A 72,089-nucleotide genomic window follows, 5' to 3' on the forward strand; every position below is an offset into this window, starting at 1 on the left:
CGTCGACGATGGACGAACAAGATGGGTATACCTACACCTCAGGGACTGCAGCGGTTCAAGAAGCCAGTTCACCACCACCTTCTCAAAGGCAACTAGGAATGGGCAATAAATGCTGGCTTAGCTGGCGATATCCACATCCCATAAATGAATAAATTTTAATTTTTTTTTAAATCAATGTATTTATATTTAATACTTTTGTTATTGTGTTCTTTATCTTATTGTGTTTTTTTTATGCTGCATTGGATCTGGAGTAACAATTATTTTGTTCTCCTTTAGCTGTGTACTGGAAATGATGTAAAAACAATCTTAAATGCATAACTTTAATCCTACTTACACAATATCTCAGTTGGCTAAGAATGCTAAAAATATAGAACAGAAATAAGACTTTCTTCCCCAGGATGCTGATTGACAACCTGAGAAAGCAATAAATACTTACAGTAAATTTGGAATTACATAAAGGTTAATGACTTAATCATTTAATGATAATAATGCAATGAGAGCAGAAGATGGAGTGAGACAAACAAAATACACACAGCCATATTTGTGTAAAATATATCTTTGTCTTGACTGCAGGGACCACTTTATTATCTGAAGACAACAAACAGAGTGGAGATAAAACTCCTACAATTTTCTCAAATTTAACTTCCAATACAACTTGTTTACTGCCTCTGCTAGATTGCCAAATTGTTGACCAGCAAACAAGGTAGCATCCAGCGATAACTCAATAATTTTGAAGCTTATATTCAATGTACTTCAGAAATTCCCATGGAACCATGATTCACTGTTGAAGGCAGCAGCAAAAAAAAATTCACATCATATTGTAGTCATCTTCAGACAAAATTATAAGATCAATTTACTTAACTACAATGTTTCTCAGCAAATGAATTCTTTATGATTTAAGCATATAAAGAATAAGATTTACTAGCATTAATCACAATGAAGTGCAATGAAGGTTATTTTTTTGTAACTTTAGAAATTTAGTGATATTCAGCTTCCATATAAATAGAGAAAATTCAAACAATTCTGAAGGTAAAAGTTTAACTTACATAGTGGAGAATGTGGAACAAATCAGTAGATAATGGTCAAATCTTCAAATGGTCAAACAGAAAAAATGCCATAAATAATAATTCAACTGCTTTTAAATAGAGGGGAGCAAAACATTTTAATGGATTAGTCAATACCATTTCAATCTTGGATAAGGTGCACTGCTGGGACCTAATGATGAGAATATTTAAGCACATTATGTCATTCTTGCAAGGAACATTGGAACAGATCTTATAAGTTTAAGAAAGCTGATATAGAATTCTATTCTGTGCAATTCTGGTTTGCAGATTAATTCTGCTAAAACATTTTTGCTGAAAAGGAGGCTAAACAGCAGCCTGTACCATCTCTAACATGTGAAAGTTGACAAAAGATCATACAAAAGCAAAGCATCAAATGGTATTATTGTGAAGTGAAGTGTCTTTGGAGTTGCTGAAAACACCATGTGCATTAACAACATTCAGATACTTGGATCACTGGTCAAGTTTCAACATGGTTACTGTCACGATGAAAAGGTTGTACCTGGTTCAGAAGCTGAAATACAAAAATTGTAAGTTAATAATGTAGGAAGGATTATAGAAAAGTACAAATTTTCAATTTTAATAAAGATAATTAGATTTATATTATACCTGTTCGATTCTGGTACCTTGTTCTTGCTTTAGCCCTCTCCTCTGCATCAAAGTACCACACAGTTATGGCATATCTAGAATACAGTGAATTTAGTTTAAAAATCTGTCTTAATTTCTCTAACTACCTTTATAAAAATCATTTGTGCTCCTCGCATAGATTAAAACAAACTATTTTTAATATTGGTGATTTGTCTCCATACCAGATGATGAATCAAAGGGCCTTTAAATAGAAACAAATCACCTGCTGGGTTTTCTATTCCTTCCTCAGCATTTAATTTATTAAAGGATCAGTCACCAAAAGTGCCAATTGCATCGCCTATGATCTGGGCCAACGATTACATGTCAGGTGGCACCTAATTAATTAGCATGCTTATTTCGGCTTTTTTCTTAAAGATGTGCTGGGTACCTCCCGGCTACTGCTGCATTCTCCGCGAATCGGTGTCTGTCCGCGGCCTGGCTGTTGGGGTGGTGGGACACTGGGGTGTCATCTCATTGTCGTCTGTTTCCATTACAGCAGGCAGCTCATCTTCTCCTATGACTGCCCGCCTCGATGTCGAAGGTCGAGGTTCGTCGTCTGCTGTGGCTGATGTGGAAGGCATGCTTGACTGCTGAGCCTCGTGCATTTTTCAATCATACAGTTCTTTGTAAGCACTCAAACCATCCTGCAAATATCCCCTAAACCTACGTACCTTTTCAAAATTAAAGTCGTACTTTATCATTGCAGCAAAAATCTCACGCAGTTGCTTCACGTTCAGTTCGCTACTGCATTCGGTTTCGATTGTTATCCTTTCCTCTTCCAATTGCATCAGCTCTTCATCTATCAGTTCTTGGTCATGGGATGCCAAAACCACTTCAACATCATCTTCGTCAGCTTCCACAAGCCAAACTCACTTTGTCCTTGCTTCGTTCACCACGATCGAAACGCTTAATTATGTCTAGTTTTACGCTAAGTGTAACACCCTTACGAGCTCTTTTAGGCTTTTCCGATACCATAGAACTCATCTTGCAAACAGCTGCTCACAGGCACGTGTTAAAGCAGTGCCGGCGAGAATGCAGTTCCGAACCTGGGGGAGAGTAGCTGCTCGGGGCGCGCGCTGCCTTTTATCGCGCGCTGATTTTTTTTCGTAACAGTAAAAACACCTTTCGAAAGCGAAAACAGGGTATTAATATAGGTCTTTCGTAACAGTGAGTTTCGTAAAGCGAACGTTCGACAAGCGGGGGACACCTGTATTGTCACAGGACCAGAAATCTGGTCGAAGTGACCATGTCACGTTTTATCGGATGCCCACACAGCAGATTAGCATTTCTGAATCTGTGAGTAATGTGACTTTCATTCTTATACTTTTTTTTTCTGTGATCCTTTAATCTGGGAAATATCAGATATCATTAAAAGTTCTACTATACAAGAATATTTATGTATCAAAATTCTTCCAAAGCACAAATGAAAAAAAAAGATCTTAGCTTAAGCAAGATTTTGCAATACGTAGAAATTAGCTTTCACAGAACTGTAAAGTGTACAATTGTTATATACAGATCAGAAATGTCATAGTCACTTAATCGAGAAACTGAATAAGATGGTCATGAAAGCTAGATTACCAATTATTAATCAGTCATAACTATAATACTGCTGTATTACAGCTCTACTTCAAGCCTGCAAAATACGTTTAAGTTCTCTGAGAGCTAACAGTTTGAACAAATTACTAAGGATTTTTAGATACAAGAAAACTTTGTACGGCTGGTTACAGTTACCTTTGAGGGACCAAAACAGGGACATACCTGACAGAATATGTTGGTTGTACTTCATGTGGATTTCTTCGATCAGACCAGAACAACAACAATCTATCAAAAATCGGTTCAACGTCAACTACATAGGACTTCCCTTCTGGAGCTATTCGAAGAATACCACCGTCAACCTAAAACGTGCAACAGACTTGCTAAGAATTATGCAATCTAGGAGAAAAATTACATCCAATTTTAGTGTGAACTTTTATCACGATTACTGTTCCAACATAAACTTGATTCACTCTAGAACATTTAGTTGCAGGTAAACAAATTAAACTTATAATAGATGCTGTTGAGCAGAAAACATTCAATACTGTATATATTAAAATTAAAAATATACTCAAAGCATAAAATGACAGTGAATAACTTCTTCCAGGAAACTACCCAGCCATAGTAATTGCTGTCAGATATCCAGTACAGATAGACTGAGATAGTGGAAACATTGCCAGTTTGCAAGTTTTCTCATTTTTCAATATATTGTGATTTTTTTTTCCTGGAGATCAAAATAGGAACAGGAAGATGTTTGGGTCAGGCATAATATGTGCACTGTGCCTGACCACCACAAACTGGAAAGTTCAAACAACTTACAGATTCAGAAGTCATTAACATTTTCTTTGAGAGCTACAGGCACTAAACATGTAATCTGATGGTCTGATAAGGCCACTACATGTAATCAATTGACAAAGTTTTCAGCAGAAAGAGGAGAAAATAAACTGCAGGTGCTGTTGGGAAGCATGAACGAAGAGCTGGTTTAAAAAAAGTTATTTGGGAGCAAAAAGGACCCATACTCATTTATTGAGATACAGCCAGCCCTTTGAGCCCTGAGGAGCCCACGCGGTCACAGGGAGAACATACAAACTCCTCACAAGCAGCGGCAGGAATTGAACCCATGTTGCCTGTAACTGTAAAGAGGTAAAAGAGGTAATCAGGAATAGTATCACAGCTGCATAAAGGAAGAACATCATGGAGGGATTGTCTACAGAGTTAGTATGGGTGGAAGTCAGAAACAGAAAAGGAGCAATCACTCTATTGAGAGTATTCTATAGTTTCCACCCTCACCAATACCAAGAGACAATAAGGAGCAGGTTTTGGAAAGGTGCAAAAATAACAGGATTGTTGTCATATATAACTTCAACTTCCTTAATATTGAATATCACCTTCTTAGTACAAGAAGTTTAGATGGGACGGAATGTGTTAGATGTATCAAGGAAGATTTCGTGAAAAGATATGTAGACAGGCCAACTAGATGAGAGGCCATACTGGTACAAGGCAATGAACCTGGTCAAGTGACAAATCTCTTGGTCAGTGAGCAGGTGCGAAGGTGAGATAGTGACCACAACTCCTTGACCTCTACAACAGCCTTGGAGAGGGAAAGGATCTGACATAACAGAAAGAATTTAATTTAGTGAGGGTAAATTATGATTGTATTTGGCAGAAACTATGAACAGTTGTACTCAGTAAAATGCAAGTCGAAATGTGGAGGTTTTTTTTAAGAGAGCAACAGTAACTCAAATAGCCATGTGTTACAACAGGGTTGCATCTCCGAATGTATGATGTGCTGAACCATGAAGTGGGTGTGCTACAGCAGCAAAAGACCATGAAAATATACTAAGTAGCCACCTCCTGCACCTAATAAAGTTGCCAATGAGTATATAAATCAGTGAATCTATAACACTTTAGTAACACAAGCAATTCTGCAGATCCTAGAGATCCAGAACAAGACATAAAATGCTGGAGGACAGCTTCTGTGAAGGGGAATAAACAGTCAATAGCTTGGGTTGAGACACTTCATCTTGGTGTGCAAACTACAATCAGAAGGCATGGGACGCAAAGAAAATTTGGCTGGGCAGAAGGCAGAGGGTGATATTAGATGTAACGTATTCTGCCTAGAGGTCGATGACTAGTGGTGTTCTGCAGGGATTTGTTCTGAGACCCCAGTATAAGATGATAAGAGGCACTGATATGAACAGATAGCCAATGCTTTTATCCCAGGGCAGCAATGGCTAATATAAGAGAGCATAATTTTAAGGGGATTGGAGGAAAATATAGAGGGGATGTCAGAGATAGCTTTTTAAAAAAAAAAAAAATACAGGAGTGTTGGGGGCATGAAACAATTACCAGTTCTGGTGGTAGAGGCAGATACATTGGAGACATTTAAGAGAAAATGGAGGGCTACATGGGAGGGAAGGATTGCACTGATCTTGCAGTAGGTTTAAAGATCAACACAATATCGTGGGCCAAAGGGACTGCTGTGATCTTTTTTCCATGTTCAAATAAGAGACGGATGGCCAGCACAACAACAGTATTCCATTTTGGATATTGTTGGGGTGGGGGGATGACGTAACAGAAGAAAGTCATAGCTGTCAGGTCCAACTGATCAGAAGCGAAGTGGGGAGCAAAGCCAAGCTGTGGTGATAGAGGATTTGTTAGTTAGAGAAGCAAAAAGGAAGTTCTGTGGACGAGAATAAGATTCCCGGATCATTATTTGCCTCTCTTAGGTGAGAGGGTGAACAGAAAGAGGTCACGGCCCATGAAGGTACCAATGACATAGGCAGACATCCCACCTCTCCCAGAAGTTCTGGGAGTCTCCCGCATATTAATAGTGGCTCCCTGGTGCCTGCAAATTATATACAATCTCCCGGAAACCAATTTTTTTGAGAGCGAGAGAGAGCGAGTGCAAGAGTGACCATGAGAGAGAGTGAGCGAGCGAGACAGCAAGAGCGAGAGTGAGCGAGAGAGCGACCATGAGAGAGAGAGGAGCGCGCCATTGCAGAGTGTTCCAAAAAAAGAAAATATAAAACATACATCACCCCAGACTACCCTAAAGTGTATCCCTGCCTAATAGGGGTCAAAATAATGACAGTGTTGCTCGCTGCACTGTTTGCAACAGTGACTTTTCTATTGCCCATGGTGGGTTAAGACTGTAAAAGACATGTGAGGTGAGTTTAACAGGTGTCATTTGTTCATTAGCATAGCTAAGGTTATTTCAACTAGCTGGCTAGCTGCAAAGGAGCTACCCTATTGCAGATATTCCACCTCTCCCGGAAGTTCCAGGAGTCTCCCGCAAATTGACGGTGCTACCTCCCTGAAATGAGTTTTTGCAGGGTGGGATGTCTGCATAGGTAGGAAGAGTGACATGGCTCTGCAAAGTGAGTTCAGGGAGTTAGGTGCCAGGTAAAGGGCAGGACCTCCAGGGTTGTGAGCTCAGGATTGTTCATGGTAATAATGCCAGAAATAGGAAGATTATACAGTTTAATACGTGGCTAAGGAATTGGTGTAGGGGAGTGTGTGTCAAATTTTTGGATCATTCGGCTCTCTTCCAGGGAAGGTGGGATCTGTACAGAAGAGACAGTATGCACCTGAACGAGAGGAAAACCAATATCCTAGCAGGAAGGTTTTTTAGTGCTACATGGGGATGTTCAAACTAGAGTTGCCTGAAAACTGAAAAGGTTGTGAAGACAGATGCTGTTAAGACCTCAAATAAAGGAATCAAAAAGATTGAATATGATTCTATTGACGTCCTGAGCTGCGTATATTTCAATACAAGAAATAAATGTAGAAAAGACAGATAAGCTCAGGGCTTGGATCAACACATGAAATTATGATATTGTAGATATTAGCAACACTTCATTGCAGGAGCAGCAGGGCTGTCAACTCAATATTCCGTTGTTTATATAGAGAGAGAGGAATTAAAGGAGGAGGGTGGTGTTACTAGCAAGGGAAAACGTCATAGGTGTACTCAGTCAGGACAGACTGGAGAATTCGTCTAGTGAGGCATTATGCGTGGAATTGAGGAATAAGAAAAGAATGACCACGTTAATGGGGTTGTATTACTGACCACCCAACAGTCCACGGGATTTAGTGGAACAAATTTGTAGAGATCGCAAGCTGTTGCAAGAAGCACAAGGTTATTAAAGAAGAGAAAAATCTGCAGATGCTGGAAATCCAAGCAACACACACAAAATGCTGGAAGAACTCAGCAGGCCAGGCAGCATCTATGGAAAAAAGTACCTTCCGCAGGTCCTGTACGTCGACTGTACTTTTCCCCCCATAGGTGCTTGCCTGGCTTGCTGTGTTCCTCCAGCATTTTGTGTAGGTTGCTATAGTAGGTGATTTTACTTTTCCACATATTGACTGTGACTCCCAAACTATAAAAGGACAAAATGTGATAGAGTTTGTCAAATGTGTTTAGGAAAGTTTCCTTAATCAGCAAGTAGAAGCCCCAGTGAGAGAGTGTGAGATACTTGATCTACTATTAGGGAATTAGGCATGGCAGGTGACACAAGTAGGGGAACACTTTGCATCTAGTGATTATAATACTATTAGTTTCAAAATAAATATGGAAAAAGATAGTCCTGATCCATCGGTTGGGATTCTAAATTGGAAGAGGCTAATTTTGATGGTATCAGAAAGGATCTGGCAAGTGTGGGCTGGGACAGGCCCTTCAGAAGTGAAATTTTGAGAGTACAAAGCTTTTAAGTGCTTGTCAGAATAAAAGGTAAAGAAAACAAATGTAGGGAACCCTGGCTTTCAAGAGATATTGAGGCCCTGGTTAAGAAAAAAAAGGGGGGTGCATAGCAGGTGTAGATAGGTAGGAACAAATAAGGTGCTTATGGAGTACAAGAAATGCAAGAGAACACTTAATAAAGGAATCAGGAGGGCTAAAAGATAGCATAATGTTTCCCTAGCAGACAAGGTAATGGAAAATCCCAAGGGATTCTACCAATAACTTAAAGAGCAAAAGGATTGCAAGGGACAAAACTGGTCTCCTGGAACATCAGAATGGTAATCTATGTGCAGAGCCAAAAGAGATGAGGGAGATCTTAAATTAATTTTTTCGCATCTGTGTTTATTCAGAAGATGAACATGGAGTCTATGGAAATGAGGCAAAGTAGCATCAACTTCATAAATCTATACAGATTACAGAGGAGGCGTTTGCTCTTTGAGGCAAATTAGGGTGGATAAATCCCCAGGGCCTGACAAGATGTTCCCACGGACCCTGCGGCAGGCCAAGTCCAGAAATTACAGAGGCCCTACCTAGCATATATTTAAATCATCCTTAGTGGCAGAGGATTGGAGGGCAGCTAATGTTGTTTTGCTCTTTAAAAAATGTTCTAAAAATAAAAAGGAAACTATAGGCCAGTGAGCCTGACATCAGTGGTGGGAAGGTTAATGGAAGGTACTATAAGGGACCAGATATATGAGTACATGGATAGACATGGACTTACTAGGGATAGTCAGAATGGCTTCATGCATGGTAGGCTGTGTCTAACCAGTCTCAGAGTTTTTCCAAGGAAGTTACCAGTCAGATTGATGAAGGCAAGGTAGAGGATGTTGTCTGCATGAACTTTAGCAAGGCATTTGACAATGCTCCGCATGGGAGGTCGGTGAAAAACATTCAGTCATTCAGCATTAAAGATGAGGTAGTAAATCAGATTAGACATTGGCTTTGTGGGAGAAGCCAGAGAGTGATAGTAAATGGTTGCCTCTCTGACTGGAGGCCTGTGACTACTGGAGTGCTGCAGGAATCAGTATTGGGTCTGTTGTGGTTGGTCTTCTAAATCAATGATCTGAATGATAATGTGGTTAAACGGATCACCTGCCCACAGGAAGGATGCAAATTAGATTGAAAGAGTACAGAGAAAATTTTCAAGGATGTTGCTGGGGCTGGGAAACCTGAGTTATAAGGAAAGATTGAACAGGTTAGGACTTTATTCCTTAGTATGTAGAAGATTAAGTGGAGATTTGATCGGGTAATACAAAATTAAGAGGGTATAGATATGCAAGCAGCCTTTTTCCACTGAGATTGGGTGGGATTATAACTAGAGATTATGGGTTAAGTGTGAAAGGTGAAAAGTTTAAAGAGGAACATGAGGGGAAACCTCTTCACTCAGAGGGTCGTGAGAGTGTGGAACGAGCTATCAGCACAAGTGGTGCATGCAAGCTTGATTTCAATGTTTAAGAGAAGTTTAGATAGGTACATGGATGGTAAGGGTATGAAGGGCTATGGTTCCAGTGCAGTTTAAATGGTTTGGCATAGACGAGGTGGGCTAGAGGGCCTGTTCCTGAGTTGTACTTTTCTATGACTATATACGACTTAGCTGGCTGGTGCCGTAGTGGCATCAGCGCCGGACTTCGGAGTGAAGGCTCCCGAGTTCGAATCCAGCTGGCTTCCTTGCACACTTTCCATCCGTGCTGGGTTGAGCGTCGAGCTAGCAACTCGGCCTCGTAAAAATAAGAAAGCCTGCTAAAAAAAAAAGCTGTCATGACGGCATCCTGATTACTCCACTTGGAGTTAAGGGCTTTCTTCTTCTCCTTCATATATGACTTGAAAGTCTCCCGCAATGAACTATTTCATTTAACAAAACTCATCTCTGAACTGAACCCATGGGATATAAACGAAAGCTGTTAGATTATAGTAATGTGCCATTCTTCCTTCCATTGACCAGGAATCAGTAGATGAGTATTGCTTTCCTTCATTTCCATCTACATGGTTTTCCATCTATATCGTGATGTGGTACAACAGTAAATGCAAGAGGCTTGCATTTCTGTATATTTCTGTGCAGCACCAACATGGAAATCAGAACTTCAGCTGATAATATTGGAGCAAATTAATAGGATTTAACTCAAATCCCATTAACCTATAGCTATGTGTTGATGATCCAAAATGTAATCCCCTCAAGTTGTATTCTGCATGCAAATTAAAAATATATATGAAGTTTCTCCATTTTTCAAAATTGAGTGGAATAGAATTATCTTTTGTATAGAGGGGGTGCAGGGAAGGGAAAGCCATCTCAAACAAGTAAAAACAATCCACAAGTATGGATTTACCTTTGCATCCCAGTTTTTATTCAGGTAATAAATACATGTCACACAACGTCCATCACCTGTCGGGTTATCAACATGTCGAACGTATCCTGTTCCATTCCCTGGGTAGCAGGCCACCATTGCCTGAAAAGAAAGGAAAATATTAATTGCAACCATTTTCATTAACCAAATCATTGATTAGGTTTAGGTTAATAGATAACAATGTCCAGTGATAGTGCATTCAGTAGGCATAGTTATCGTGTGGCTGAATCCATGCAGAGGCCTGGAATAATAATCTGGAATCACTACTTCAAGTACCACTAGAATTGCTAGAGGAAGAAATTCAATCAATTAAATCTATAACAAAAAGTTGGCACCATAAACTACTAGATTATCATAAACAGCCACTGGATTTACTTCCTCATGGCAACCTCGAAGGGTCTTGGCCTGAAACGTCGACTGCACCTCTTCCTAGAGATGCTGCCTGGCCTGCTGCGTTCACCAGCAACTTTTATGTGTGTCACTGGATTTACTGACGCTTTTTGGAGATACTTACAATCATTTTCAGAAACAAAGGTGTGCATTTGACTCTTTACTGTTCTCTCAAATGATCTAGCAAGCCATTCAATTCAGAACAGGGAATTAATCTTAGACTTGCCAGGACCTACACGTCATGTGAATAGAAAAAGGGTGAGATCTGTTCTGATGGACTCAATTTTTAAGTATTTTATTCATAAGACCATATGCTTTCTTTAATAGGATGAGGACAGGTAGATTTGAATTGCTTCTAGTTCTAGCTCTAAGTGTCCACCTTTGCTGCCACAATGTCCATACGAGGATCAAAAAAAGTGGTAGATCTGTTCCTGTACCTGTCCTTGCATCCTCTACCTCAAGCTGCTCCACTTTTCCAAATGCCACAGGGTTGTAAACTATCAATTCAACTAACTACTATTCCCCACCCCCCACTGTCCAACCACAATGGTGCTGATAGATCTGCTCTCTTAAGAACTGCTAGAGGAATTTATTTTTTCCATTCAGCGATGCTTCTTTGGTTGGGACCTATGGCCTTGGTGCAAATTAGAATTGAAGTTTCAGCATTGATATCAAATGTGGATTGCACAATAACTAAAATCGATGTGTTATGCCCAGTTGTCTGTGCTTATATGTTCATATCTGCAGAGGAACAGCCAATTTCTAAGCTGCTTTGATGGAGTGCATGGTAGGAAATGCCAATTGAGTTTACACTTCATTTAAGTACTGTAACACAAACAGCAAGTGTGACATGGTTGAATTTCTAGGACTAAATTATCTTGACCGTTTTGGTGTGCTTGCTTTCTGGAGATGCTGTTTGGAACAATACAAATAGTTTCTCTTTAAGGAAGAAATGTGCAGTCTTGTGTTCCTAGCAGAAGCCACTCAGGATAAAACAGCCAGGTCAAAGTAATGGGAATAGAGTACAGAAATGTATGCCAAAATATAGCTCATTTTAAAATAAAATTTAGATGTTTACTATAATTGCAAATGAAATGTCATTATTACATTACTCTAAGGTTTGAAGCAAAAAAAAGATAATGCTCGTCTCCAACATAGATGTCAACATGGCAAGTCAAGCCTCACTTAAGTAACCCCATCTCAGAGTGGTCATTGGATGAATTGGCAGAGTTAAAAATTTCCTTCATCGCATAGTAGAAATTGATTTACAAAAAGTGAATATTGTTTCAAAGATAATTTGAAATGCAATTCTCATTTCCTGCAACTGCTAAGATCCACTTGCCAATGTATACTGAAAAACAAGATCATTCAATTGGAATGTGATTTTTTTTTTAAAAAATGTATATAAGCAAGTGGCAAGTCACTGAACATCTGCTTTAGACCTGAATATTTAGGCAGATCATTCCTAACTCTAGCAATCCCTGAAGGTATAGTCTATTCACTAGCTTTAAAACCATTGTTTTGATGCAAGAATACAAACATATTTAATGCCTTCACCAGGAAATCTGTGGATGCTGGAATTTCAAGCAACACACGTAAAAGTTGCTGGTGAACGCAGCAGGCCAGGAAGCACCTCCAGGAAGAGGTACAGTCGACGTTTCGGGCCAAGACCCTTCGTCAGGACAAACTGAAAGAAGAGCTAGTAAGAGATTTGAAAGTGGGAGGGGGAGGGGGAGATCCAAAATGATAGGAGAAGACAGGAGGGGGAGGGATGGAGCCAAGAGCTGAACAGTTGATTGGCAAAAGGGATATGAGAGGATCATGGGACAGGAGGCTCAGGGAGAAGGGGTGGGGGGGACCCAGAGGGTGGGCAAGGGGTATCGTCAGAGGGACAGTGGGAGAAAAAGGAGAGAGAGAGAGAAAGAATGTGTGTATATAAATAAATAACGGATGGGGTATGAGCGGGAGGTGGGGCATTAGCACAAGTTTGTGAAGTCAATGTTCATGCCATCAACTCTGCTCTCAAATGCATCTCTCCCATTTCACGCACATCTGCTCTCACCCCATCCTCCCGTCAACCCACTAGGAATAGGGTCCCCCGGTCCTCACCTACCACCCCACCAGCCTCCGGGTCCAACGTATAATTCTCCGTAGCTTCCGCCACCTCCAATGGGATCCCACCACTAAGCACATTTTTCCCTCCCCCACCCCCCAGCTTACCGCAGGGATCGCTCCCTACGCGACTCCCTTGTCCATTCGTTCCCCCCCCATCCCTCCCCACCGATCTTCCCAGCACTTATCCTTGTAAGTGGAACAAGTGCTACATATGCCCTTACACTTCCTCCCTCACTAACATTCAGGGCCCCAGACAGTCCTTCCAGGTGAGGCGACACTTCACCTGTGAGTCGGCTGGGGTGATATACTGCGTCCGGTGCTCCCAATGCGGCCTTCTATATATTGGCGAGACCCAGTGCAGACTGGGAGACTGTTTCGCTGAACACCCACGCTCTGTCTGCCAGAGAAAGCAGGATCTCCCAGTGGCCACACATTTTAATTCCACGTCCCATTCTGACATGTCTATCCACGGCCTCCTCTACTGTCAAGATGAAGCCACACTCAGGTTGGAGGAAAAACACCTTATATTCTGTCTGGGTAGCCTCCAACCTGATGGCATGAACATTGACTTCTCTAACTTCCATTAATGCCCCTCCTCCCCCTTGTACCCCATCTGTTATTTATTTATTTATTTATTGTGTGTGTGTGTGTGTGTGTGTGTGTGTGTGTGTGTGTGTGTGTGTGTGTGTGTGTGTGTGTGTGTGTGTGTGTGTGTGTGTGTGTGTGTGTGTGTATATATATATATATATATATTTTCTTTTTTCTCTCTCTCTTTTTCTCCCTCTGTCCCTCTCACTATGCTCCTTGCCCATCCTCTGGTTTCCCCCCTCCCCCTTTCTTTCTCCCCGGACCTCCTGTCCCATGATCCTCTCATATCCCTTTTGCCAATCAACTGTCCTGCTCTTGGCTCCATCCCTCCCCATCCTGTCTTTTCCTATCATTTTGGATCTCCCCCTCCCACTTTCAAATCTCTTACTAGCTCTTCTTTCAGTTCGTCCTGACAAAGGGTCTCGGCCGGAAACGTCGACTGTACTTCTTCCTAGAGATGCCGCCTAGCCTGCTGCGTTCACCAGCAACTTTCATGTGTGTTGCTGGATATTTAATACCTTGGATGCTTTGACTTAACAGATTTTAGAAGGGTATAACATTGTGCACAGCTAAGTTTATTTTAAACACAAAATACTCTGCAGATGCTGGGTTCAAAGCAACACTCACAACACACTGGAGGACCTCAGCAAGTCAGGCAGCACCCGTGGAAACAATGAGTCGACATTTCAGGCCAGAGCCCTTCGTCAGGACTGTAGAGGGAAGGGGCAGAGGCCCTATAAAGAAGGTGGGGGGAGGGTGAGAAGGAGAAGGCTGGTAGGTACCAGGTAAAAAACCAGTAAGGGGAAAGATAAAGGGGTGGGGAGGGGAAGCAGGGAGGTGATAGGCAGGAAAGGTGAAGAATAGGGGAAAACACAATGGGTAGTAGAAGGAGGCGGAATATGATGAGGCCAAACTCAGGTTGGACTCCTCCACTGCCATGATGAGGCCAAACTCAGGTTGGAGAAGCAACACCTCATATACTGTCTAGGTAGTCTCCAGCCCCTTGGTATGAACATAGAATTCTCCAACTTCCGGTCATTTCCTCCCCATCCCTTCCTCTATCCCTCTGTCATGCTGCCCCCTCCCCCAGCTGCCTATCACCTCCCTTATGGTTCCGCCTCCTTCTACTACCCATTGTGTTTTCCCCTACTCCTTCTTCACCTTTCCTGCCTATCACCTCCCTGCTTCCCCTCCCCCACCCCTTTATCTTTCCCCTTACTGGTTTTTCACCTGGAACCTACCAGCCTTCTCCTTCCCACACTCCCCCCACCTTCTTTATAGGGCCTCTGCCCCTTCCCTCTTCAGTCCTGACGAAGGGTTCCGGCCCGAAACATCGACTCATCGTTTCCACGGATGCTGCCCGACCTGCTGAGTTCCTCCAGCGTGTTGTAAGCGCGTTTATTTTAAACTGCTCATAAGTACAATATGTATCCTTCTTTGAGTTTTAGGTATAATTGTATCCAACTTATTCTTGCGCATCCTCTAGTTCAAGATTGGGATTGGAAATGCAAACACGAGGAAACCTGCAGATGCTGGAATTTCAAGCAACACACATAAAAGTTGCTGGTGAACACAGCAGGCCAGGCAGCATCTCTAGGAAGAGGTACAGTCGACGTTTTGGGCTGAGACCCTTCATCAGGTCTCGGCCCGAAACGTCCACTGTACCTCTTCCTAGAGATGCTGCCCGGCCTGCTGCGTTCACCAGCAACTTTTATGTGTGTTGCTTGGGATTGGAAATTTCTACCTAGCCTTCTTTACATAGTTTGTAGCCCAAAGATTTAAAATAATTTGTAGACTAAACACACTAAACACTGTGTCAATAGTTGATCTCAAGCAATGTTGAAGTAGTATTGGAAATTGCAACCACAATTAAGAGGATTCGTTTTATACCAAAGGTAAACTGAAAACAGTCAACTTTAAGTTTATATTACTGCTTTTGCAGACTAAGCAGAGGCAAATTCCATCTCACAGATCACAAACCCTGGTAGAGGTAGGACAAGGCATAACTTGATTTATATACAGCACACCTTAAAAGATTGTAGTTTATTTTCACTGTCAACATGGTGATGCTTGGCTGTCCAACAATTGTTGTTAATCAGGAGTACTTATACATTTAAGAAACCATTTTAGTCAGAAAGCAACTGGCAAAAATATTACAGAAATTTTTGATAGTATTTGATACCTCAAACCAAGATAATAAAAGTCACATAAAATTGTTTTTAAATGCTAATTATTCTACAAGATAGTTTGCTTGCTTTTCGGAGTGAGTTGTAAGGTTATCTCAAGTTATCATAAAACATTTTGTACTTCCTGTAATTAAGTTCTGCACAAGAAATGATCATTTTATAAATACGTGTTCCAATCAAATCTCTCATAAAGAATTGCTTCTGTTTATTGTCAAGTAAGCAAAATAAAATGAGGTTAACTTAAGCTCCTCACAGATCTGCAAATATTTCATGCCTTAAGTGTATATTGAAGGATGTGCTAGCAGTTGCAAGCTATTGATTTCATTCCAATAATTTATATTACAGCTTGGTGTTGCAAAGACAGACAGCACAGTTCAGGGACCAAAACATTACCTTTTTATTCAATTTTACTGATCTTGCTTTGAGGTGGCTAGCATTCAGATACAAGAAGAACCACTAAGCCACAAGAGAAGCACTCAGAACTAACTACCTGCTTGATATGATCTGACAAGATTGCTATTTACTTTGTAATCAAATGGCTTCAACAAACAGCTACTAAGACTTTTAGCCATTATTCCATTTCAATATGATCCTTCCAGATCAATATCTATACGTAACAAAAAATTTATGACAAAATTATTTTAACCTGTTTCAGTATGCCAGAATCAGCTAACGTAGCTTTCATATAAAAGATGAGATCTTGTCACAATATAATATAGTGGACTCTGGTTAATTGGGATACAACAAGACCAATGCATTCTGCCCCAATCACGTGGTTAAATAGCCAAAGTTTGATGTAGATAGTTAAAGAGGTAGAAAAAATACCAACTACCATTTAACTGAGTAACAAATTGTGTATTTAAATGAAATACAGAACTAGAACATTATCAATACTACTACAGTACTATTAAACTGTGTATAAGCCCCTAATAGGTATCGATGGAAGAATTCATCCAATGTATACTGCCATGTTCTTTTGATTGATCGTAAATGAACAAAATCAGCGCAGACACCTAATGTAGATAATGGACTGCCTACGTACAATGTTTTCAAAAATTGTATCCTCCAAATCTTCATTTTCATTTTAACATTCAAGATGACTGTTGATACCTTCAAATTCTTCATAGTTCCTAAAGTGTTGAAGTAATGAAATCATTTCATTTTCACTTGTACCATTTTCTGCTTGAAACTTCAGTGGGCAAAACAATTCTGAATTGTCTTGCTGCTCATTTCTCGTCAACTATCAGCGACAAAAATCACTGCTTTTTGAACACAAACACGCAACTTACACTATTTAAAAACTGTTCTGTCCAAGTGTGGTGTATTATCTAACAGCCACACAAGTGGATGCACTGACACGAATCAGAAACTGTTCAGCAACAGTTTTCTGTTCTAATTAAGCAGCATAGTGTCCCAAGTAAATGAAGGTAATCCCGGCTATTTTCTCAATTTTTGTTTTGTTCTTTAGGAGTTTTCTCAAATAAGCAGCACCCTGATTAACCCACGGCCCCATTAAGTGGAATCCACTGTGTTTGTAATCCCTAATATAGATGCACTATTAACAATGCAGAGAAACATTAGGCTCTGATTCCAAACCAAAGAGGTGCAACAGTAGCTATATTACTTGCTTCATAATCTAATGGCCTAATAAAAAGGGGGTGGGGATGGGGGGGGGGCATCAAATCTATAGCATGGATGCTGAAGATGGTACCGCAAAAAAATTGTTGGCAAACAACTTGCAGACTTGCAGTGCTGCCCTTTGATTCTTTAAAACACACACCGATAATAAAAAGATGCATAATAATTATCTTTACTGCCATATGAAACAGCAAATGATATTTTACAACCCAAGAGCAGTAAGATGTTTTCACAGGAATCGTCTCAAACCAGCTTGGCGCCACCTATACAGTTACAAGACATGTGATATTGGATGACATCTTTTGAAATCTTTGCAGATCTGGTGTACACATCAGTATTTGGATAGTAATTGGTTACGAGAACAATACCAATTAGAAATGTTATTTTTCAATTGTCCTTTAAAGCATTAATATCAATAAGTTTTGAATAGGTTTTCTAAAATGCTCCATTTAAATTCATTTCCTTTATACTTTTATTACTAGTAAAACAAAAAATAGACATACTATAAATAAGCAACAGGATTCATCCTTCTTCCTTAACAAAACAGTCCATAATTATTTTTACTAATTCATTAACCAATGATAATCTCTGCTGATTAAATGATAAAAACTTCAGGGGATTGTAAACTCTGCCAGCTCCATCCTAGGCACAACCCTCCGCACCATAGAGGACATCTTCAAAAGGCAAAGTCTCAAGAAGGTGACATCCATTGTTAAGAACCACCATCCAGGATATGCTCTCTTCTTGTTACTATCACTGGGGAGCAGGTGGAGGAGCCTAAAGACGCACACACAATGTTTTAGAAACAGTGTTCTCCCTCCTGCCTTTGGAATTCTGAACAGACCATGAACACTACCTTACTTTTTGTTCTCTTTTTGCACTACTTTTTTCTCTTTCTTATTATAGCAATATTTTTATATATTGCACTGTACTATTGCCACAATATAAATTTCATAACATGTCAGTGATAATTAACCTGATTCTGATTCAAAATTACCATGGCACACTGGAGATTTTTTTTTTAAAAAGAAGATTATCGCCAATTTGAACACACTCTGAAAAAGATTCACCAGCCCTGGGGTACTGCTTTAATTTGGCAACCAAATCCTACCATGAATATGGTTTAGCAAATAATCTTGCAATTAAAAAAGCCACTATCAGTAAAAGTGTAATAATTTGGCAGTCACAATAATTTGGTTATTAAGAAATCTGTCTTACTTGCTATCCTCCTTTTCCATTCAGACCCAATATTTATGTACTGTATCCACTCACATACTACGATTGGGCAATATAATTGGCTTGCCAGTCATCCACATATCCCATCAATGAAGAAAAGGAGATTGTATTATATCGCACTAACTTCCTACCTGAGATTCCAAGGTTGTCAAGCTGAGGAGTGGCAATGGGGACAAGCTCCCACTACCTAAAAGTGCTCCTCACGGCATGTGCCTCAAATAGCCTCTGACAACCAAGTCCAACTCCTGGCCTTCTCATGTGGCTTAGCCTCTAAGCCTGGTGGAACTGTTTCTACTGACAGGAGAAGAGGTGAAGGTGGGTCCTGGCACCTTATAACCAGTGTTTCGGGTAGATGCAGCTCGTCAACCTGGGAAGGCAGTCCATCTAAGAGAGGGAAAACTCTGATTTCAAACCTCCGCTGCCTTGCGGCCATACCAACTCATGGGAAAGACTACGGGAGTAAACCCTGAGGACGCATCCGGAGCTGGAGTCCCTAAGGCAGTCCAACCTTGTCTTCAACCTCATTCTGGCAATTTCTGTGACGACACTAGTGCCAAGCTGTATCAGCCCTTGCCCTTCCCTTAGACAACATCAGTGTCGTGGAGTGGGGAGACTTGCTGCATGGGCAACTGCCGGTCTTCCATACAACCTTGGCCAGGCCTGCGCCCTGGAAACCTTCCAGGTGCAGATTCATGGTCTCGCAAGATTAACGGATGCCACCACCATCTACCCGAGAATCCAACATCACCAAATTAAATAGACATAACACAGAGCATCAGTTTGCCACTAAAACAAAAGCCCCTTGAGAGTGAACAAGTTACCTGGTGCAAATAATTTGATGGACCAAGGAGTCCATACAGAAATTATCTTGCAAGTGGCATTAATATTACAAGGAACTGTCTTAATTAAACTTCAACTACAAGTTGAATTACTTAAAAATAAATTATCCTGGAACTAAGTGAACACGGACAAGGCAGATTAAGAAAACAGGAAACAAAAAAAAAATGTTGCACAATGCACATTAGGTGAATTACTAAGAACCAGATAAAATACAATCCTGGATTGAGAATGCGTTACTTCCACTATGACTTCATCAGTAAAGGTAATGAGGAAAAACAAGATTAATAAATTTGAGGGAGGAAGTGAAAAGGAAAACAAGATTGGCAAGAATAAAATGGCAGTTAACATACAAGGGAGCAAAAATTCCTTACATAGCAAAGAGGCGAGCTAAGATAAATTGGGGATGAAAAGGCTAAAATTCTTAATGAAAAAAAGGATGCTGACTAAATAGTAACTAAAGCAGAGATGGTAGAGGCTACGGATGGGTGAACTTCACTGGCAGCATGTCCTAGAAAGGCTGGTCACACTTAAGAGTGCACAAGTTACCTGGTGCAGATGATTTGCATCCCTTCTCACTGAGGAAAATGAGGATAGAGATCTTACAGTCTTCCTTGGACTGGGAAAAGATGCCAAGAGATCAGAAAGTCACAAATATGAAATCTTGGTTCAACAAGAGGAATACAAGGCAATTCCTCATTACTACAAAGTGGCCAGTTTAAAAAAAAGTGGTCTACAAACCTCTGAAGGCTATGATTCTGTACATTGGCACCTCCATACCAGACAGTGATGCAACCTGTAAGAATGTTCTCTAAGGTTCATCTGTAAAAACTTGCTGGAGTATTTAGTGACATAACAAATCTCCTTAAAGTATATAAAACTACACAAATCCTTAACACCAAATAACAACTTCTCACTGCAAACTCCATGCTGTCAGAGAAGTCAAAATTTTCTGGAAAAGAAAATAGAGAGCATGAGCTCAAGAATGAGACCTAATCAGCATTGGAATGGTACTGGTGAGGGGTGATGCCCAGTCAGCCTGAGAATAAAACATGAATTACTTGGGTACAAACCTAAAACAAAGTACAACTAGATGGCTGAAAGTATCTAGAAGGATTAATTTTGTGCCCTTGTATGCTGTTGGAATACAATTATCTGACTGTAATTTGCAACATGTTATCTACAACGTAATCATGAACAGTAATGTTTGGGAATAGGATAGCTGTTTCCTGCAAACTTTGGCTCCCAGCCAAATGCTTGATGGTTTAATGACAGTGCTACGTGCAGAACGTGTACACATTGATAGTCAAACTCCAGTGAAATAAGTTATTGTACAAGGAAACACCTCAATCACATCAGAACATGATAGCACAGTGTTGCAAATAAAAGTGTTTATTTTGGGACTAGCTAAGAGTAATTTTAAAACCTTAGCAGTGAAATCAGGGAAGCCATTCACCCTAAACCCTACCTCTCCTTTCCCAAACCAATCCTCATACTGTAATATGTACATAGTTTTAAATTTATTTTTGAGGCCTAACATTCTATGTTTTGAAACAGAAAGGAAAATTGAGCTTTAGCATTATCTGATGACTAACTAAATGAAGAAACAGGTACAGTGGGCCTGTAACATCCTAAATAATGCCTCACTGGAGTGTAATGTCATGTAAATGACTGATCCAGTTCTCTCCTTACACCAGTGTGCTGAAAATTAATAATTTGACAAATAAAATGCCCAATCTTGCTTCCAATGATGAGCTGCTCACATGCAACATTATCGTTCATGTTTACTATTTGCTTATCTTTTGTGGAGCTACCACTATCAATGCACTATCTGAGTTTCAGTAAATAGGCAGGTTAGTACAAGCCTAATCTATACAACAGCTGAATAAACCGAAAGACAGTCAAACTACTGACATTCCTAAACTTATAAAAATATTAAAAAAGAACAATGAACAGATTAAAAACACTAATTAACAAACTCAATTTAAAATATAAATTAACCAGTACTATTCTGCAGCTGTTCCCCTCCATTAAAATGGGTGAACTTCATTAGGTTTAAATGGGTACACGTTCAGCTTGCCAATTCCATTGCATTAGTGCAAGGGAACACCAGTCCGATGGATCACAAGGCACAAGATCCCCAAGAACGACGAAAAAATGTACTCAATGTTGTTCTCATCCTGATGACCATCTTCGTGTGTGGCTGTATCAGTGTGTGGACTCAAGATAAATTGGCACCAAGAGTGGCTACATACTGAGGTTCCACCTGTCGCTAATGTTGTGGAACACTGGACTTGCCCCTCCACCATGCAATGTCCAAGTCAGCTGGTTGTTGTTCTGTATTGTTAGATTAGGTAAACTTTATTTAAAAACAAAAGAATGCAAACAAACATACCACTGTGGCCACATTTGAAGGTGATACAAGCTTTCATTATTTGAAAAGCTGCCCAACTCAATTCTGCCTTTCCACGTGTAGTAATAACCATATAACAATTACAGCACGGAAACAGGCCATCTCGGCACTTCTAGTCCATGCCGCACTCTTTACTCTCACCTAGTCCCACCGACCTGCACTCAGCCCATAATCTTCCATTCCCTTCCTGCTCTTTACTCTTTATATAACTGAAAAATCTTTTAGTATTCTGTTTTATACTACTGGCCAGTCTCATATTTCATCTTTTCCCTTCCTATAGCTTTTTTCCCTGGGATTTTAAAAGCTTCCCAATCATCCAACTTTCCACTCACTTTTACTGCTATATACTGTGGCATGCAAAAGTCACGGTCCTTCCCCACAGTGCATTCAGTAGCATTCTCTAATGGGCATCTTACTGTGTTGGAAGGCCAAGTTATGGTGAGACCAAAGGACGTTCTTCACCAAAATGACTACCTTCTAGCAGCACTTGATGTCTGTCTCAATATGTGCACCTGGGAACAGCCTGTTGTTCAGAAAGACTTCTGTTATACAACTGCTGGGTATGAACTGGATTATGGCCTGTGTATTGTGACGACAGACCAAATTATCAGAAGATTGATGCCGATAAGAGGACAACGGGGGAACATTCAGAAATGTTAATGAGAGACGAGAGGGATTAACGAAAAGGAGACACAGTTCCGAGTATTGTCAGAGACCGGTGGCTTTGAACCCTGAACTGTTTGAAGTTTGATGGACAGGCAATACTCCAGCAGGGGGATAAAAAGGGACAGGTTTGCTAAGGCAACAGACACACGACACCACGAGGTAACGAGACCCTGGAAGCGGTGTGCCCCCACAAGTTGGTAGGAGTTTTGGAGGTCTGGTCGCGGGACCAGCCATAGACGCACAGGGTGGAAAGATACGGTCGAGCGGGAACCCGATGTGTGTGTCCGCCCTTGCCTGGGTGCCGGGTTCACAGCAGAAGAACAATCGTATCTGGAACGGAGGGGTCACAGTCGGTGACCTCAGGAGACATTACAAAGGGCTCGTCCGAAAGCTAACTGCGAGGAATATCGAGGGTCTGTTCGGAATCCGTTTTGAATATTCATTCGCTTTCGCTCTCTCTCTTCTCCCCGCCCCAACGGCACAACAGCAATTACTGCAAACTGAACTGAACTTTGCGTCACTTGAAACTGATCATTTACCCCTAGACTGCGATAGAGCTTGATTGATCCTATTATCATAGTTCCGTGTACATGTGCGTTTATTCATTGCTAACCTGTTGCATTTATATCCTTGCTATTAGAGTACTGTGTTGCTTATTTCTTTATTAAAACTTTCTTAGTTCCAGTAATCCAGACTCCAACTAAGTGGTCCATTTCTGCTGGTTTGGCAACCCAGTTACGGGGTACGTAACAGTATGCATCTCAGTTTCCCCTTAGCAAATCCAAAGAGGTGTGACCGTCTCTTCTCTACTGCATCCGTTCTAAGGGTAATGTAGATTGGGAGACAAACAAACATGAAAAATGTTTTACCCCAGCCATTTGCTGTTCCTTATATTACCTTTCACCACAAACTGCACTGATGGACAAAAGAGAAAAAAAGGTTCTTTGCCCTCTAAAAAGGGATTATATTTGATATCACTAAAATTTAAAAAACAATCCACCAATGACTTGCTACTATCTGTAGAAAAAATGTATAGTCTCCTCTCAAGAACGACTATATGAAGAAAAATTAGTTAAAATGTCAATATGATAAGAGATATGAAAGGTTGTAAACCATGGCTTTTCATTGTGAGACTAACAGGTTTACATGGGGTATATGATTATGAAACACAAAATAACCAATTATTTCACATATTGTCTCTATATAAGCTCGTCGATAGTTAAAACAGTCATATAGCTTTGAGTGAACAGATAATATAGAACAAGATTTTGTAAAATGCTGACAATTGTGAGATTTCGTAAGCTCAGCCAGAATCCACCAGGAACATCACAACTCAGCTGCAACCAGAATATACAGGTCCTTTAAATATTTGCTTAACTGACAAGGATAATTCATCTTCTCACCGTCTAAATGCTAAATATGACCATGGAATGGTGTGGTGGGTGTGGAGGGGTAGATTCCCACTTTAGATCCATATGTTCCAATTCAAGCCCTCAAGTACCATTACAGAACGGCAATCCTGGTCTCAAGGAGACGTTACTGGTGCAAAAGAGTGAAAGAAAGATTCTCTTTGGATCTATCCAAACTTAATACCATTCAGAATAAGGCGTGTTGCTTTTCCTTTGAGAGAGATTGGATAGGCTGAACACCCAAAACTTGAGGGCACACGTTTAATAAAATAGACAAGAGGTTTAAATAGAATCTGACAAAGAGCTTTTTCCACCCAGCTGTTTAGAACATGTTGCTTATGTGGTGGTGGAGGCAGGTATTTTCACTACATTTAAGTAGCATTTGGTCAAACTCTTGATTAACCAATGTTAGATCACAAACTAAGACAGGAAGAATACAGACAAGTATTTAATGGCTGCTGTGCTTACAAAGGGCTGAAAGACCTACTTTTGCACTGTACAGCACTATGAATAAATTCCAGAGCCTCATGACAAGAGGGCCATGGCTACTCTGAAGTGTCTTTAAGACATAAAAGCAGAATTAGGCCGTATGCCCATAGAGTCTGCTCCGCTATTTCATCATGGCTGATCCAATTTTCCTCTCAGCCCTAATCTCCCGCCTTCTCCCCATATTTCTTCATGCCTGACCAACTAAGAATCTATCAAACACTGCCTTAAATAAACATAAAGACTTTGTCTCCACAGCTGCCTGTGGCAGAAAATTAAAGGGATTTACCACTCTCTGGCTAAAGAAATTCCTCCTCATCTCTTTTCCAAACGACGCCCCTCTATTCTGGAGATTCTGGTCTTAAATTCTTCCATCACAGGAAACATCCTCTCCACATCGACTCTATGAAGGCCTTTCACCATTCAATAATTTTCAATGAGGTCACTCCTCATTCTTCTGAATTCTAGTGAATACAGGCCCAGAGCCATCAAACACTCTTCATATGACAAGCCATTCAACCCTGGAATCATTTTCATGACCCTCCTTTGAACCCTCTCCAGTTTCTAAGATAAGGAGCCCAGAAACTGCTCACAATACTCCAAGTGAGGTATCACTAGTGCTTTATAGAGTCTCAAGATTATATCCTTGCTTTTATATTCTAGACCTCTTGAAATGAATATTAATGTCACATTTGCTTCCTAACCACAGACTCGACCTGCAAATTAACTCTTAGAGAATCCTGCACAAGGATTCCCTTTCCGCCTCCGTTTTTTGTATTTTCTCTCCATTTAGAAAATACTCAACCCTTTTGTTTCTTCTACCAAAGTGCATGACCGTACACAATATAACAATCTTATAAACATGCCCTCCAAATCACAAATAGCCCCATGCATCTCCCACATAATTGTAGTAAAAGTACTAACCTATCACGTATTCCAAGGACAGTGTGATTTTAATCATGTTTAAATTATTAAACAAGATTGAAGTTTAAGAGAAAATAGACATGTTAAGTGGATTTAACACCATCCTTGATATACATTCTGCTGGCAACTTAACGCTCCATTGTCTAAACTGGCGAAAATATCTTACTGCATAATATTCACATCCATTTTAGATAATCCAGCTAGAGAAATGTTTCTTTAAGAAGACAGGAACAGGTGGGAGGTATTTATTGAAATGAAGTGTGAAGGATACCAATAAGGGCAAATCAGGAACAATGATGACATGAAAACACAATCTCCATTATTTTATACACTGCAGGAATCTTATTGATCTCATCATTTAGTTTCTTATTGAGATAATATGAGAGAACCATACCTTCTTTAGATGTACTTACTGCCACTCACAATGACTTCTTCTAAACTGATTGCTTACATGATTCTATCTGCTAGGTGCACGCACCAGTCAATCCTTACTCCATTATAACCCGAATGCTGGCATCTCCTTTTAAAAATGTATAAGCGGTTGTACATGGATTCCTAAAGTTCATCTTTATTATTCTCAAGGAAAAACCGGCCTATATAGTATATCCCACTTAGAATGATTAAGGATATCAGAACTAGAAAGTTAGAGACCATGTACAAATTGATGATTTGTTAGCACATTTGCTGTATAGTTTTAATTCACTTTCTGTTCAGTGTTGTATGAAGGTCTCAAACCACTCCGACAAGTTCTATTGCTCTTCTTCTCTATTAGAATTTGTGTAATAAGAGGAAAACAAAGATCTTGCAGTGTTTAATGATACCAACAACTTGCATCATATACCTTTGTTCCTCAAAGCTTCCCAAACAGCAACACAGACATAAACCAAAATAGATTTAGATAGCAAGTATGTGTGTAGTATCCCATAACAAAAGACCCTTAGTGTGGGGGAAACATCTGATAATGGCACAAGCAGGAAGATAGCGCTCACTAGAAGTCCATAACGAATTATCAATTTGTATGTAGTACATTTAAAAGAGCATAAGAAGGGTTCTGAAGACCAGTTAAAGGCACTACAGTCTAATGAACTACTAATAGAGTTATGATAATAAAAGCACCAATGTCTTCTTGAATAGATAGAATATGGGACAGTATAGCACAGGAATAGGCCCTTGTTCCATGATGCTGTACCAAGCACGATGACAAATTAATCTCTTCAGCCTGCAAGTGACACACATCTCTCCATTTCGCATAAAAGCCCCTTGAACAATGTTATAATTACTTGGAAGTATTGGATACCCAATTAGAAAGGACATCCTGGTTTGGATGCATCAGGCATCTGCAGACAACTGTTATACATGTTTTCTCATCTAGTACTGGGAACATGCAGTCAACTTTAAAAAAAGTGGTCACATATACTCACGGCTAGCCAGAGATGTTGTGGCACCTGTACTGGACTTTGAGGTGAGTGGCCCTGGGCTCGAATCCAGCCAGCTCTTTGCAAGCTTTTCGTCCATGCTGGGTTGAGTGTCAAGGTAGCAACTCAGCCTCAAAAGATAGACAAAAATGCAGATGGAGTTTAACCCAGATAAGTGTGAGGTGTACCTCGGTAGGGCAAATGGAAGGAGACAGTACACTGTTAAGGGTAAGATCCTTAACAGTTTTGTTGAGCAGAGAGATCTTGGGAGCTAAGTTCATAGCTCATTGTAAGTGGCTATATGGGACGATAACGCAGCTAAGAAGGCTTATGGAGTCATTGAGTTCAAAGTTCAAGAGGTTATATTGCAACTTAATAAAATTCTGGTTAGGCTGCCTCCAGGTGTATTGTGTACAATTCTAGTTCCTCCCACCCCCATAGTAAGGATATTGAAGCTTTAGAGAGGGTGCAGAACAGATTTAGCAGGATGCTGCCAGGTTGAGAGGGCATATGCTATCACGAGAGACTGGATAAACTTAGGTTGTTTTCCCTGGAGCACCAGATGCGGAGGGGAGATCCGATATAGGTTTACAAGGTTATGAGAGGCATAGGTAGAGCAGACGCCAGCTGGTGACGTAGTGGCATCAGCACTGGACTTCGGGGCGGAAGGTTCCGAGTTCGAATCCAGCCATGCTTTCCAACCATGCTGGGTTGAGCGTTGAGCTAGCAATTCAACCTCGTAAAAAAGAAATTGCCTGCTACAGAAACATCAACAGCGAACAGTTGATGGCCTATCTTCCTTCTTCTAGGTAGAGCGGACAGGGTTCCCAGGGTTGAAATGTCTATTACCAGGTGGTACACATTGAAGGTGAGAGGTTTAGGTTCATGGGGGACGTGAAGGGTAATTTTTTTTTTAAACTCACAGAGTTGAGGAATGCACTGCCTGGTATGGTGGTAGAGACAAATACATCAGAGGCTTTCAAGAGATGTTTGGTATATGGATATAAGGAAGATGGCGGAACATGGACATGATGTAGGTAGGAGGGATTAGTGTTTGGGTGTTTTTGATTTGCTTTTTAACTGGTTTGACACCACATTGTGGACCAGATGACCTATTCCTATGCTGTGCTGGTCTATGTTCTATAAATACAAAATTATGAGGGGTTTAGGAAGGGTTGACAGCAAAAAAGTATCACCTTGTTAGAAGTGAATAAAACTACAGGAGGCAGATTTAGAGTATAGGATAAAAGATTTAGGGGGGAAAATTGGAGAGTGACTTTTTCCACCCAGTGAATGGTGAGTAGCTAGAATTCACTAGCAGAGAAAGTAATAGCATTTAAAAAGAATCGCTTAGGCATAGAGGGCTAGGAACCAAGTCCAGGAAGAGGGGATCAATATAGATGGGTGCCCAATGAACATAATAGGAACAGAAGTAGGTCACCAGGCCCTTCAAGCCTGCCCTACCATTTACTACTATCATGACTGATCTACGCTAACGTCAACTTGTCTTCTGCATCTCCTCTCCATACTCTCCTATTCCATGATCTATTAAATGTTTATCCAACTCCACTTTAAATACTTCTAGTGATCCAGCTTTCATCCAGGACAGAGAGTTCGGGACACTCACCGCCCTCTGAGAAGAAGTTACCCAGTATCTCAATTTTAAATGACTGGCCTCTTATTTTGTAGTTATATGTAGAGCACGATGAGACCCAAAGCTCCACTGAACTTGAATACCTATAAGAGAAAGTGATGCAAGAGAACAACAGAACCTGTTAAAAGATGTACCAGCTAAAGGTTGTTTAATTTGCCGAGTAGAGGAGGGGAGTCATTCATGGAATGCCAAGGATATCCTCAAAAAGTGACATGTTTCATATGAAATATGCTAAATCACAGACCTCCACGATCATTACCAAACAAGTACATTATTTTGCTTCAAGAAGAATTTCTTGGAGCCCTAGCTGAGATATTTGCATCATCATCTGTAGCAAATGTTGTGCCTTTATTTAAAGAGGGATGCAAACAAAAAAACTGGGATATATAGACCAGCAAGGCTAACATCGGGCATTGGAGAGGGTCCAGAGAAGGTTCATGGGAATGATCTCAAGAATGAAAGGGTTAACTTATGAGGAGCATTTGATTGCTCTAGGCCTGTACTCACTGAAGTTTAGAAGAATGAAGGGGGATCTTATGGAAATCTATTGAATATTTAAAGGCCTAGATTGAGTGGATGTGGAGATTGTGTTTCCTATAGTGGGGGAATCTGGGACCAGACAGTACAGCCTCAAAACACAAGTGATGTAAGCATCGCTTTTGAAAAGAAATGAGGAAGAATTTCTTTAGCCAGAGGGTAGTGAATATGTGGAGGGAGAGTCACTGAGTATGTTTAAAGTGGAGATTGGTAGGTTCTTCATTAGTAAGAGTTTCAAAGGTTATCGGAGAAGGGAGAAGAATGGGGTTGAGGTGCTGATATACAGAGGAATCTTGGGATCCAAGTCCACAGTCCCCTGAAAGTAGCCATACAAGACAATAGAGTGGTAAAGATAGCGCACGACATTTATTAGATAGGGTACTAAATTCAAGAGTCAGGATATTGTGTTGTATCTTTATAAACCTCCCATTAGGCTACACCTCAAGTATTGCATTAAGTTATTTACTACAAAGCTGCCTAGATTACAGGGCGTGTGCTGCAAGGAAAGTTTGGACAAACTAGGCTTGTTTTCTCTTGAGCAGCAGTAGCTGATGAGTGACCCAATAGAACTTTATAAAATTATAAGAGGCATAGATAGGCTAGACAGTGGTCACTCCCCCCCACCCCCCAGAGTCAAAATATCTCAATACATGCATTTAAGGTGAGAGAGGCAAGTTCAAAGGAGATATGTGGCACATTTATTTATTCCCCCCCCCCCCACACACACACACACACGGAGATTGGGAGACTGCTTTGTCAAGTACCTCAGCTCCATCTGCAAAAAGCAGAATTCCTCTGTGGCCAACCATTTAAATTCCTATCCCTATTCCCAGTCTGACATGTCAGTGCATAGTCTCCTCTTCTGTCACAATGAGGCCACCCTCAGGTTGGAAGAACTACACCTCATATTCTCTCGAGGTAGTATCCAACCTGATGGCACGAACACTGAACTCTCCAAATTCTGATACTTTTTTCCTGCCTCTTTGCTCTTCTTTATTTCCCCACTCTGGCCTCTTCTCAACAGCCTACCATCTCACCCAGATGCCCCTCCTCCTTCCCCTTCTCCCATGTTCTACTCCCTTCTCTTATCAGATTCCTCCTTCTCCAGACCTTCACCTTTTCTACTTATCACCTCCTATCTTCTTACTTCATTCCCCCACTCCCACCCCCCAACCACCTGGGTTCATCTATCACCTTCTAGTTTTTCCTCTTTCCCCTCACCCCACCTTCTTATTCTGGCATCTTCTCCCTTCCTTTGCTGTTCTCATGAAGGTCTCGGCCAGAAATGTTGACTATGTTCATTTCTATAGATGCTGCCTGATCTGCCGAATTCCTCCAGCATTCTGTGTTTATTGCTCTGTATTGTATTAACTAAGTTCTGGACGTTTGTGCAGATGATCTCCCTTTGTATCATGGAAAAACCCAATACAGGCCCAGACTGTAATGTTACTATGGTTACTTACCTCTCTCACCTTAAATGTATGCCTGCAGTTATCCATGTCAAATGTTTCACCATCAAAAAATTGAAAAAGACTATGTTTCCTTGTAGGACTCTAGAGCTTAGTTCAGATGGTAGAATTGAATTAAAATCCTCCTCAATATTATTTTGCAATTTCATATGTTCTTTGGAGAATACCATCATATGTTAAAAAATTAGAATTTAAATCAATACACACAAGGCAGAAAACAATCTACTTATTAAAAATAATTCAGGGGGGCGCTAGTGCACATGCGTATGGATTAGACGTGTTTGATCAGTGCTCCTCTCCGAGGCCTCGATAAAATTACTATTATACCATGTTCTATTCATTCATAGGCCAACAGTGTATGTCTAAACGAAGTGTCTGGAAAGGTTTGACAATGCCGAAGGCAAATAAAGCCAAGACTGCTGACTGCCAAACTACCGAAGTTTGTGCTAACAACGGGTCGGTAAAGAACTTCTCCGCGTCTGAGATACCGCCCGATAAAACTTAGGCCATGTGCAAGGAATTAGGTCAGGAGATTTCTGAGTCAATTCTGCACGGCATTAACGACTGCTTTGATGTTTCTGAGACCAAGTTTGAGGCACTTGGGGCCTCCCAGGCTGACTTACAAGCCCGTGTGGCTAATCAAGAACTAACCACCAGTGACCTTGAAACACCCGTGCAAGAGCTTGAAGTTAGGTATTCAGAGCTAATGAGACAAAATAGCCAGCTTGAAGCTAAAGTGCATGACTTAGGGGCTCGTTCCCGGAGACATAATATTAAGATTGTAGGGATACAAGAGGGTGAGGAGGATGGTAATCCCACCGAATTTGTTTCCAGACTGATTCCCAAGTTGTTCGGAGAAGAGCATTTCCCATATCCGGTTAAAGTCGATCATGCGCATCACTCTCTCTATCTGAAGCCAGCTGCCAGCAGGAAACCGCGCACCATCTTGGCACGTATCCATCACTTTCAAGTGTAAGAGCTGATCCCGCACCGCAGCAGACTACAACCCATGCAGTACAAGGGAAACAAGGTCTTGATCTTCCCGGACTATACTAAAGAGGTGATGACTCAACAAAATAGAGAGAGTACAGAGGAGATTTATTAGAATGTTACCTGGGTTTCAGCACCTAACTTACAGTGAAAGGTTGAACAAGTTAGGTCTTTATTCTTTGGAGCGTAGAAGGTTGAGGGGGGGACTTGATAGAGGTATTTAAAATTATGAGGGGGATATATAGAGTTGATGAGGATAGGCTTTTTCCATTGAGAGTGGGGGAAGATTCAAACAAGAGGACATGAGTTGAGGGTTAAAGGGCAAAAGTTTAGGGGTAATATGAGGGGGAACTTCTTTACTCAGAAAGTGGTAGCTGTGTGGAACGAGCTTCCAGCAGAAGTGGTTGAGGCAGGTTCAATGTGTCATTTAAAGTTAAATTGGATAGCTATATGGACAGGAAAGGAATGGAGGATTATGGGCTAAGTGCAGGTCGGTGGGACTAGGTGAGAGTAAGAGTTCGCCATGGACTAGAAGGGCCGAGATGGCCTGTTTCCACGCTGAAATTGTTATATGGTTATTATCCATCCTGATCAGACAGGATTTGTCCCGGGAAGGTTCTCTTTTTCCAATGTCAGATGCCTCCTTAGTACTACATATGCTGATCATGGGAAAGCTAATGGGGCAGCAATTTTATCCTTGATGCACAAAAGGCTTTTGACCAGATTGAGTGGCCTTACATGTTTGAGTCACTGTACAGGTTTGGGTTCGGGGAGTCATTTGTATCTTGGGTAAAACTGATATACGCCAGCCCAATGTGTTCTATTATAACTAATGGTGACAATTCAACTCTGTTTCCCCTGCACCGTTCAGTCCAGCGGGGGTGCCCTCTCTCACCGGCCCTTTCTGCCGTCGCGGGAGAGCCCCTTGCCTTAAAAATAAGAAGTCACCCAAATATTCTGGGTTTGAAAGTGGGAGGTAATGAAACACTTATTAGTTTATATGCCAACGATGTGATACTCTACTTACAAAACTCGGAAAAGTCAGTCCCTCTTCTAGATTTAATCACCTCTTTTGGCAGAATACTGGGATACTCAATCAATTGGACAAAAAGTGACTTTGTGCCCCTCTCCAACGACTACACACGGGGTTTTTTGGAAACTGTCCCGTTCAAAGTGGTTAAAGATCACTTTACTTATCTCAGCTTGATAATCCCCAAAGATCCTAAATTAATATTCAAATTAAACTTCACGGAGTTTTATTTCAAAACTTAAACAGAATATAGAAAGTTAGAAAACCCTACCTCTGTCCATGATTGGTCGTATAAATTCAATTAAAATGGTTTCCCTTCCTAGGTTTCTCTATCTTTGTCAAAATCTCCCCATTTTTCTTACATCAGCTTTCTTTAAAGAGTTGGACTCCATAATATCGTCTTATATCTGGAATTATAAGAATCACACGATTTCGAAAATTCATTTACAAAAGCTCGAGTCTGAAGGAGGGCTGGGATTATCTGTATTTAGACTAACTATTATTGGGCTGTCAATGCTAGGGCTTTAATGTTTTGGCAACAGGGGGCTCCGGATAACCTAGCCCCTGGGGCTCCCTTGTGGTTATGTATGGAGTCCAACTCTGTTGTCAATTCCTCCTTGCCAGCCATGCTGTTCTTCAAGTTAGAGGGACCTGGAACTTCAAAAAGTTTGAGTTTTGTTTTGAAAAATTCCATAAAAATTCTAAATCAGATTAGGAGCGTTCTGAATTTACCAGAGACCTCTGTACAAACACCAACCTGTTTCAATCACTCCTTTCTACCCTCATGGTTAGATAAAACCTACCATGCTTGGAGGGAGAAGGGTCTAGTTTCTACTGAAGACCTGTACATAGAGGGACGGTTTGCAACATTTAGTCTGCTGAAAAAGAAATTTGAGCTGCCTCATTCGCACTTTTTTCGTTATTTGCAAATTAGACACTACATTCAATCTAAGATTCGTAATTTTGAAATCCTTCCAGGGAAACATATGTTTTTTTTGATATTTTAAAGAACCCTCCTGACTCCAGGCATCTCGTTTCTAAGTTTGTACGTTTGTTTAATAATTGCACTGTAGCGTCTACTGGGAAGATTAGAGACACCTGGAGAGAGGAGTTGGGCATTGAATTATCTGAAACTGCCTGGGATAAGTGTTTGTCTATGATACAGGCTTGCTCTGTTAACAGCAGGCACCAACTGATCCAGTTTAAAGTTGTCCACTGTCTCCATTACTCTAAACTTAGATTGCACAGGATTTACCCTTCTGTCTCGCCAATGTGTGATAGATGCCAAGGGACGGAAGCTACGTTGTCACACACCTTTTGATTTTGCCCATTACTGACTGGATTTTGGTCCAAAATATTCCACTGGTACTCAAAGGCCCATAAAAGATCCTTCCCCTTGGAAGCTGGTCTCGCTATATTTGTCTTCTCGCAATCTACTATTTGTTTCCCTGCAGCCATACAACAGTCTCTGATGCTGGGGATGATTGTTGCCAAAAGACTTATCTTGAGGAAATGGAAATCACTCTCTCCCCCTTCCTTTCGGAGATGGATGGCTGATATGATCTCAGTCATACAGATGGAGAAACTTAGGTTCTTGAGAACCAATTCAATTAAAAAATTTTCGGCTATCTGGGATCTATTTCTTGCCTACCTGGCCGAGGCCGGGGGTGGATGAGCAATTTCCCCCCCAGCTTAATGTTTAGTATTTTTGAGCACTTTGTACAATAGGCATTCCTCTAATGTTATGTCTTTCTTTTTGTTTATTTCTTTTTTATACATGTCTGAGTTGGTACGTTTTTGTTGATTTTTTTTGAAAATTTTGAAGGTAAAGTATTTAAAAAAATAATAATTCAAAAAATGAAAGTAACAATCTCTATATGAAAGAACTACACAGATAAATGAAAAGTAGATTTGACTGTCATTTTGAATAAGTCATCTGTTTTGTGAAAAATCCAGGATTGAATTTTGAATAAAAGAACATATTTCCACCAAGATAGCCATCAACAGATTCTAGAGTGTCCTTTTTGAATTTTTTGGCTCATCTATCTTGGAGAAAGCATGTAAACTCTGATTCACTTTATAATCAAGATCTGGTCCCGAAGCAAATTTATGCACCAGTTTAAATAAATTAGTGAGAAATGCCTTTGCTAGTGATGGTAAGTGACTGCGCATGATAATTTTATCCCACTTTAATTCTTGGTCTCACCTTCACAATATATTTTTATTATTTATTCATTAAGATCTTAAAATAACACCAGTTAGAACATATTTTGTGTTTACTACTTTATATTTAGCAAGTGACTTCTCAGCCACCAATCTTCAAATCTGAATGTAAATTGTGGATTTAATTTGAATGAACAATAGGTTCCCAAAAGCTGTAGCATGGGTGCAAATCAGGAAGTGTGAAGTTTGTGTGTAGTTTCAAAGAAAGCAGTCTAAATACAGAATTGTCCTTTGATGTTTAGCACATAAAATATAAAGCCCAGTGAGACCTTACAACCAAAAGTGTCTCATTATGTTGCCTGCTGCATCTTGTTTGGTCGAATACAGAAGCTGCTTCACATCTACCAGTACTTTTCTCCATTGACTTCATTCATGCAATACCAATAAGTAGCGATTCTGCATGCAGCTCCAATTGGAATTATCAAATATTCTTGTGGTGCACAGATACAATGGTTCTGTCTCAGTCCTGCTCACCAGATCTGGAACATCTAGTGGTCATACATTGTCCATTTTATCTGCCAAAGGAATTTTCCGATATCATCCTGGTAGTGTATATTCTACCTCAGACTAACACCAAGCAGGCACTGGAGGAGCTGAGCACTGTAATCAGCAGGCACAAAAAAGCACCCTGATGCTCTCCCTATCATTGCATAGGATTTCAACCAAGCCAACCTGAAGAAGTCTGTCAACTACCACCAACACATCACCAGTGGAACCACACTTAAGCACTGTTATACCATCATTAAGAACCCTTACCATACCATCCAATACCCACACTTTAGAAAGTACTTCTGATCCCGGCATATAGGCAGAGACTAAAGACCACAGCAGGGATGAGCACTGAGAAGGTATGGTCAAGGAAGGCGTATAATCGTTTACAGGACTGTTCTGTTCTGAGTCAGTGAACTGGACAATATTCAGGTATTCATCTTTAAATCTGAATGAGTACAGCAGAGTTGTCACTGACTTCATCAAGACCTGTGTGGATGAGTGTGTGCCTTGGAGAATATACCAGATATATGCAAACCAAAAGCTGTGGATGAACCAGGAGAATTGAAGTCTGCTGAGGGGTAGATCTGCAGATTCAAAACTAGTGATCCAGAACTATACAGAAAGTACAAGTAAGACCTATGGAAGGCTATTTTAAGAATGAAAAAAAAAATTCCACTTGAGGTTAGAGAGAGATTTGGATGCACGTCAGCTCTGGCTTTGTAGAAAGCCATCACTTCCCACAAAGTGAAACCCAGCATCATGAACATCAGTGATGCTTCACTCCCAGGTGACCACAACATCTGTTATGCAAACTTTGAAAGGGAGACTATAACTACAGTTGTGCAAATCCCAGCAGCATCTGGTGACCCTGTGATCTCTGTCTTGAAATCCGACATCAGAACGTCTTACAAGGGGGTGAATCCCCACGAGGCATCAGGCCCTGGTATACCCGATAGGGCTCTGAAAACCTGTGCCAACTAACTGGGAGGAGAGTTCAAGGACATCTTCAATATCTCACTGCTGAAATCGGAGGTTCCCTGCTGCTTCAAAACGACGACCATCATACCAGTGCCCAGGAAGAGCAGGGTAGGCTGCCTCAATAAGTCACCCAGTGGCACTCCTTATCTAGTATGACGTTTAGAGAGGTTGGTCACGGCAAGAATCAATTCCTGCCTACGTGAGGACCTGGACCTGCTATAATTTGCTTATCACCACAATAGATCTACAGCAGATACAATTTCACTGGCTTTCCACTCGGCCTTGGATCACCTAGACAATAGCAATACCTTCGTAAAGCTGCTGTTTATTGATTACAGCTCAGCATTCAACACAATCATACCCTCAGTCCTTGTGCCTTTTTCACCACACAGCTGGTGTGTACAGACCAAGTGAAGCCCTCGGTGATGTGGATGCCGAGGAACTTAAAGCTGTTTACCCTCACAACTCCAGACCCATTGATGTCAATAGGGGTTAGCCCATCTCCATTCCTCCCGTAATCCACAACCAGTTCCTTTGTTTTTGCAACATTGAGGGAGAGGCTGTTTTCTTGACACCACTGCGTCAGAGTTGACTTCTTCTGTGTAGGCCACTTCGTTACTGTTTAAGATTAGGCCAATAAATGTAGTATCGTCAGCAAATTTAATTAGCAGATTAGAGCTGAGGATAGTGACACAGTCATGGGTTTTCATGGAGTAAAGGAGGGGACTTAGTACACAGCCCTCAGGTGCTCCTATGTTGAGAGACAGAGGGATAGAGGTGAGGAAGCCCACTCTTACCACTTGCTGGCGATCTGACAAGAAGTCCAGGATCCAGCTGCACAAGGCAGGGTCAAGGCCAAGGTCTCTGAGCTTCCTGTCGAGTCTAGACAGAATTATGGTGTTGAATGCTGAACTGTAGTCCAAGAACAACATTCTCACATAAGCATCCCTCTTCTCCAGATGTGTAAGGATATTATAGAACAGTGGCTACTGCATTGTCTATCGATCTGTTTGTCAGTAGGCGAACTGTAGAGGGTCCAGTGTGGGTGGCAGCAAGCTGCAGATGTAGTCCTCGACCAGATTCTCAAAGCATTTGCTTATTATTGAGGTGAGTGCAACAGGACGCCAGTTGTTCAGGCATGTTACCTTGGTCTTTTTTGGTACAGGGACAATGGTGGATAATTTGAAGCAGGAGGGCACTCTACCCTGGGAGAGGGAGAGATTAAAAATGTCTGTAAACACACTTGCCAGTTGTGCTGTGCACATCCTGAGTACTCGCCCTGGGATGCCATCCGGTCTCACAATTTAGACTATTGTATGCAATTCTGGCCATCTACCTGCATAAAAGATGTCAACAGGATTGTAAGAGCACTGAGAAAATTTACAAGGATGTTGTCAGGAGCGGAAAACTCGACTTATATGGAAAGGTCCAATTGGTTAGGACTTTATTCCCTAGAGCATAGGAAAATGATGGAGTTATACAACATTATGAGATATAGATAGGGTAAACGTAAGCAGCTTTTTTCACTGAGGTTGGGTGACACTAAAACCAGAGGTCATGGGTTAAGGATGAACGGTGAAATGTTTAAGAGAGACACGAGAAGGAATTTCTTCACTCAGAGGGTGGTGAGAGTGTGGTACGAGCTGCCAGCAGAAATGACAGCTGTTGATTCGATTTCAATATTTAAGAGATTTTGGATAGGTATATGAATGGGAGGAGTAAGAAGGCTATGGTCTCAGTGCAGGTTGATGGGATGTCGATGGGACAAGACAAATTCATAGTTTGGCAGTGAATAGATGGGCTGAAGGACCTTTTTCTGTACTGTAGTGTTCTATAACAATGAATAGGATCTCAAATGGCCATCTTACAGCTTTGAAAATGTCATCATGGAAGGAGCAAGACCAGTGCAATTTAAAATTGGGTTTACACAATTCAAAAGGGGCCCTATGAACATTATCAGTACATAGATATCTAACAAATGAACATCCTGTTCAGGTAACATAACAACATACTTCCTTCTTGGAAATGAACTGTAGATATTAGTCCTGATTAAACTAAAGCTGGTAACTATGTAATTTGGCACCTTGAACTCAGCAATGCTAAAACCACCCAAAATTATATCAACACATCCAACATCAAAGGATGTCTGTGTGCCATTCATGGAAGAACTACCTTCCACACCCATCTCTACTCTCAAGGTACCACATACAGTTTAATCCAAATTCACCAGATATCGAAGGTGATTTTCAAAGACAATCCAAACAAATGATGCATTTTAAGAAGTCCAGTCTTTTAAAAATCATGATTGGCTCAACTGCCTTCTACAATCTTAACCTATTCGATAACAATGAACAAGCATTGTTTAAATGGCACAATTAATGTTGTATAAACATTAAGGTATGAACGAAATATGACAGCATGTCACATAAGGATGGCTTGATCAGGTAGGTAGATTTTTTTAAAATGCCTTAAAAGAGGCAAGTGCAACTGAGTGGAGTAACTTATGGCAATAATTACTAAATTTGGTCCTTGGGCAGATGAAGGCCCTAAACTTCAGCTACTAGTACTTGGAGTCAATTCATAAAGCATTGTTTTGATTCACAATGGCAGAATCTCTCCCCCAGAACATTTAAACTAGCAAACCAGAACACAACAAACTTTGAACTAATCAGCAGCTATGAAATAGCTAGCAGTACCATGATCCGGAAATATTATGCTAAAGACATTTTGCACTTTAGAAGAAATACACGTCAATTAAGTTGTTTGCAAAATAGCATTAACTTACTGTGATGCTGTGATATGGTACATTCTTCTCAACTAAAACTCAAAACCAAGAAACTTCAAAGTAAACTGTTAAATTATCAAAGTAGACTAATAAAGAACACTGCCAATTATTAGAGAAACTGAATTGATAGTATTCTGAAATATACAGAAAATAACTCTTAAAAGTCTGAGTCTTAAAACTCTTAAAAGTCAACTTCTGAAGCTGGAGCTGAAAAATCTGCTGATAGTACCCGATACGTTTGACCTAATTCAATAATATAACCTATACTTATTAATTTAGTCAAACTAAGTAAAGTAAATTCTTATCAAGTGTGACGTGCCTAATGCCAAATGATGGTGACAACTTACCTGAGATCTGTCTTTTATGTTATAATGTCCCAACTTCCCTCCACAAAGCATTATAAGTTTATCAAGTGATGAAAGAAGGAAGTCTATTGCATTGCAATTGTCTTTGGAGCCCCTGATCCATGCAATTTGGTCACCCCGCAGGTGTCTTTTGGAGTAACCAGTTCTCCGACCAGCCAACTGTCCATCCCGTAACTCTCCAACAAAATGCAAATTTCGTACTTCTTCAAAAATACAATCGCCGATCATTCTTCCCAAAAAGTTGTCAATGAAATAATAACCATGTTCGTTTAAACGAGGTACGATACACTCTTTCGCCAGCTTCTCAAGGTCTGAAAACATCCTGCTATACTTTTTGCTATTTGTCGAATGTGTCGCCAATTTGAAGAAACTTTTGACCGGGGATTCCACCTGATATGTTTGTTAATTCATAAACCGCTTCTTACTCATAGCCAGATAGGTCGCAAAACCTTCTCACTTCAGCGCCGATCTACCCACCCACGTCGCCGGAATTAAAGGCAGCTGCGCACTGGACTACTTCAAACCAGAGAACGGGGGACGTGCCATTACTCACTGGATGCGACGTGCCGAGTGTGCGAGTGGGAGGTGCCGGGAACATTGGTGGGTAGGCCCAGCCCTCGTCGCCATTGAGGAATCTCAGCGCAGCATGTAGGCAATATCGCGTAGATTTGCACAGTAATCAGATAGGTGGATAAAAACAATACCCCCTCCATACAGTCTCTCAGTGGCGCAAAATTCCCCATATTAGTCATTTCTTCAATCAAAATAAGCGAATTATTCAACGACCTCGCCATATTAATGTCACTTTTCTTGGTGATTCTGACTGGCACGGAAAGGTGAAGGAAGCAACATTTAAGTTTTATTTCACTTTACAGCAATATATATTTCATTGTTTAACTTTTGCTTTCCACATCATCATGAAACTTTTATTTTTTCCTTCCCATTTGATTATCTTTAACTTTTTCAAGTTCTGATAAGCTGTCATAATTTGAAACGTTACATCAGTTGCCCTCTATTCAGGGCGTTTAACTAGCTGAGTATATCTTATAGTTTTAATGTGATCGTTTGAAATCTAATTATTAATTTAATTAAGCCTTTTCAGAAATACCCAAATACAAAGCAAGCTTATGGGCCAAATGGCCTATTCCAATTTCTGTTGTTCGTTTATAACGGAATGACTTACTAAAAGTAGCATACTTTTGACCAATTAAGGAATGAGAGGCAAATACGGCATATCTGGAAAACAATGGATTCGCTGACCAAATATGTTCCAGTATGTTAATTATTAGTTAAAGATTATGTTGCTTCATTAATAATGTATGTACTTAAGCACTAATATAACTTCTCAAAATCATTTTCTAGTTTTGAAGCCTGCATGTCTTTTTCAACAGTAAAAACAGGAGAAATATTCATTAATAACCTTTAAAAAAAATTATAATTTTTGTTTATGTGATGTGTGTAATAGAAGAACATAAGATCATTACTTAACTGTGCATTTAAACTAAGTTGAACAGCAGCATTAACTCATCAATGTTTATGCCTCCCTTCTCCACCTTCATTTAAAGCATCCAAAATGACCATGGTCTTGATTAGTTTTCCTTTGTCTAAGCATCATTCTTGAGTTGATAATGCACCTTGGAATTGACTGGAATAATAGTTATTGTTCTAGTTCTTATCTGGTATAAATACAGAACATAGAATAGTACAGCACAGTACAGGCCCTTTGGCCCACAATGTTGTGCCGACCCTCAAACCCTGCCTCCCATATAAGCCCCCACCTTAAATTCCTCCATATACCTGTCTAGTAGTCTCTTAAACTTCACTAGTGTATCTGCCTCCACCACTGACTCAGGCAGTGCATTCCACGCACCAACCACTCTCTGAGTAAAAAACCTTCCTCTAATATCCCCCTTGAACTTCCCACCCCTTACCTTAAAGCCATGTCCTCTTGTATTGAGCACTGGTGCCCTGGGGAAGAGGTGCTGGCTATCCACTCTATGTATTCCTCTTATTATCTTGTACACCTCTATCATGTCTCCTCTCATCCTCCTTCTCTCCAAAGAGTAAAGCCCTAGCTCCCTTAATCTCTGATCATAATGCATACTTTCTAAACCAGGCAGCATCCTGGTAAATCTCCTCTGTACCCTTTCCAGTGCTTCCACATCCTTCCTGTAGTGAGGTGACCAGAACTGGACACAGTACTCCAAGTGTGGCCTAACCAGAGTTTTATAGAGCTGCATCATTACATTGCGACTCTTAAACTCTATCCCTCGATTTATGAAAGCTAACACCACATAAGCTTTCTTAAATACCCTATCCACCTGTGAGGCAACTTTCAGGGATCTGTGGACATGTACCCCAAGATCCCTCCGCTCCTCCACACTACCAAGTATCCTGCCATTTACTTTGTACTCTGCCTTGGAGTTTGTCCTTCCAAAGTGTACCACCTCACACTTCTCCGGGTTGAACTCCATCTGCCACTTCTCAGCCCACTCCTGCATCCTATCAATGTCTCTCTGCAATCTTTGACAATCCTCTACACTATCTAAGACACCACCAACCTTTGTGTCGTCTGCAAACTTGCCAACCCACCCTTCTACCCCCACATCCAGCTCGTTAATAAAAATCACGAAAAGTAGAGGTCCCAGAACAGATCCTTGTGGGACACCACTAGTCACAATCCTCCAATCTGAATGTACTCCCTCCACCACCACCCTCTGCCTTCTGCAGGCAAGCCAATTCTGAATCTACCTGGCCAAACTTCCCTGGATCCCATGCCTTCTAACTTTCTGAATAAGCCTACCGTGTGGAACCTTGTCAAATGCCTTACTAAAATCCATATAGATCACATCCACTGCACTACCCTCATCTATATGCCTGGTCACCTCCTCAAAGAACTCTATCAGGCTTGTTAGACACGATCTGCCCTTCACAAAGCCATGCTGACTGTCCCTGATCAGACCATGATTCTCTAAATGCCTATAGATCCTATCTCTAAGAATCTTTTCCAATGGCTTTCCCACCACAGACGTGAGGCTCACTGGTCTATAATTACCCAGACTATCCCTACTACAAAGCACCATATAAAATATGGTACAAAGCACCTAAAATCACTCCATTGTGGAACAGAATGAGACTCCTCCATACAATATATCTTCTGGATTCAGGTTACATTTGCACCATAATTGTGGATATGGTGTGACAGATATACAGTATATGAATATAAGGAGTAGGAGTTGATCTAGTACCTCAGCACAATTTTCCTGCATATTGCATGATTCCCTTAATATCCAGAAATCTATCAATTCTCTTTTGAAAATGAACTCAACAACAGAGCATCTACAGCACTCTAAGACCTCCTAAGATTAACTACCCTGAGTGAGATAATTTTTTCTTCAATGTGGTCCTAATTTGCTTGCATGTTATTCTTAAACTAGGATAACATCCTGCATACATTCATTTTGTTTGGCCCTGTGAGGACTTCATAGGTTTCAATGAGCTCTCCACTCAATCTTCTAAACTATAGAAAACAGCCCTGGTCTTCTCAAACATGCCACTCAAGAAACAGTCTAGTCAGTCATTCCTGCACTTCCTCGATGTCAACTAGTTCCCTTCTTGGGCAGGGATACCAAAACTCCATATGCAATGTCCATATATCCTTTCTCTATTATTCAAATCTCATATTAAAGCCAAACATTATATTTACTTACAAATTGCTTGTTTCATTTGTATGTTGGCTTTCAGTGACTTGTGTGCAAGCACATCTAGATTCCTGGGAACATCAACATACTCTCTGTCATCATTTTATAAAATGCTCTGGTTTTCTCCTTGTATATCAAAATACATGACTTCACATTTTTCACTCATCTGCTGTGTTCTCATCCATTACCCCAGTTTACCTATGTTGCCATCCTCCCATCTCCAATCCTCTTTACTTCTTTTTCCATGCAAACAATGTCGACTGCAAAATGAAATTATGACATTAACTTTTCTCAACCGAATCACTGATATATATCAATAATCAAATAGCTAATATCTCTACAGGACCACGATAGACACAAAGTGGATGATTTTTCCTTTTTGCCTGATTATATAAATATTTGTGTAATTACTCCCAATTCCATACACTTTAACCTTATTGTCAAACCGGCTATTTCTTATCAAAACAATTCGAATCAAGGCAAGGCTGGATGATGAGGGATATTGAGGCCTAGGCAAGATAAAGAAGGAGGTATGGGTCAGCTACAAGCAGTTGGGATCAAGTGAATCCCTGGAACAGTGTAGGAGATGCAAAAGTGTACTTGGTAGGGAAATTGGAGTAGACAAAAAGGGAGCATGCAGTAGCTTTGCAGAGAAGATGAAGGAAAATCTAGGGAGAATTTTTAAGCATTGTTAAGAAAAAAAGAGTAACTGGAGAAGGAACAGGATCCCTTAAAGACCAGAGGGGCCTCCTTTCTGTGTAGCTGTCGAAGGGCAAGGTTCTTAATGAATATTTCTCTTCTGTTTTTACTGTGGAGAAAGACATGATAGCTTCAGAACTAGTAAAATTAAATGGGATGGTCTTGCGTTAGTCTGCATTACAGTAGAGAAGATACAAAAGTAGACAAATCTCCAGGACATGACCTGGTTATTTATAAACACTGTGGGATGCTAGAGAAGAAATTATGGGAGCCCTGGCTGAATTATTTGTATCATTGTTGTTTTCAGGTAAACTGTAGGGTAGTGAATGCTGTGCTTTTATTTAAGATAGCTGGCAAAGATAACCCTGGGGATTAAGCCAGTAAATCTAACATCTATGTTAGGTAAGCTGGGGCGAGGAATTTGAGTAATAAAATAAGTGTGCATTTACAAAGGCAGGAGTAGTCAGCATGGCTTTGTGCATGAGAGATCATGTCTTATGAACTTGAGATCTTGATGAGGTGACTAAGAAGGTTGATGAAGTCAGGGTGGCAGACACAGTTTTTATACTCTTCAGTAAGGCCTTTCATAAGGTTCCATATGGTAGGCTGCCCTTGAAAGTTAGATCACATGGAATCCAGGGAGAACTGACTAATTGGATACACGAGTTGCTTGATGGTAGAAGGTTTTTTCTCAGACTGAGGGCCCATGACTAGTGGTATGCCTCAGGGGTCATTGCAGGGCCTATTGATATTTGTCATCTGTTGAATAAGAATGTACAAGGCACGATTAGTAAGTTTTTAGGGGACACTCAAATAGGTGGTATAGCGGACAATGAAGAAGATAATCAGAAATTACAGAGGAATCTTAATCAGTTAAGTAATTGAGCTGAGGAATATCAAATGGAGTTCAATTTGGATAATGGCAAGATGTTGTATTTTGGAAAGTCAAATCCAGATTGCACTTTTACAGTAATTGACAGGACCATAAGGGGTGTTGTAAAACAGAGGAACCTTGGTCAGGAGCACAGTTTCATGGTTCATTTAATGTCCAGGTAGATAGGGTGGTGATGAAGGCTCTTAGCAAGCTGGCCTCATAAGTCAGAGCATTGAGCATAAAAGCTGGAAGGTCACAATGCGAAAGTACAGGACACTAGTGAAGCCACGCTTGCAATATTGTGTTCAGGTGTGGTTACCTTGGTATAAACAGGAAGGAGTGCATAAACGAGTTAATGTGGATACTGCCAGGACTTAGTTATTGGGAGAGTTTTAACAGGCTGGGACTTTACTCCTTAGAGTATTGGAGATCAAGAGGCAATCTTCTAGATGTGTATAAAATCATGAATGACATAGATAGGGTGAGTTATTTTTCTGGAGTTGGGGTATCAAAAACTAGTTTTAAGGTGAGCAGAAAACTAATTAAGAGAAACTGGAAGGGCAACATTTTTACACAAAGGGTGGTATCTATGTGGAATCAATTGCCAGAGGAAGTGGTTGAGGCAGGTACAGTAACTATCTTTTAAAAGACAGTTGGACAGGCACATGGATTGGAAATCCATATTGGAAAAGTTTAGAATGTTGGGGGCCGGACTCTGGCAAATGAGACTAGCTTGGATTGGAGTCCTTGGTTGGCATGGACCAGTAGTTAAAGGCCTGTTCCATGCTATATGACTTTATGATTATATAAATGTCCAAATGCACCATATTCACTGGTTCACCCTTAAGACGTATCCTCAACCACCTCCAGCATATTGGTCAAATACATTATTTTCATAAATTCGTACTGACTTTGTTCAATGCTATTATTCTCTACAAGGCTTCTATTGCTTCGTTCATTAGAGATTGTAGCATTTTTCTAGCACTGGCATCAGTTCCATGTTTTATCTCTTCCTTATTAAATAGTGTAGTCAAATTTTCTACCCTCCAATCTATTGGAAATTATATAAAGATGATAACCAGACTAACCACTATCTCTATAACCATGTCTTTCAAAATGCTGTATGTGAATCATTGTTAACAACATAATATATGACAATAAACTGAGATCTACATCCTTTTCTTTCTATCAGCTAAGATACCTATCTCCACCTCTCTAATTTCACCATCTCCGTCTTTGCCTCTGCGTCTGTTAATTTCTAACCCCCCTTATTTGGCATTCTGTTTGGCACAGACATTGTGTCAAACAGCATGTTCATGTGCTGCCCTGTTTTATGTTATATGTTATCTTAAGAATTACATAAAATTTCAGCTCATGCAAAGTTCCATTGTTAGTCTTGCTTACCCTTTTCCTTGCTTGCTGACTTATATTGGTTCTCATTTAGGATGTTCAAGTTCAAGCTTAATTGTCACTCAACAATACATTTTGTATACAGCTAAACAAAACAATGTTCCTCCAGGGCCAACGTGCAAGACGTGGCACACAGTCACACCGCATGCAGCACATAACAATAATTATAATAGCACATACAGTCACAAAATGATATTAGCTCAGTTCCCTGAGTGGCCTGGCCTGAACACTGGTGGTACATGGGATGTTATCTTGGAGCCATGTTTCTGCAAGAATAAGCACACAGCAAGTTCCAGTTGGGGTCAGCTGCAGACGAAGGCAATCCCGCTTTTCTTCCAGGGAGCGAACACTGGAGAGCAATACTGATAGGAGAGTCGGCCTGTAGGGGCCAGCCCCCAACTCAGCATAGATTTTAAGAGCACCCACCATGCCTCTGTACTCTCCCACATCGTCTCCAGTGCCGCCGCCTCTGGGTGGCTGCAAGAGATGACGCTGCACCATGAGTGTCTGGTTCGCACAACAACCTGAGGCCACACAGCTCCTCTGCCATTGGTCTTGCCAATAAACTATTGAACCAGACTTACTGCATTTTGCATTACCTATATCTAACAGGGTTTTGCAATCACAAGAAAAACGTTTAAGACAAAAAATTTGCACCATTTGTTGGTCTTGGAGAAGCTGCTGCGACTAAGCACCTTACGGAAGTGGCAAAACCTCAGATTTAAATCCTTCATCTTTTTGATCAAATCTCGCTTCTGCCTTATAACCATATCACTTCTCAACCCTGCATTTGGATGATACTATGGCCCAGTTGTTGACACTGCTGCCTAACAGCTTGAATGACCTTGAGCATTGTCCGTGTTTGATCCCAACCTCGAGCACTGTCCATGTATTGTTCTCCCTGTGCGCATGTGCATTTAAACCATGTAATCTTTTTTCTTCAACAACCAAATGAGGTTTGGATTGTTGAGTTAATTAGCAACTGTAAATTCCCCTTCAGTATTCCCAAGAGGCAAATAAATCGAAGGACAGTTCGTGGGCACATAAAAGAGAATAAATTGCAGATCTGCAGGGAAATAAAAAGGGGGCTTATGATTGACGGGCTTTTTCTGCTGGAAGACAACACAAACTAGACAAGCCGAATAATCCTTTCCGTGCCACACTACAGTAGCATAGTGGTTAGTGCAACACTGTTAAAATTTGGGTGTTGGAGTTTGGAGTTCATTTCCAACGTTGTCGATAAGGAGCTTGTACGTCTCCTCATGAATGCATGTGTTTCCTCAGAGTGCCCAGGTTTCCTCCCACAGCCCAAAGACGTACCAGTTAATGGGTTAATTGGTCAATGTAAATTGTTCCTTGGTTAGGCTAGCATTAAATTGGTGAATTGCTGGCAGAATGGCTCAAAGGGCCTATTCTGTACTGTATCTCTAAATAAAATAAAATTGTGTAAGCTCTTAAATCAGATAGTGTTCTGAAATTTATGGTTCCTCCATATCTTAACCTCTCATTTACCTTTGCTTTATCCCAGTGTTAGACCTCCAAGAGGACCATAACCTTGCCATGGTTTGGAGGCTTGTGTACCTCAATGACCCAACATAGTTATGTTGGCTAGAATCAGCACTTTATGCTTTGGCTCTTGGTAGGGTCACCCAGTCCAAAGGTAGAGGCCAGATGAAGAGTGGTCCAGCAGTCCTCCAGCTGATAACCCTGACTGGTCAAACAAAACTGTAACAGAAACAGCATTGCAAAATCCTTCAATGCCTGTGTGCAGTAGTATTCCTGAGTCTCCACCTGGGACTTGCATAGCTGACAGTAGTGAAAGCTACTGGCACGATGAAGGAAACCCTGAACACCGCCAAGGACAGACGGATATGAAGGACGTTCATTGTTGCTGTAAACACCAGCAGCATAACAGACAGTAAGTAAGTAATCCTACTATTAGAGTCTTGTCTTGGGCTGTCTAGGTTTTGGAATTCCATCTCCCTTATTCCTTTCTTCCTCATTTTATTCTCTAACTTTACATCACTCCTTAAAACTAACCTCTTTGACCAGAAACACAACTCAGTATCAAACACTGACTATACTTCTATGAGTCTCCTCATATAGTTGGCAAGCTAAATAACTAATGGCAAGATAAATCCAGTATCTGCAGATTTGCTCTTGTTTGTGAACTAGTGTTATAATCTTCCCTCTCATTTAGCTTATGATTGCAGTGTTCTCTTCCTAATTCATGCTGCATCCCATCTATTACTCTTTCTCACACCATGATGCTGGGAGTTTACATCCCCCAATTCTCAGCTCCTGCTCAAACTTTTCACCCTGTCTCCTTCAGTCTTCACAACAATCTTTCGTTACTTTTCAGCTCACGAAGGATCATTGAAATGTTGATTGCATTTCTCTCTCCACAGATACTGCCTGACATGCAGAGAATTTCCAGATTTTCCCATTTTTATTTTAGATTGCCAGCGTTCACAGTATTTTGCTTTTGTGTCATTGTTGTTACTTGGTTAATGATGGAACCCTCCCACCTTTTGCATCTCAGCTCTAATATTGATTCTTGTTACTCTGGGGATAAGCTGCTGTTCAAAGATGTAGAATTCATACAATATAATGATTTTCAGAGCTAGAATTTCTATTTCTTCAATAGTATTGTGGTTCTTCCCATTCATGCCTATGTTTTATTCCTGGATTAGCAGATCAAAGTCCAGAGATAAAAAGAGAACACAAATTGCTACCCTTTTTAATTCATATGGAGCAAATCTTCACCTGAAAATCATAAATTTACAACTAAAAGCAAATTAATATCTGTTAATGTTCAATGAACCTTCTACATGTTAAGAAAACTGTTTTCAATTGTGTATATGAATTTGTTTCCTCATATCATGTACTATTTTCTAGTTTAACCAATAATTCTTAATATTAGATAATTTTATTGAATTGTTGGTAACAGTGTATTTTAAAAGTTCTTAAAGAGCACTTAATGCAAAAGAACAATTTTTATCACTATCATGACATTATTGTTATTGAAATCAAACATGTTAATTTTGTAAAATATGTATTCAATGCTTTCATGCTGGTTTATATAATTTTGGCTACTAACCTTGTGTCTTCCTCTAATTTTGTAGTGCCCAAATTTCCCATCTGCATGCAATATAAGTTTATCCATTCTCTGTAGAAGTTGTCCTATAGATGCACAGCCCGGCTCAGTACCCTGCACCCACATTATTTTGTCGCCACGAATTGTTTTATTGGTTGAAGCAGTTAATTCTTTATCTGAATTGGTACTCTGACCTGCCAGCGCTCCATCCTCAAAATTGCCACTCTGATGAAGAGCAATGACTTCTTGTAATATTTTGTCACCAATTTTGTGCCCCAGGAAGTCATCTACAAAACATAAGCCGTATTGATTCATACAAGGTGCAATGTGCTCTAACACCAGCCTGGATAAACTGATTCTTTTATTGGTTGCTATTTTAGGGCAACGATGTTTATTCAAGGTATCAGATACCACCTGTGAATCACATTTTACTTGGTTATTCGAGATATCCTTGGAGCATTTTGGTACTTCATCCTCGCTATCTGCATTTCTTTTCAGTTTGTCATTTTCTAAACTATTTGAGCTGTCACTGAGAAGTTTATTCATGGGGTCCAAAGAAGAATCTCCGTGCATTGTTGGCATTTGGGTTGGCACCAGTGGAATACTGCGAACCGTGCTGGCATGTGGAGAGTTCGTGCTGTACGTGTCAAACGACATGTCCGCGTGTTTGTTGAGTGCTTGGGAACACAGGCGTTTGCGTGGTGGTTCCGTGCAATCCCAGTTTGCCGGGGGCGCGCTCCCGCCCTCGCAGTTGTCAAGCTCACTGAATAGTTTGGCGCTGGAGCTTCCCGAACTGTCAGGAGCCCCCGAGCGTCCCACCACCAGCCCGCTCGCGCCGCCGGCTCGCACAAACAGCCGTTCGAGCTCAGTCGCGCGGTCAGGTTCCGTAACCGACCCGCCTGCGCTGTCACCTTGCGCGAGCTGTCGAATCCCGCTCGTGCCGCTGTAAGGTTCCGCAGCGACCTGTCTCGGTTGGCGCGTGGTGTCCGCATCGTGGGCTCCGGTATCGGGTTTATTTTCCATGTTTTTCACTTCAGAAGCATGATAACAAGTCTCCGGTAAACTCGCTGGCTCCGTGTCACTTACTCGTTTGCATTGTGCAGTTCCGTTTCCCTTTTCTAGCCAAGGGAGCATAGAGTCCGACACGCTAAAGTCAAATAGACTTGTGTTGGTCTTCAAACAGTCCCGACCCTGCGCTGGCTGCTTTTCCTCGAACCTGGTGCGCGTGCACGCAGCCGCCTCTTGCTCGGAGCTGTCGAGGTGCCGCGAGCTGTTCTCGGGTTGCAGCCGCGCCTGCACGCGTCCACCGTGCTGCTGTTGCTGTTTTTTACATTCCTCAAACCGTGTCATCATATTCAACTATTCCCAATGATCCGTTCTAAAGTCAAGCATATTACATAGCCGAATCAACCTTCGCTTTATAATACGTGCACGCGCTTTCGAAACATTTTCCATTGGTTCGAACCTTTAAAACGATTTCTGCCATCCGGCTATAGACGAGTCCATGAAGTTGTCAGAGTTATTGCTAAATGAAAGTTTTGTTATACTTATCAGAAAGTATATTACTGCGCTGGATTTGCACCACGCTGTTCTTATTTATACTCTTGGACATGTGACCAATTTATTTTCGGAAACGAATAGTTGCGCTTCATTAAATCCGTGGACTAGTCGTGGGAGTCACTGGCAAAACTAATACTGATTATTGTTCTTCCCTGATTGTCTAGCAAAGGTGATGAACAATCATAATCTTAAATCAATGTAGTTTTAGGATGAAGCTATTCCCGCCCGCTGTTTTTCGGCTGAAATTTCCTGGATTTAGACATTGGCAGGATGAGGACATGGTGATAAATACCAAAATCAGGATGGCGGCGTGTTATTTAGAGAAAAACGTGGAATGTAGTTTCAACGGAATATAAAGGATAAAAATTTGGTAAGGAATGAAATTCATTTGAGTTTGGGAGAAACCTTTGCTTGCATTTAATAAAGAGAACTGGGACCAATGTCCTCTTGAAATTCCTTGGTGTTGTGGAGGTGAGCCAGGTTGGAGAGCCAGGAGTGGGATTATGATGTTGTGGTCCAGTTTAAAGGGTCACAATTGACACTGAATTTGTCAGAAAACAGAGTTTTCAGGAAACGTAAGAAAGTAGAAAGAAAGGGTGGTGGCAGTATTGATAAGGAGAATATTAGTGTTAGAGAGAAAGTGTCCTGGAGTGATCAAAACCTACTCAGTTAAGAAACAGGAATGACTTTGCACTAATAGGAGTATTTGATATGCTGCCAAGTTGTGTGAAGAATATATTGGCACAAATCTGCAGGAAAAGTATAGAGATGTGCAAAAACAATAGAAAGCTTAATGTAGACTGACATAGTCAATAATATAAGGTCATAGATGAGATATTTTTGAGGTGTGTTCAGGAAAATCTTACTGAAAAAAAATTAAATATAACAAATGGGAGAGAAAGCTTTAAAGCCAAATGGGAAATAAAGCTTTGCTGAATTTGTTTGATGGATTAAGGAGGGTCAAGTAGACCATCTGTGAGTGTGAAAACATGAGGAAAAGTGATCATAGTATCAAAGTGTTTTGAACAGCTATACAATAGGTGTCCTGAGTTAAGACTGCCCGATATATGGACACCCTTACATACAAATGAGCTTCCATAATATTAAACTCAAAATTCTAACATACATAAATTCATATATTCCAATGAACATCAGGACAAGTTTTTTCTGTAATTGTTCTTTCTTACCAGTCTCCTGTGCTACTATTCATTCTAATATGATTACCACATTGGGTAATTTTTATGCATATTTTGACTTATGAACAGGATTTCTGTAAAAATGGAAGCCATTTGTTACCAGGGGTCAGCTTGGTAGAGAACCTCTTTATGGGAGTAATAGTCAATTGAAATATCAATTGTATTAAGATAAGAGTTGATATGTTCTGATAAAATGGAATCAAAAACTGGACAGATTTTGCCAAGAGTTTAAGTAGCTGGTTCAGGTTGGGATATATGTTCTTCCACTAGAAAGCTAGGCAATTAATGAGAGATCTGTGCAGCTAACCAAAGAGACAGACTTAATCAGAAGGGCAGTATGTCAGGTTAATATGAATGTGCAGCAGCATGCCAGATGCAGCCAGTCTGATTACAGAAAGTTCTTATAAGAATTGTAAAGGGAAATAATGGCAATGAGGGTTGTGGGAAAAGATTGGCAGTAAAATGAAAAGTATAAACAAAAATCTTCTATTGACATATAAGCAGTAAGAGGAGAAGAGGAGCTAATCGGCCAAATCAATTCATGTCAGTTGAGAAAATGGCAAGCGTACTAAGTAAGTATTTAATGAAACGATCTGAACTGATAGAGGAGGGTCTATGAAGGTTAACTATTTGTAAAGAGGTGAAATTGCTTGCCCTAGGTTGCTGATAGAAACGTGGATAGAAATTGTAGTAATATTGACCATCATCTACTCTTTAACCAATCTAGACTAAATGCGCACATGAAATTTAGGCCTATCTATTCAATTGTGTATTGGGGGAAAATTATTGTGAAGTATTTAAATATGACTTCAATCATAAGCAAAAGTTTGTGCAGCAAAATGTCTTATGGATGTACATTATCTAACTATTTTAAGATCCCAGTGGCTTGGCAGCTGGCTCACAGATGATGTTATTAAGCTCCCTTGAAATTCAGTGGGACCCTGGTTCTAGCACATGCTTTAAACTCTGTGTTCACTGGAACAATTATTACATTACTGTGAAACCTCTTAAGATAAAAACAGCATTAAAAAAGTATAGGAGTATTAATGGAATTACATTCATTAGTCCAGAAATTTTTGACAGTCCAGCATCACTAAAGTCCTGAGCTGCTGGATTATCAGAAATGCTCTCTATTTTGTTAATTTGCTTGTTGACTGATAGTCCAAGGCTTTCTGTGGCATTTAAAAGAGTGGAAATTATAAGATTAGATCATTGTGGTATCATGATATTACATTTTTCATAAATATTACTTGTCAAATTTTATTCATTTAAATGAAGTACACTTAATCTACTCACTCAATGCATTCTGTGTGATCGTCCATAGCAAGTTGCTTTTATTGAAGCTAATGCAAACGTCAGTTTTCAGATGTAATCCTCCATTCCTTACGAACTGAAATGTAACCTTATGCATACAATATCCAGGACATAGTGTACTTGAGTAAACAATGAACCATTTTACTGTTGCTATGTACATTGGAAACAGAGTAGGTTAATTAATTCTTGGCTCTTCCATTGCTAAAACAAGATGCTAACCATATAAATGAAGCTAAAGGCAAAATAAAATTTTGATTTCATTTTAGATACTTGTATTTTACAATTAGCAGAATGAATATCGCTATAGAATGCTTTATCTCTCACTAGTGTTTTATACAATAGAAACAATTTACTTTAATAACTTTGATCCTCATAGACATTTTTCTTGAGTATGTTGACCTTGCAGAAGGACTGGAAAGCTATAGGGTCATGGAGTCAAATAGCACAGAAGCAGATTCCAGTATGAGTCCACATTGACCACCAATTTTTATTTTTCCCACAACATGTCAACTCCCTTCCAAATCCAGCACACTAGCGGCAATATTCAGTGATCAATTAACCTCCCAATCTTCACAGCTTTGAGAAGTGGGAAGAAATTGGAGGATCCAGAGGAAACATTCAGGGAGAATGAGCAAACTGTGTACATATATCACCAGAGGTCGTGATTGTATCTGGGTAGCTGGAACTGTGAGGCAAGGCAACCACTCCATTAGCTGCACTGTTGTGCTACACTGTAAACTTAAGTTCTTGAACAATCCCAATCCCTTCACTGTAAGCACACATGGACTGCAAGTATTTCAAGAACTCCCACTCATAAGTGGAAATTAACCTTCATTAATTCTCAATGTGCCTGAACCTCTTAATGGAAAAATGATGACTGATGAATGAATTACCAATGAAAGTTGTCATCTTGTGAAGCACTGTGTACAGAGACATTATCGTTAGAGTAGGTGCCCAATTTCACATGAGTTAATGTCGATACCGTTGTAGAAGATTTGGGGCATCTGAAGAGAGATCTTGTAGTCTCTGGTGCTCAGGAAGTCAAAAGGATCATGATAAAACACCAGTGGAAGGAAGAGACCAGGTAACTTAATACCAGGGGTAACACACATCAAAGTTGCTGGTGAACGCAGCAGGCCAGGCAGCATCTCTAGGAAGAGGTGCAGTCGACGTTTCAGGCCGAGACCCTTCGTCAGGACTAACTGAAGGAAGAGTGAGTAAGGGATTTGAAAGTTGGAGGGGGAGGGGGAGGGGGAGATCCAAAATGATAGGAGAAGACAGGAGGGGGAGGGATAGAGCCAAGAGCTGGACAGGTGATAGGCAAAAGGGGATACGAGAGGATCATGGGACTGGAGGTCCGGGAAGGAAGACAAGAGGGGGTGGACCCAGAGGATGGGCAAGAGGTATATTCAGAGGGACAGAGGGAGAAAAAAGAGGGTGAGAGAAAGAATGTGTGCATCGTACCCCATCTGTTACTTATTTTTATGCACACATTCTTTCTCTCACTCTCCTTTTTTCTCCCTCTGTCCCTCTGAATATACCTCTTGCCCATCCTCTGGGTCCCCCGCCCCTCTTGTCTTTCTTCCCGGACCTCCTGTCCCATGATCCTCTCGTATCCCCTTTTGCCTATCACCTGTCCAGCTCTTGGCTCCATTCCTCTCCCTCCTGTCTTCTCCTATCATTTTGGATCTCCCCCTCCCCCTCCCCCTCCCACTTTCAAATCTCTTACTCACTCTTCCTTCAGTTAGTCCTGACGAAGGGTCTCGGCCTGAAACGTCGACTGCACCTCTTCCTAGAGATGCTGCCTGGCCTGCTGCGTTCACCAGCAACTTTGATGTGTGTTGCTTGAATTTCCAGCATCTGCAGAATTCCTGTTGTTTGCGTTTAATACCAGGAGTGATTTCTTAAGGGCTTGATTCCAAAACTGGGAAAAATTTTGTTATATATCAAGTGTGTATTTTATTGTATTAATGTACAGATGGATATATTTCTTACTATTCATTCTGTCGTCAAATTAATATATTCTCATACAATATATTAATGCCCTTTATAATTCCTTTTTAAACATTGCACTCATGAACTGTATAATAGGATCCTGTCACCATTGCTCAGTGTGCAGTGGTAACAAGATCCTAGACTGTGGCACTTCCGACTAGACCTCTGTGATGACTGCACCAAGGCATTCCTCATGTGCTTATGCACCTTGGAATCTGCTAATCGGCAGCACTTGTTGATGGATATCTTCTTACAATGAAAGGTCAGCAAGTTTTGAGGCAGCCAAAGTGCATTTTTCTCTGAGTTGATGAGCTTCCAGCAGCAGTTGATGCATCGCTGGGAAAATCCCATAAATCACAAAGTTCTTTGTATGCAGGTACTTGGGCAAATCTTTACAAAGACCACTACGGTTTTTTGTTTGCAGATCTAATTGGCATTTGGACTATGTATAAAGAGTAGATGATTATGTCATCTGCACCTCTGCCTTCTTACGAGCAGTGTACATTGAGAGTGAGACTCCAACCCTATATGAAGAATCCACACTTAGAGCCAACCAAGGGAGATCACAGAGCTTTCCCATGAACTCTGGCAATGAAGCACCATGCCACATGATTTTGACAGTCTGCTCAGAACACCTACCCTTTTCCCAACCTGATATATTTTTGATGAAAGCTGTTTTAGTACAGAAATTTTTCTACAAAGGGCAGGTAATTGGTATTGGAAAAAGACTAGTGGCTTCCTGCCATTACAGACATTTACACCACACGCTGCACCCGTAAAGCCAACAGCATTGTGAAGGACCCCACGCACCCCTCATACAAACTCTTCTCCCTCCTGCCATCTGGCAAAAGGTACCGAAGCATTCGGGCTCTCACGACCAGACTGTGCAACAGTTTCTTCCGCCAAGCTATCAAACTCCTTAATACCCAGAGTCTAGACTGACATCTACATCATTTATTATTATATTGCAATTTGTCCTCTACTGTGCCTATTGTCTTATTTATTATTTATTATGCTGCTCTGCACTGTTTTGTGCACTTTATGTAGTCCTGGCTAGGTCTGTAGTCTAGTGTAGTTTTACGTAGTCTAGTGTAGCCTTGTGTTGTCTTACTCAGTCTAGTGTAGTTTTGTGTTGTTTCATGTAGCATCATGGTCCTGGAGGAACGTTGTTTTGTTTTTACTGTGTACTGTACCAGTAGTTTATGGTTGAAATGACAATAAAAAGTGACTTGACTTGACTGGAAATGCCTAAAGTTCTCTTCTATCTCACTCCCACTCTTCACTTTCACTCACTTGTTAAGGAGACAGTGTTCCATTTATGGGCCTAACCACCACAGAGCCTGTGGCCAGGAAAGAATGAGCTGAAGATGACAAGACAACAGATATAACCCTCCTCACTTTCTGTTTATCCCTAATCCCCCTACCTCCTGTTCTGCTTTACATTGCTTGAAAAAAAATTATTCTTTTACCTGTTCCTTCCCTCATCATTTCATTGGCCTTGTGGTTTCCTCATTTCAAACAAAGGAATATCATCTACTTAGATCCAGTTTATAACTTAGAGAGGATTTGATATTCATGTCCATCAGTTCCCTTCATGGACAGTGGGGAAAAGATTTGAATTTAGTTAATCGCCAGGAAGAGTTCTAGAAGATTCAGGTGAGGACAAACGGGTATACTCTCCTGGCCAGAAAGCCTGTTTCAGTTTACACATCCACAAAACAATTTTACTAAGCACTGACTCGCACCATTTTCCCTAAACTCTAAGGTAACACTTGGAATGCAGTTGTTTTATCCAACCCAATTTGTAAAATAAAGGAGAGATGGTTAAAACATGAAAAGTGTTGTGACAGGAGCAGCAAAGAGACCTATCCCTGTATGGTGAAGTGTTTCTTTTTACCTCAAGACAGAATAGAGGTGAAGGGGGACATTAGTGGAAATAGTTGACAACCCAGGAGTAAATCCCCTAAAGTCCAGTTGGCTACTTAATCCCAGGTAATGATTCCTGGAAGGACAGCAAAATCAGTGGTATTTCTGAAGTGTCCTATACTGGGCTCCATTGAATATTCAGGGAGGTATTAGGCATGGTAAAACAATGAGTTGCTTCTTTTTTTATCCAGAGTTTTCAACAATCAGGTCAACGGTGACCTTCACCTCAAAAGGTAGTGCTGCCTATTCATTTTGAAAATCTTCAATTCAAAAGCTCTGGTGTTTCCAGCAATGGATGTTTCAGCTAACTCCAAAACCCATTTAAATAATTGAGAATCAATTTTAAAAGTCCAGAAAGCTTCTATGTTTGATTCCACATATGTGATAACTACATAACTTTCGTTGAAGGGTATCAATTGTATTTTTATTGACACTCCATTCACATCTGGTACACTTGGAATTTTGTCTATCCCATCTATAAAATATACTGTACAACAACAGCAACTCTCAATACTCTGACCTACTCCTTGACCAAGAAGGACAAAGCAACAGACACATGGGAACATCAATACACACACCTTCTTCAAATCACATACTGTCTTGTAAATATTTTACTATTTCTTCATCATCAAGAATGAAAATCTTCAAACTCTCTTTTAGTTGCATTCTGAGAGCACCTTCACCAGAAGGTAGTTCACCATCACCCTCTCGAGGGTGAACAACAAATACTAACCTTAGTTGCATCAACCACATCCAGTAAATGAAAGCATTAGTGCTTGAAAGATAAATATATAATTATGGTTGTTTAGATATAAAACAATATAGATATGCTATCTGTAACGCAAGTGTTGGCTGGTTCTCACATATTGCAGCAAGTTTACAACACAAAATAAATATATTAGTTGTGAATTCCTTTATAACATCTGGAAGTTAAGAAATATCCTTTATAAATAAAGATCAATTTTAACTTTGGGGTATGATTCCTGAGTCTATTCATTTTCTTATTAATACAAATTGACTGATTCTTTTCCTTGCTAGCTCAGAGGCAAAATTGTTTACTGTTAAACTATCGACATTATCACCTGTCTGTCCTTAGACATTTCATCCTAACCAAAAGCTCCACAAAATAAATGTTAACACTGCCAATTGTTTTCTCTAATCCTACTTCATTTTTTGATAGTGTTAATACAGAAGAAAGAAAAGAATAAAGTTGTAAACAACAGCTGTAAATCTTGCGAACAATATAGTAGTGGCATGTTTTTCAGATAGAGTCTACAATACATTATTTTATACCTGAAGCAGTTGGCATATCAAAGCCAGATCCATATATTTAAATGATTAACTCAAAAGAAATCAAGATTTAATATACAGTACACGTCTATATAAATCTGGTGAGTAATATGCTGGTTTTCTGAGTGATATCTAATCAATCATCTTTGTGCGTAATGTTAGCATCACACGAGGGATGCTTTTAGTTCAGATATTTTGGTGAAAACTGTTTCCTTGCAATTATACTACTCATAATTGTGTGAATGATGGTACCATTCATTTATTAGTTAAACTTTCTTAACCATATTTCATTTCCTTAAATCAGAAAATTTCTTTAAAATTTTGGAGAGTTTATTGAGGCAATTTAAAAAATCATGCTAATTGTTTCCAACTTTTCAGTTTTATTCTTACAATAATTCACCAATCAAAGCACTCTTCCACGACCCACCACATCACTTCCAACCCACCAGCATTGATCATGTTTTCAAACTACCTAATATCTGTCCAATTCTGGCAGTATCTGCAGAAAGAGAAACAGATTTAATCTAGTCGTTGATCTGGAATGTTAAGTCTGTTTGTCTTTACAAAGTTGTTGCTAAATATTTCCCACATTATCTTTTTTTTAAATTCACATTGCCAGCATCTGAGGCTGTTTTGCTTTTTAATAGATGCAGATCTGTTTCCTCCTTCTTGCTGCAACTAATCAGTACCAAATCAACAAGAACTAGTCTAGAAGCTTTGCTTGTTTAAAAACATGCATTGTATCGGTGTTGTTCAAGAGATCTATGTCAGTTTTGTACAACATGTGCTCTAACATGTCATGAATTCCGAATTTTCTGCAAGATTCGATGTAATAACTCAGTATGTGAAGGCCATGGTTTGATTTCTTAAAATTTTATTTTTCACTGATGACACGGTAGTGGTGAGGTTCATCACCAACAATGATAAGATGGCCTACAGAGAGGAGGTGGAAGAACTAGAAGCCTGGTGCCAGGCAAAATAATCTCTTCCTCAATGTCAACAAGAGGAGATGTTCATCGTCTGTAGGAGAACTCACACCACGCACACCCCTCTTTACATTGGTGGCACAGCTTTAGAAACGGCAAGCAGTTTCAAATTACTAGAAGCACGCATCTCGCAAAACCTCTCATGGTTCCAGAACACATACTACACAATCAAGGAACTCACCAATGCTTGTACTTTCTGAGGAGGCTGAAAAGAGTTGGACTATGCACATCTATACTCATGTCCTACAGATGCATAGTAGAGAGCATCCAAACATACTGCATTAACTGCACGGTACGGAAACTGAACAGAAGGTACGGACAGGAAGGCTCTACAACAGGTAGCCAAAGCAGCTCAGTGCTTCAGCAGCACCAGCCTAACTGCCATCAAGGGCATATATGCAGAAAGGTGCCTGAAAATGTCCAATAACATCATGGAGGGTCCCACCATCTTGCTCATGGACTATTTGTCATATTCCCATCAGTGAGGCTGCTATTGTAGCATCCACAGTAGGACCACCAGTCTCAAAAGCAATTCTCTCCCCAAACAGTAGGGCTGATCAACACCTCCACTCACTAATCCACCACTACTACTTTCTCTCTTGTCAGAGTCACCTTATGTACGGACACCCCTAGTATCACCTAATGGGCATACAACCAATCCATGTATATAAGCTGTCATATGTATTAATATTTATTATGGTGTTCTTTGTCAATTATTTTCCTCTCCTTTACACTTGTGTACTGGAAATAACATCAAACAATCTTAAATAATAATAAAACAATGGAAACCACCAGTTAAGGTAGTGGAACTGAACAGAGGCAATATTGTTTTCAACTAGTGTATTATAAATGGAATTGGCCACCATGTATCTCCAGGCAACGTTGCGTGGTGGAGGTGGGTACCTGGAACAATGGGCTTCTTCATCACCCCACTCCTGACAATAAAGGAAAGCCGTGTCAGCAATATTAAATACGTTGTAATCATTCGTACGGATACTTTGGCCAGATCCAGTGGCAGACTCCTTCAATATTAGCTGCTCAGGCTAGGTCTTCTAACTACGGGAGAGCGGCTCTTCATTCTAACTAAGATGTGTTGTGGCACTTGTGGACTATTCATGTTTTTGAGCATGGCTGGGCAATCGACTGTTTACAGCAGCATTGGTAGGTGCTGCTCACTGATGTTACTTCTGCATACCAAATAATCTCAGTACATAGATGTATCACTATGGTAGAATTTCCTATTGCATGCTATGAAAGCAGCGATCAATTTTAGTGATTAACTTCTGTACTGCAAAATTACTGCATAGTCCATTGAAACTATGTGCCATGCATTAGGATTACTGCACATTTTCTTTTAGTTCCTGCTAGCTGCAAAAAGGATGGATATCCAAAGTATCATTGATAATTTTTAAGTTTCTTACTGTTCTTCTTCTACAATCTTTACAAAATTTCTTTTTTCTTTCTCTCAACTACCACTAAGTGAATTCAGGCAATGTTAATAAGCTGAAAGATTTTGTTAGTGTTAATCTAAACTTTTTTTCAATTATGGTAGATTTCAATTTATCTCCACAAAAAAAATGGAATTAGCCCCAATAATATTATTTGCAGTAATATTTTACTGATTCACAAAGGGCTAATCATGGAGAATTTCACATATTTTGTACTCAAATGTTGATCCCTTGAGACGTGTGTTTCTTCCATTCTTAGTAGACAAAATGTAACTATGTTTCAAGATGGGCAACAGAGAGCAGTAAGAAGGTGTTCACATTTTAAATATCTGAACTAGCATAGTTTTAGCAGCTTACTGAGATAAAATAAGCAATGTTGAATGTTTGTTATATGCAGCATTATTGTGTTCTGTGAGCGAGGAACTTAGTCATCAATAAGTATGATAAACCATCACAAAAATATCCTGAGGCACCCTAAACTTTTCAGGATAGTAAATTGCCACATGGATCCCTCTATTCCTGTTAATTGTTCATTTGAGCATGGTAAGGTCTCATCCCTTGTTTGAAAATTGCATAGATCATATCCAGCTATATATGATCTCTCTCAACATTACTCTGGAGACATGATTGAAGGCGTTCTGTAAGACCACTGGAGTTGAAGAGAAGAATGACTGTGTTATATGGTTAGGAAATGATTAGGAATGGCGCTGTGCATGACTCTTGGCATTGGTAGTGGATTGTTACTGTGACATGTGCCCAGATACAGTGAAAAGCTTGGCTTGCATGCTATTTATACAGATCAAATTATTACACAGTGCATTGAGCTAGAATAAAGTAAAACAGTAACAATGCAGAATAAAGTGTAAAAGCTATCGAAAAAGTACAGTGCTGATAAATGATAAAGTACAAGATATAATGAGGTAGATTCTGATGCCAAGAGTCCATCTCATTGTAAAAGAGGTTTGTTCAAGTCTGATAACAGTGGGGTAGAAACTGTCCTTGAATCTAGTGGTAAATGCTTTCAGGCCTTTGTATCTTCTGCCTAATGGGAGAGGGAGAAGAAAGAATGTCTGGGGTGGGTGAGATCTTTGAGTATGCAGGGTGCTTTACTGAGAAGGCAAAAGGTATAGACAGAACCTATACAAGCAAGGCTGATTTCTGAGTTCTGTCCACAACTCTATGCAGTTCCCTGCAGTCACATGCAGAGTAGTTGCCATAACTAGCTGATATGCATACAGACAAAATGTTTTCTATGGTGCATAAATAAAAGTTGGTAAGAGTTGAAGGGTGCATGTGAATTTCTTTAGCCTCCTGAGAAAAGTTTTTGGACGTGACATCAATGTGGTTGGTTCCACACTGGAAAATCAACATGCCAAGATGTGTGGCTCCCATGGGAAACAATTTGGCACGTCCCAAGAGGCACTGCAAAGGATGTAGCATATGAAAGCAAAGTACAAAGCCCTGTTTGGTGAGTATTGATGGATGCCACTAGAGTAGTAGGAAGAGCAGAAATGCATTTTGAAATACCTGACACCATTATGATTATGATTCTGGTGGTCACATGGCAATTGTTGTAGCAGGGCTTTGTGGCACTCCTGAAGTCAGGAGCATAACTAAAACCAGAGAAAGAAGGGAAAACATATATACCCTGAGTTCTTGCCCTTGGATGAGCAGCACCTCATCCAAATATGGGAAGCAACACAGATTTGGTAAAAATCATTTGAGCTCCCGAATACATAACATTGACTAGATGAATTTCATATGGTCGGTCACACTGTGCGTATAGGGAATGATAGCTCTTGTGATTCATGAAGAGCTCTGGTTTCTAAAGGAAAGACTTAAGTACACATGAGTAGAGTCAATTCATGCCTCAAACTTTAGGAAACCCACAATGCTCAAAAATTTACATGCCCTCCGGCTTCTTTATCTCTGTTCAAGAAAAAGTAGAAAGATTCCTTTTCCTTTGAGCCAGGAACAGTAAGTAGACAGCTGTCAAAATGATCACAATTAATTTCATTAAGCTCCTTGGTCACAGAAAACAATAATGCTGCATATAACAAACATTGAACATTGCTTATTTTCTCTCAGAGATTGCAGGTGGGAGAGACAGAGATGTCAGATTCACAGAATATACAAGGTAGAATATATGGCATAGGAAAACAACATTCAGTCCAACCAGACTTTGCCACCATCCTTGTTTCACTTTACCTTCCTTCTGTCCTATTTCATCTAAATCTGTCAGCATAACCCTTGTTCCCTTCAATCTCTTATGCTAGTCCAGTCACATCCATTCTATTTATGGCAACCACTTCCAGTGAGAGCAAGTTTTCCCGTTCACATTAAAGTCCTTGTGTGTGATGTACTGTATGCAGGGAGGAGAAGTAAATCTTGCACAGTGTGGGTAGCTGGTAGCAGGAGACACTCCCAAATCTTGGTTGGAAAACACAGGCAAGAGGTGGCTGGGGTGCTTTCTTCCAGTAGTGAGAATACCCACACCATGGAACAGCACTGAAAGAAGTTTCAATATCATACAAAATATGTCAATGTGGACTGCACATCACTAAATCTCTATAACCATTTTATGAGGTGACAGCCAGAATTATATGTAGTACTCTAATTGTAGCTTAGACAAGATTTTGCATAACTCTACTTTTCTATTCTACTCTTTTATAAATAAACCTGAGTTTGATTGATGTGTTTTTATATATAACTTTACTAATGAGTGACACACCTTTTAGTGATTGGTGTTTTTGTAATTCCTCGTTTCTCTACCATACCAAGATTTAGACCTTGTTTCTGTGAGATCTCTCATTCTGAATTCCAATGATATAGTTCCTGGCTGCAAACTCACTTGCACCAAATGCTAGCCATCCCATATTGTTCTTTCAGTTGGTTCTGGGCACCAATTCGTAGCCAGCCCTTCCAAAAGGAGAGCTTCTTGTGGGTTGAAAACATCTGTGTTGACTCAAAGTGATGCAGCTTTTTCAGCAGCTAGGTTGCAGCCACATCAGATACACTGCTATGGTATTTGCACAGCAAATTTCACCTAGATAGTTGTGAAGCATACAGGCACTGAAGTTTGCAATTTGATAGGTTAGTGATATTTTTTCTTCAATTTGTTACAGTTTTGATATAAACAATTATCAAAACAATACTATTGTTCAAATTTCTGTTCATATTAAAATAACATAATTTTACAGAGAGAAATCACCCTCATGTTGCAGCTACCATATGTCAGTTAGAAAGTTTGCTAACATTATACATGTCATATAAGCATGCTCCATCTATACTTGACTGGGGATAGATATTGAGTAATCATTACCCCTTAAACAGTGTAGAGTTATAGCATTATTTAGCATAAAGAAACTGGCACTTTGGCCTAATTGATCCATACCAACCAAGGTGTCATTTTGGCTACATCCTTCTAAACTTTTCCTATACATGAACGTAACCAAATGTCTTCTAAAAATTTTAATTATATTCACCTTTATCTCTTTATATGTTAGCTCATTCCATATATCCACAACCCTCTATGTAAAAAAAATTGCCCTCTCAAGTTCCCTTTAAACCTTTCTCTTCTCTCTTTATACCTGTGCCCTCTAGTTTTAGATTCCCCTACCCTAGGGGGAATTCTGTGTTGTTCTACTTTATCTATGTCCCTCATTATTTTATAAACTTAAGTAAAGTCACGCTAACAACCTCCTTCATTCTTGATAAAACAGTCTCCGCCTACCACGACCCCCAATCCTTCCCACAATATTCTCACCAATGTTCTCACTCATACAACTGTTACATGACAACCCATTCTTGTACTTGATGCCCTGCCTAATTAAGGCAAGCATGCCATGTGCCTTCTCCATTATTTTATCTGTGTCACCACTTTCAGGGAACTACAGACTTGTGCTCCTATGGTCTCTGTTCTACAACTCTCACCAGGGTCTTGCTATTTACAGTGTAAACTTAGCAGAGGCCAAGGTTGGAGCTAGGGTTATCTTCACAAAATGCATCACTTCACACTTATCTGAATTAAATTTCATCTGGCATTCCTTCGTTCATTTTCCCAATTGATCTACATCTTATTGATGTCATCCACAACCTTACTGATTATGCCACCAACATTCTCATCCAAATTATTAATATATATGACAAACAGTAAGGGACCTAGTCCTGGTCCCTGTGGTATACCACTGGTCATAGGCCTTGAACCTGAACCACTATCAATTTCTGGCTCCTTCCACCAATCCAGTTCGTATCTAATTGGCTAGCTCACTGTCGATCCCATGTGATCTAACCTTCCCAACCAGCCTACCATGCAGTACCTTGTCAAAAACTTGCTAAAATTCATATAGATTACTCTGTCTTCATCAGTCCTCTTGGTCACATCTTTTAAAAAATCAGTTAAATTCATGAGATGCAACTTTTCTCACAAAAACAACCTTGCTGATTATCCCTAATCAGACCTTGCCTTGACAAAAGCAGGTAGATGCTGTATCTCAAAACCCTCATCAATAACTTCGCCACCACTGATGTTAGGCTAACCACCCTGTGGTTCCCTTGCTGTAGGTAACCACAATTGCTTTCTAATGACATTAGTGCCAAAGTTCCTGTATTACTTTGGCAATGATGATACCAATATGAAATTAATTACTTCTCATGATTCCTAGACATCATTTCTTCTGTCTTACAATATTATTGCAGCCTTCTCTGAGAGAGGGACCAACACAAGAGACAGAGCACTATGAGGAAGATTACATAATTACATTTAAAAACATTTTCCACATTCCCTCTTCTCTAGATACCCCTCTTTATATCTCCGTCTTATCTATTCCTTTCATACAGTAATTTTATATATTTCTGTAAGATCTCCTCTCATTCTTCTGAATTCCATGGAGTATAGTTCCAGGCAACTCAGTCTCTTCTCATAAGCTAACAGCCTCATTTCCAGAATCAACCTGCACTGCACTGCTTTCAAAGACAGTGTGTCTTTCCTCAAGTAAAGAGAACAGAACTGCAGGCAGTACTCCAACTGTGGTTTCACCACTACCCTGTTCAGTTTCAGCATAAGCTCACTGCTCTTAAATTTAATCTCTGGCAATAAAGGCCATCTGTTTTAGAGAAGTAAGTAGAACTCATTATACATTGGCTAGAAATCTGAAAGAAAAAAGAAATTGCTGAGCACACCTAAAATATCAGGCAACATCTGTGGAAATAGAAACAGAGAAAATGTTTCAGAGTCAAAATGTTTCATCAGAACTGGAAAAGAGAGTCGTTGAAAAGAGGGAAGGATGGATAAAACAAAAGAAGTATCACTAATTGTGAAAGGGAAGGGTTGTTGACATGGTAAGAAGCTGTTGAAGCTGTCTGGTTGATCGGAAAGTAAAGGAAGATAGCAACTAGTGAAAGCTGTGATATACAGAGTAGAGCTGAGCTGCGGGAAATGCATACTGAATACTGAAATTTCGGCTTTTCATACTTAATACTGAATTCAACAATTTCAGGTAACTCGCTTTCTATGTTTGCATCAGAAGCAGCCAATATGGAGCAGGTTAACCATCTGCAATATAAACTCAGTTTTCTTGCCTCACTAACTCTGCTGACTATTTTCTGTAAATCTGACCTACTCTTCACATACTTATCTGTTTTTTTTGTTTTCTGTTCTCTCTTAATTTACCTATCTTCATTAAGCTGGTGAATTCACCAGCAGCTTGCTATCACAGCAGACCTATCTTCACACAATGAGAAATATTCCTGTTCTTTTGTTGACCTCAGCCACACTCTCCACAATTTTAAACCAAGTTTTTTTACTCCTTCACAGTTCTAACAAAGTGTCTTCTATCTTCTATTTCTCTGTTCACATATTCTACTTGACCTACTGAGTGTTACCAGCATTTTCTGTTTGATCACATCAAGCAAGTTTGGTTTTATAGTATCTAAAATAGGCAGCTTTAATGTTGTGAATTTGTGAAATTGGCGACAAGTACAAACCTGAATGTCAGCAGATATCACCAACTGCACCAACAGTTACAAGATGACAGAATTCAGAGAAAGGCAGAGAGATAGTGAGAGGAAAGAGTGAACTGAACTAGTAGGGTGATGGAGAACGTGGTCACAGATGCAAGAAAAGGACGCGTGAGTAACAGTACACAGTGAGAGACTCATAACTAGCATAGCTAAAGTAAAAATAACTTAACAGTGGCCTTAGTCGGGAAAGCTGATGAATTTGATAGTGCTAATCAGGACTGGGAATTGTATATCGAGAGGGTTGAACTGTATTGTAATGCTAACGATGTAGATGAGGTGAAGAAAGTCTTCAAGCTTCTTAACTTAATGGACACTAGAAAGTACAGTCTCTTACACAACATCATAACTCCTGAAAAACCGGCAAGCAAGATGTTCCACAAAGTTGCAAATTTGCAAAATCACTTGAGCCCAAAACTGTAAGTAGTAGCTGAAAGATTTAGATTTCCCAACAGAACTGGTCGAAAGATGAAAGGACCTCTGAATGCATTGCAGAACTGCGCAAACTTTCCCAATACTGTGACTTTAGAGATGGACTTTCTGACACATTAAGGGATAGGCTTGTATGTGGCATACATAGTCAAAGCATTCAAAAGAGGCTACTGTCAGAAAGAGTCCTAACCTTAGAAAAGGCATTGACCATTGCAGTTTCATTGGAGAATGCGGCAAAGGACACTGCAGAACTATAGAAAAAGAGATTAGAATGTGAAATGCACAAAATGTTCCTGAATAGTGCAAAAAGCCAAAAATGTTATCAAAGTAGTAAATCTTTCCATGATGCATATGACTGTTGATTCAAAGAAATAATTTGCTGGAAGTGTCACAGACAAGGCCACATAGAGGGAGTGTGCATGCCAGATAAAAAGCACAACCAAAGAGAAAAACCACAGAGTGAAAAGTTCCAAGCACAAGACCAAACAAATGTATAAAATGACTGAATGTGAAACAGAATCAGACAACACAAAGTCTGACAAAGGTGAACTGATATACCTAGAACTGCATAGAATTACTGAAGCAGATCGCAAAATCATATGGATCACAACAGATGCATCTGGTATAAACCTGAAAATGGAGCCTGATACATGGTCACCTTTGTCTGTAATTTCAGGGGCTGACTACAGCGGACTATTTACTAAACTACCATTAGAAAAGAACTTGGTGATGCTGAAGACCTACACAGGCCCTAAGGCAAACTGAAAATGAATGTGACGTATGGAGGGAAAACAGCAGTTATAGATTTATGTGTTGAAAAGTGGAGGACTAGCACTTTTCAGAAGTGAATGATTGAGAAAAATCCAGCTAGACTGCCACACAATCATAGTTTTCAATGTGTCACCAATAGACAAGTGCATCCTAAGCAGTAGCACTAACCAGAGACTGTCACAGCTGCTTAATGCTAATGAGAAGGTGTTTCAGAAGGGTATTGGTAAACATGAAGGCCAGAATTGAACTGGATGAAGCAGCAGCACCAGGATTCCATAAGGCGCATCTGGTGCCTTACATACGACGTCCTAAAGTGGATGCGGAACTTCAGAGCTTGGAGGCGTCTGGCATTCTCTCCAAGGTTGAGTGGAGCGATTGGGCCATGCCCATTGTCCTGGTGATCAAGAAAGGAAAAGCCAGAGCTGTTCGCATATGCAGGGACTTCAAAGTAAGCACCAACCCTGTGCTGTGTACCATGTAGTATCCTCTGCTACAAATAGTAGATATTTTTGCATCTTTGGCTGGCGGAGAGAGGTTTTAAAAGATTGACTTGTCACAAGCGTATCTGCAAATAGAGATGAGGAGTCAGGCAGCAAGTTCCTCACACATCAGATCAACATTCACAAGGGACTGTTCCAGTATAATCATTTTGCCTTTGGTGTCGCATCAGCTCCAGCAATTTGACAAAGAGGAATGGACCAAGTGCTTCAACATATCACAGGAAAACATTACTAGCTTGATGACATCATTGTAACTGGCAAGAATGATGAGGAGCACCTCCAGAATCTAGGTAAAGTGCTTAACAGGCTGAGTAAGTATGGTCTGCATGCAAAGAGAGAGAACTCTGTGTTTTTTTAAGAATGAAATCTAATAATGCGGACATGTCATTGACAAGCATGGCTTAAACAAGTCACAAGAGAAGATTGAAGCTATGTTGCAGGCACCTAAACTGAAAATGTGTCACAATTCAGGTCATACTTGGGCCTTGTGAACTACTACTATTAAGTTTCTTCCAAATCTTCCTACAGTATTGCATCCATTGAACACTCTGTTGCAGACATGAGAAAAGTGGGAGCGGTCAGAATGATGTGAAAGAGCATTCATGGAATTGAAAAGACTAATAACATCAGATGAACTGCTCACCCTATATGACCATCTCTGCCCATCATACTGGTGTGAGTACATCCCCTTATGGCATTGGTGCCATTTTGTCACACACTACAAAATATGGATCTGAACACCTGATAGCATTTGCTTTAAGGTCACTGGCAAGCACAGAACACAACTAAGCACAGATTGACTGAGAGGCCTTTAGTCTAGTATGGGGAGTAAAGAAGTTCCACCACTACCTCTATAGACAAAAGTTTATTCTAGTGATAGACCACCAACGCCTTGTGTCCATTTTCAATCCCAGGAAGGGAATCCCAGTGATGTCTGCTACCTGGTTGCAACTTTGTGCACTTTTCCGAGGAGCTCACTCTTATGACATAGAGTTCAAGGGTACCAAACAACACAGCAACACTGATGGCTTGTCATGTCTTCTACTATAGGCAACTGAAGAAAAGTTTTCATTCTGTGACCCAGCAAAGGTGTTCTACACAGATCCGGTGGACCAGCTACCAGTAACAAATTCTGAAATACAAGGAGACAAGGAATGACGACATTGTCGAAAGTCCATGACATCACCATGCAAGGATGGCCAGCTCATGGTAATCCTATGCTTCCAGGGTTCTCAGTGAGACGAGACCAACTGTCTGCATGTCAAAGAATGCTAATGATTGGATCTCGTGTTGTGGTTCCCTCTAAACTGCACACCAGGTATTAGAAAATCTGCATGAAGGACCCCTGCATACAGTCAAGATGAAGGGTCTCTCCTGGAGCTACATGTGGTGACCGGGAATAGATAGACAGATTGAAGACTTTGCCAAAAGCTGTTGAAGATGCCACAAAGTTCAAAATGTACCCCCACAGGCTCCATTACATGCATGGGAGTGACCGTCTACACCACGGCAAAAAGTGCATATTGACTTTGCTTGGCCATTCACGACTATGTTTCTGATGGCTGTGGATGCTCATTCAAAGTGGCCTGAAATAATACCAATGAAGTCAATCACATCAGGGAAGACTTTCCACTCTGAAGACGGTCTTCTACAGAAATGGTTTACCAGAACGAATTGTGAGTGACAACAGACCACAATACATGTCAGAGGAGTTCAGACTATTCATAAAGAAAAATGGCATCAAACATTTCAAGTCAGCTCCTCAACACCCAGCAACAAATGGGTTAGCTGAAAGGTTTATTCAAACCTTCAAGAAGTCCGTTAAAGTCTATTAACTTTGTTCATGTGTCAAAAAATCAAACACCTGCAATGCTGTTCATGAGCAGGAATCTGAGATCTTGCATGGACCTCCTGAAACCAGATGTGCAGAGGGAAGTGCAGAAAAAACAGTTCAGCCAGTTACCAAGTAAATCAGCAAGGATTTTCGAGGTTGGACAGGAAGTCCTAGTATGTGATTACTGAGAAGACAAGTGGACACCTGATAAGATAGCTACAAGAACGGGACCACTGATGTACACAGTGGATGTTGGAGATCAGACATGGAAATGTCATGTGGACCATGTTCTTGATGCTCAGCCAAAGAACACACCCGAGTCGACTGCATCCAACAAGATGGACCCATTACAGCTACTGGACTTACCTCTCAGTGATGATCATGTCACTAATAGCAATGTGACACCTGCAAAGGAGAAAGTTGCTTTTGACAAGACACTGGCCAAACCTGATACCACTCCATAGAGGCACTACCCTGAAAGAAACAGAGCGCCACCCAAAAGTCTGAATCTTTAGTACAGTGAAGTTAGTTATGAACTGTTATTGTGAAAGCATGTTTATTTGAACATGATCTGTTAAAAAGAAATTGAATATTTTGTTACATATGCAGTTTTATGCTACATTAATCTGAAGGGGGAGGAAGTGTAATGTATGGATCTATTTCTTTTAGCGCAATGACTCCCCCTTAGCACTAATTATTGACTAATTACCAGAATTTGTCTATGCTTTACTTGTGTAATTTCTGTCAGCCTGTAATATTGTTCTTAAAAAGGGGTGCATAGATTGTCTAATTCAGAATAATTTAATTAAAATTGAAATTATACTCTTTTAGAATTAATTAAAAAGTTGTTAAAAAGAGAACATAACATTATATAACAAAAGATTTGTCAGATGCTAGTAATCTTGAACAGCTAGCACACGAAGTACTGGAGAAACTTAGCAGGTTATACTTTATACTTTATTGTCGCCAAACAATTGATACTAGAACGTACAATCATCACAGCGATATTTGATTCCGTGCTTCACGCTCCCTGGAGTACAAATCAATAGTAAATATTAAAAATTTAAATTATAAATCGTAAGTAGAAAATAGAAAAGGGAAAGTAAGGTAGTACAAAAAAAAAACCGAGAGGCTGGTCTGGATATTTGGAGGGTACAGCCCAGATCCGGGTCAGGATCCGTTCAGCAGGCTTATCACAGTTGGAAAGAAGCTGTTCCCAAATCTGGCCGTATGAGTCTTCAAGCTCCTGAGCCTTCTCCCGGAGAGAAGATGGACGAAAAGTGAGTTGGCTGGGTGGGTCGTGTCCTTGATTATCCTGGCAGCACTGTCAACAGCGTGCGGTGTAAAGTGAGTCCAAGGACGGAAAATTGGTTTGTGCGATGTGCTGGGCTGTGTTTATGATCTCCTGCAGCTTCTTCCGGTCTTGGACAGGACAACTTCCATACCAGGTTGTGATGCACCCTAGAAGAATGCTTTCTACGGTGCATCTATAAAAATTAGTGAGGGTTTTAGGGGACAGGCCAAATTTCTTTAGCTTTCTCAGGAAGTAAAGGTGCTGGTGGGCCTTCTTGGCAGTGGACTGTGCTTGGTTGGACCAAGTCAGGTCATTTGTGATATTGACCCCGAGGAACTTAAAGCTTTTGACCTGTTCCACTTGCACACCACCGATGTAAATGGGGTCGTGCGGTCTGCTACTCCTTCTGAAGTCAACAACCAATTCCTTCATCTTGCTGACGTTGAGGGATAGGTTATTGTCTTCGCACCATGCCTTCAAGAGGGTTAGAAAAGATTGATTGATTGATTAATTAATTAATTAACCTTCAAGAGGTTAGGCAATTTCTATGGAGGCAAATGAACAGTCGATACTTCAGGCTGAGACTTCATCAAATAATATGAGAAAAATATATTTAA

General features: G+C 40.3%; 1 protein-coding gene and 1 long non-coding RNA gene across 3 annotated transcripts; one reads left to right on the forward strand and one right to left on the reverse strand.

Moving 5' to 3' along the window:
• Positions 1–540: 540 nt before the first annotated feature.
• On the reverse strand, positions 541–50,487 carry egln3 (egl-9 family hypoxia-inducible factor 3). Of its 2 annotated transcripts, none has more exons than XM_072267445.1 (5): positions 48,912–50,487; positions 10,284–10,403; positions 3,447–3,583; positions 1,671–1,744; positions 541–1,575 (listed from the first exon to the last, which is right to left on the reverse strand). In XM_072267445.1, exons 1-5 carry the CDS (start codon positions 50,259–50,261, stop codon positions 1,544–1,546), a joined length of 1,713 nt encoding a protein of 570 aa, XP_072123546.1. In that variant the 5' UTR covers positions 50,262–50,487; the 3' UTR covers positions 541–1,543. The 2 variants fall into 2 exon arrangements, with proteins under 2 accessions (XP_072123546.1, XP_072123555.1); XM_072267454.1 differs by lacking the exon at positions 48,912–50,487 and adding an exon at positions 39,110–39,646.
• On the forward strand, positions 39,573–48,623 carry LOC140202516 (uncharacterized). The gene is made up of 3 exons (XR_011887113.1): positions 39,573–39,963; positions 47,340–47,733; positions 48,220–48,623. It is a non-coding gene; the product is annotated as an uncharacterized lncRNA (long non-coding RNA).
• Positions 50,488–72,089: the final 21,602 nt, after the last annotated feature.

Source organism: Mobula birostris, chromosome 1 (assembly GCF_030028105.1).
Source record: "Mobula birostris isolate sMobBir1 chromosome 1, sMobBir1.hap1, whole genome shotgun sequence".
In the NCBI taxonomy this organism is placed as follows: domain Eukaryota; kingdom Metazoa; phylum Chordata; class Chondrichthyes; order Myliobatiformes; family Myliobatidae; genus Mobula; species Mobula birostris.

Bases quoted from the DNA above. Each gene is read 5' to 3' on its own strand.
- egln3 (XM_072267445.1), bottom strand. From the start codon at position 50,261: ATGATGACACGGTTTGAGGAATGTAAAAAACAGCAACAGCAGCACGGT. The intron at 1,745-3,446 runs GTATGTCCCTGT...ACTGTATTCTAG, and splicing joins CAACCAACATATTCTGTCAG to ATATGCCATAACTGTGTGGT. The intron at 1,576-1,670 runs GTATAATATAAA...TTTGTATTTCAG, and splicing joins AAGGTACCAGAATCGAACAG to CTTCTGAACCAGGTACAACC.